The sequence below is a fragment of the Malus domestica genome, chromosome 14 (genome assembly GCF_042453785.1).
Source record: "Malus domestica chromosome 14, GDT2T_hap1".
Lineage (NCBI taxonomy): Eukaryota > Viridiplantae > Streptophyta > Magnoliopsida > Rosales > Rosaceae > Malus > Malus domestica.
The window spans coordinates 29,204,021-29,262,445 of record NC_091674.1 but is presented as its reverse complement, the minus strand read 5'-3'; the positions used below and the strand labels follow the sequence as shown (position 1 = coordinate 29,262,445).

General features: G+C 37.2%; 8 protein-coding genes across 10 annotated transcripts; 3 read left to right on the top strand and 5 right to left on the bottom strand.

Moving 5' to 3' along the window:
• Nucleotides 1-1,772: 1,772 nt before the first annotated feature.
• Nucleotides 1,773-4,856, top strand: LOC103455454 (uncharacterized). The gene is made up of 5 exons (XM_008395041.4): nucleotides 1,773-2,254; nucleotides 2,410-2,483; nucleotides 4,217-4,320; nucleotides 4,434-4,488; nucleotides 4,573-4,856. The coding sequence occupies exons 1-5, from the start codon at nucleotides 2,147-2,149 to the stop codon at nucleotides 4,709-4,711; spliced, it is 480 nt and encodes a 159-aa protein (XP_008393263.2). The 5' UTR covers nucleotides 1,773-2,146; the 3' UTR covers nucleotides 4,712-4,856.
• Nucleotides 4,857-4,924: 68 nt separating this feature from the next.
• On the bottom strand, nucleotides 4,925-5,806 carry LOC103455573 (basic leucine zipper 43-like). The gene has a single exon (XM_008395159.4). It carries the CDS (start codon nucleotides 5,684-5,686, stop codon nucleotides 5,165-5,167), a length of 522 nt encoding a protein of 173 aa, XP_008393381.1. The 5' UTR covers nucleotides 5,687-5,806; the 3' UTR covers nucleotides 4,925-5,164.
• Nucleotides 5,807-8,765: 2,959 nt separating this feature from the next.
• LOC103455455 (uncharacterized) lies at nucleotides 8,766-10,486 on the bottom strand. The gene has a single exon (XM_008395042.4). It carries the CDS (start codon nucleotides 10,368-10,370, stop codon nucleotides 8,949-8,951), a length of 1,422 nt encoding a protein of 473 aa, XP_008393264.2. The 5' UTR covers nucleotides 10,371-10,486; the 3' UTR covers nucleotides 8,766-8,948.
• A 3,030-nt stretch (nucleotides 10,487-13,516) lies between these two features.
• On the bottom strand, nucleotides 13,517-18,394 carry LOC103455456 (protein ENHANCER OF LHP1 1-like). Its single transcript, XM_008395043.4, has 12 exons — nucleotides 17,999-18,394; nucleotides 16,562-17,679; nucleotides 16,282-16,458; nucleotides 16,016-16,129; nucleotides 15,560-15,664; nucleotides 15,299-15,433; nucleotides 15,148-15,203; nucleotides 14,966-15,068; nucleotides 14,773-14,889; nucleotides 14,516-14,642; nucleotides 14,272-14,402; nucleotides 13,517-14,188 (listed from the first exon to the last, which is right to left on the bottom strand). Exons 1-12 carry the CDS (start codon nucleotides 18,279-18,281, stop codon nucleotides 13,763-13,765), a joined length of 2,892 nt encoding a protein of 963 aa, XP_008393265.2. The 5' UTR covers nucleotides 18,282-18,394; the 3' UTR covers nucleotides 13,517-13,762.
• A 3,398-nt stretch (nucleotides 18,395-21,792) lies between these two features.
• On the top strand, nucleotides 21,793-22,877 carry LOC139191105 (uncharacterized). Its single transcript, XM_070811638.1, has 3 exons — nucleotides 21,793-21,941; nucleotides 22,077-22,156; nucleotides 22,367-22,877. Exons 1-3 carry the CDS (start codon nucleotides 21,860-21,862, stop codon nucleotides 22,604-22,606), a joined length of 402 nt encoding a protein of 133 aa, XP_070667739.1. The 5' UTR covers nucleotides 21,793-21,859; the 3' UTR covers nucleotides 22,607-22,877.
• Nucleotides 22,878-23,924: 1,047 nt separating this feature from the next.
• On the bottom strand, nucleotides 23,925-27,257 carry LOC103455452 (phosphatidylinositol 4-kinase gamma 5-like). Its single transcript, XM_008395039.4, has 2 exons — nucleotides 26,778-27,257; nucleotides 23,925-26,297 (listed from the first exon to the last, which is right to left on the bottom strand). The coding sequence occupies exon 2, from the start codon at nucleotides 26,247-26,249 to the stop codon at nucleotides 24,276-24,278; it is 1,974 nt and encodes a 657-aa protein (XP_008393261.2). The 5' UTR covers nucleotides 26,250-26,297; nucleotides 26,778-27,257; the 3' UTR covers nucleotides 23,925-24,275.
• Nucleotides 27,258-40,859: 13,602 nt separating this feature from the next.
• On the top strand, nucleotides 40,860-46,554 carry LOC103455451 (transcription factor BIM1). 3 transcript variants are annotated; one of them, XM_029092742.2, is made up of 13 exons: nucleotides 40,860-41,078; nucleotides 41,179-41,256; nucleotides 41,489-41,772; nucleotides 42,234-42,311; nucleotides 43,461-43,862; nucleotides 43,989-44,058; nucleotides 44,154-44,305; nucleotides 44,408-44,516; nucleotides 44,827-44,896; nucleotides 44,981-45,076; nucleotides 45,166-45,635; nucleotides 45,806-45,935; nucleotides 46,026-46,554. In XM_029092742.2, the coding sequence occupies exons 3-13, from the start codon at nucleotides 41,736-41,738 to the stop codon at nucleotides 46,128-46,130; spliced, it is 1,719 nt and encodes a 572-aa protein (XP_028948575.1). In that variant the 5' UTR covers nucleotides 40,860-41,078; nucleotides 41,179-41,256; nucleotides 41,489-41,735; the 3' UTR covers nucleotides 46,131-46,554. The 3 variants fall into 3 exon arrangements, with proteins under 3 accessions (XP_028948575.1, XP_028948574.1, XP_028948576.1); XM_029092741.2 differs by having other exon boundaries at nucleotides 41,481-41,772; XM_029092743.2 differs by having other exon boundaries at nucleotides 40,915-41,078; nucleotides 41,481-41,772; nucleotides 42,223-42,311.
• Nucleotides 46,555-49,999: 3,445 nt separating this feature from the next.
• On the bottom strand, nucleotides 50,000-54,131 carry LOC103455450 (rhamnogalacturonan I rhamnosyltransferase 1-like). Its single transcript, XM_008395036.4, has 8 exons — nucleotides 53,154-54,131; nucleotides 52,580-52,647; nucleotides 52,371-52,459; nucleotides 52,086-52,251; nucleotides 51,670-51,959; nucleotides 51,388-51,592; nucleotides 51,133-51,290; nucleotides 50,000-50,727 (listed from the first exon to the last, which is right to left on the bottom strand). The coding sequence occupies exons 1-8, from the start codon at nucleotides 53,479-53,481 to the stop codon at nucleotides 50,481-50,483; spliced, it is 1,551 nt and encodes a 516-aa protein (XP_008393258.2). The 5' UTR covers nucleotides 53,482-54,131; the 3' UTR covers nucleotides 50,000-50,480.
• Between the last annotated feature and the right edge of the window lie 4,294 nt (nucleotides 54,132-58,425).

Sequence of the window (58,425 nt, the reverse complement as noted above, 5' to 3'; positions counted from 1 at the left end):
ACTAGCATTAAGAGAACCATGCCACACCCGAGAAAGGGGATCGAAACCCTAGTTATAAGGATGTAACTGCCCTTCCTATCATGGTTGCAGTTACTTTCAGTTTTCCGACTCCTCGTAACCGTTCTCTACATCATTTTGTACAAAACTTATAGTTTTCTCACCTTATATTATACATTGATCAACATGTATAAGTTTCATTACGTTATATCTCCTTATAGTAATGTTATTTCATGCCGTTATTAGGTGTTTTGATTCACTTCTCACATATAAGTTCTGACAATATGTATGGCCAATTTCTTATCCTCTCCACACGAACAGGCATCTCAACTACGGCTTCTGTGGCTAAGCTGATATCGAAAGTTGTTGAAGGGGAGATAATTGTGAGAGAGAATAAACGCTTCCATCATTTCAAAGATGGCCTTTGTTCTTGTGGAGATTATTGGTAAAGCAAGGGGGAAACCGGTTTTCGAATTCAGAGGAGAAAAGAGGTGTGCGGAAATCATTTTCGATTAAAGAAGTATATATTGATATCGTAGTAGTAGAAATAACTGTTTTATTAACATATTTATTTTCATATTTGTACATCATGTAAGTGGTAACCAAAATGATTTACTTTCTGTCTGAATTTGTAATTACAGAAAATGAATCCGAACTTGAGGGTCAAAATTTCTAGACCTAGTTACATAACAGAATAGCGTTTTTTTCCCCCTCTTTTAGGGCTTGTTTGGAACTATATACAAAATGATTAAAAGCACTTTTTGTGAAGGAAATCAGAAACATTTTATCAAAAAACGCCTTTAGTCATTTTAAAACACTTTTAAACAAGCCCTTAATTAGCATCATGCCTGCTTGCAGAATAATTTTTTCGTCAACCGTCACATTGTGTTACCAATTTGTTTATTTTATAACATGTATATTGGTACCGTATCTTCGATCCATAACATTTACACAAGGAGAGGTTTTCGAATTTGAATAAAAGGCGGCAAGCACACTGTTCTGATCAACTCACCTAATCCATATATACAAAGATTAAAAGTTTTCAATAATTTGTAGCTAAGGTTTTGTACTCAATCAGTTTTACTTTATCAAATTTGACTTTTTCAAAGTGCATTTCCAAGAGGACAAAATCTAATGAACGATCTCGCTTTTGATATTTTATCGGCAACAACAATTTTCAAGCTCAGTAATTAAGGACGTTTACTTTTACGTTCAGATTTCGTATTTGAATTTTCGCACCTTATATGACTTGTATTTCTTATCCTAAACCCTAAATTTGTTAGCAAAAAAGAAAAAGAAATTCTGAATTTTCAAAAGTAAAGGATTTATTGATCCTACATGACCTCTATCTTGGGATGCCAATGGAATCATTAGTAGAAATTTCGATTTCATTGAAAAATTAGTTTGTCGGCAAAGAGTTTTGTCTGACTAAAAATTAGTTGGCCATCTCGTCACACAAAGCATATCTCGTAAGAGTTTTTTATATGAATAACGAAGAAAAAAGAAAGTACCTATATTAAGCAAGTATACAAGACGATTTCAAAGCAAGAGATGCTATTATTTTAGGAAAAATAATGAAAATGATTTAAAAATTTTTAAATTTTAACGATAAGGACAAAATAAAAGGTAAAATGAATAGTATCAGGATTGACTTTTTAATTTTAAAATGTAATTTTTTATTAAAGTAAACAATACCAAAAACTTATTATTAAAATTTCCTATTATTTTATACAACTCATTTAATTTAAAAAGTGCAAATCTCCACGATTATTCATATCCAAGCGGAGTTTTGACAACCCTACCTCTCGGGCCTGCAATAACTATCCCTCACTGAAATAAAATTAAAAATAAAAAATAATAATAAATAATGGAAATGGATCTTCTCCGAATTCCTTCTGGCAAATCTTTCCCATCAACTAACCGGACCCTTGAAACTTGATCCAACGTCTAAAAACAGAGAATAATTTTAGTCGTTTGATCAAATTTTAAAAATTCGGATTGATTGATGAGGAGAATTTAGTGGAAGAGATCCGGAGAGAATCGTTTGCCATAAATAATATATAAGAACACTGCAAAGCCTCGATTTTTTTCACTTGGCTGTGGACTTTGTTATAGTTTCTTAGCTGTTAGCAGCAGCAAAATTGTGAGCATGGCGAGCTTGCCGTCTCCGGCGTCTCCGGCGTCGCCATCCTCCTCTGCTTCCAGCTCCGACAACTCCGCCACTCGACCCATCTCTCACTCTCCTCCAAATCCACAGGTTTTTTCTCTCTCTCTCTCTCTCTCTCTCTCTCTCTCCTCATCTCTTCCCGTACATATATCTGTATATAATATATATACACATATATATACATATGGTTTTGTGTAATGATTTCTTATGGGTTTTCTCCGTTTCGTATTTTAAATACGTTGAAGGCTGAAGCTGGAGCCAACAATGGAGTTCTGGATGCCGAGGAGACGAAGCCTGGTATTGTTTCTGCATATTATGAGTGAGTATCTCTTTCTTTTCTTCCGATTTTCGCTTCTATATATTTGTTTGAATATTTCAAATTTTCAACTTACATGTTTATATTCCGTGTTGAGGAATGTATTTTGCAATTACCATGCCATTATTTTCTATTTTTAGTAATTATTTTTCAATTTTTTTGGTATTTATTTGCCCCAGTAGATTCAATTTTAGTGAAAAAGATGTAATTTTTCGTACCCCTGTGTGTAATTTGCTCTACTGGTTATTTGGCTTCACTTGTAAGTTAGGTTTTCGGTAGCAATTCTTCAGAGACTTATGCTTGTTTATGTGTTTGTCATTTGTATTTTGCTTAGTGTGTGTGAATTGGTTTCCAGGTAAAAGAAAATTAATTAAAGCGGTTGACTTTATTAATTATGGAAATGAGCTACGAGTAAACTTCCCGAAAATTGAATAGATTGTATAGGAAGAGCTTAATTATCTGCAGGGAGAATATGTTACAGATAATTGCGACCTAAAGATTGTTCGAAGAATGGATCTTGTGTGGATCATTTTGACATGATGTTGTGTAATGCATGATCGATTTTAGTTATTTGTACAGTGGACTCAGTAGTTTGAGTTTGAGTGGTTTATATTACTTTGAAAATTCAGTTGCGAAACTCTTCTCAGACTCTCTCATCTTCCGCCCCTTAGTATGCTTACGTGTTTTAATGGTTTCGTGATTGAAAACAAAGTAGTGCTACTTTCTATTTGTTTGATTTTCACGATTACTTCTTCCCATTTTCAGAATTTGAATTTCCGGGCCTTGCACTAGCTTACACTTCTAAGTTCTAAGCCTGGCGCTCTCCCTTGCATTTGCACACGCACAAACAGAAATGGTCGCCTTTATCAACCACAAGTTTCCCTAATTACAACTGTAGTAATCTAGCAGTCCATAGTGGTCAAAATTTAGCGATCTGAAGTCTCTATCGACATTATTAACCACTTCATTGTAAGAAGGTACTTCGTTACGTTTTTAAATTAAACTGAGGAGGTTCTTTGGTTTACATAATGATACCCCAACATCCCCTGACCTCAAACGCAGACACATGTAGGGTATCATTGACCTATCTTCCCTTTTGTTAAAAATGTAGAGTATATGGGAATTCCATCTAGAAGCTCACATGCCCGTTACATTGTGCTTTGTCTTTATTTCTTCTCCCTGTAATTGTAAAATTCTTGGAATTGGTTATGGTTGGTGACAGGGGGTTTTCATGTGCGCAAATTAGGTCTTTGTGTGATGCAGGAGCATTAGAAAGGCTTACTGATGCCTGGTTGATCTACCATTTATGAGCTCAGTTTATTCAAAATGCATGTGACATATGAGTTTTAAGTATTTCTAAGGGGCTAGGACTATCACATATCAGGTTATTTTTATAACCAATGGCTCAGATGCTAGGGGTGCTGTAACCCTGATACGTTATTGAGTCTTTGTAATTAGTTTTTAACAGAACACCCCATTGATTTTTTTATCACTCTTTCCCTGTCGTAGACTTATAATTGTCATTGTTATAGTTTGCTCCTACCGATGTTGTCTTCATATTCTGCTCTCCTCTTGGTGCAGCTTAGCGGAAAAGTTTTTCCCGCTGCTGCCAGATATTAGCTACTCAGTTATATTTCATGCTTAAAACGAGCCTTAACTTCTCTTGCGTGTCATATCATGAATTTGAACCTGTGCCTAGCGCCTGGATGATAAACTATGTCCTTTGTTTGTGTTAGTGACCTCCATAGCGCAAACCACATTGAGAAGTTCAAGAAATATGAAGTGGACTACAGTCGTTGGTTGACTGCAAAATACTTCACAAAGACGAACCTATATGGAGGTGTGCAACATTTTCTTAAATCTACGATGCGGGTGCATTTTAATACATGAATAAAAAGTACAATGAGTGCAAGTCACTGAATTATTCAAAATTAATTATCTTCGTTCTTGCAGGCAACATCTTCGATGAGAGTTTGACAATACGTGATCAGGTTATAAAGTCGAGCAGGTAGAGTATATTGAAGCATGTTTTTTGAACTGAATTTCACATTCTGTTTCCGAAGCTAATCATGTTTAGTTCCTCCATGTCTAGATGGCCTTGCACCCTCTCATATGCAGACCCGGTCCAGGGTTTTGAAGAACAGAGCAACTTCTTTTCGACTTTTACCACTACAGCAGAAACCTCGCTTAACATCTCAAATGGGAAGCATCCAGTAAAGAAAAGCGGTTGATGATAGGTTTTGTTTTCGATTTTCAGGGCCTGTTTATATCATATTGTATCATAAACAAATGTTCTGATGCACGCTAACAAACGACTTGAGTACATGGACCCAAAATTTTGAAAATCTCTAATCGAGTTATTAGAAGTTTATTGTATCTACCGTCGATTTATGCCTTTGTACCGAAAAGGGTCAGATATCTGCCATCTTATTGATAAGATCGTATGGATGTAACGTAGTGTTGAGGATGCAAATCGATGACAATTTACAGAATGATAACATCGTATGTATGCAGATCGCTGACAAATTACATTGACCATTTAAACTCGTGTATCTTTAACTGTTTTTACCTGTAGAAAGACAGCAGGGGAAGAAAAGAAATGGGAAAACTTTACGCATCAATACTACTGAACCCCTGTACTGGATGAAGCAAAGCGGAATTCTCCATGGTAGGGAGGCAGGCAATCATGGCGTACTTGAGTCCTCGGCTCTAAGTTGATTGCCACTTGTGTTAACGGTGACATCTCCGGCATTCCTCAGAGGTGTTATGAGATCAGCAAGGAAGATTTGAAGGGAGGAAACTCTCTCTTTCAGCTGAGCATTCTCCTGGAGGATCTGTTGGTTGCCCTCTAACAGTTGGATGAGCTTCTCCGAGAGCTGGCGATTGGTAGAGTGGAGCTGATCCACCTGATACTGCAGCTCTTCAATCTGCTTCTTCTTACGCATCCGCGACCTCCTCGCAGACTCCCTGTTGGATATCATTCTCTTGAGCTTTCTTTCGTAGTTCATGTCCGGCTCCCCAGCTTCATTGAAGGCAGCTTCGTTGCTGAGAGACGAGGCGTTTGGTGAGAAATCATGGGCCGGAACATGAATATGAGAGACGGGGAAGAATCGAGGCGGGTAGATCGGCAGGGAATCTGGATGGGGATGCGTTGGGAGGCAGTGATTAGGTAAGTACCGAGTCCCCTTTGATTCATTTGGCTCCATGAAGAAGAAGAAGAAGAAGAATTCAAAAGGGTTTTAGTAATTTTTTAGTGAGCTTCTAGCATCTATATATATATATACATGCATTTCTTGACCTTCACGTAATCAGAAATTAATTGAGATTAAGCTTCTTCTTGTCATGTAATTTATGTAGTTTAACATCTTTTGTCTTTACACATTCATATCAACATCTGAAGGCAAAGACCTGCACCTGGAGATTATTCCGGTTTTCGGAAAGGCGTGTGAGATTAAGGAAAGAATTAGAGCGGATGATCACCTTAATTTGCTAACATGGATGTCTTAATCTCACATTACTTGCTTCCGACGTCTCGCCAGGAATGTGATTAACAGAGTAATTAGGATTTGCTAAAAATGTAAAGGGAAGGGCTAGTTCTTGAAGACAAGTGATCTCATGAAATGGTTAGGTTTATCTTGCAAAGTGAAAAATATGGCTATATAAGTAGGGGTCCTTGTTTTGGATAGACTTAGTTCTTAAGCTCTTTTGGTTGCTTCTAGGTTTTTCTCGTTTTTTGATAGACGATAGGATATTTACAAAGATATATTCGGAACATATATAGTCGTATAGGTTGCGGTCATAATTTGGTATTGAACTCGCTGCAAATATAACTAGTGATGGTTTCTATTACAAACCTTGTAAAATCCATGCAATACAAACCTTGTGAGTCGAATTTCAAACCCTGTGAGCCGACATGTTTATTCTATTACAAGTGGGTTAACCAAGTTGGGGCAAAAAATACGAGCTACAACATACCATAACTCAGTATCGAACTCTTATACTTTACTTTGCCATTGGATTTGTGTGAGCCGAATTTCAGACCTTTTATAATAAATTGAAATTGAATGTTGCTAGACCAGCTGGTCACGAGCAGGTTACTTCTAAGATTAATTTATGTGATAAATACCAATAGTTTTGATTGAGAAAGCTGATACATAAAGTTTGACCTAGTGGCTCTATCTACAAAAAAGATAACCCTAATTTTGGAAACAAAAAGAATTTTGTGAAGAAAACAAAAGCAGATGTGGATGCAAGCTCCGTTAGGCAGACACAATAAGGCAAGCGGGCAAACAGGCAAGCGAACAGGCGATCAAGCGAAAGCAATTCAAGCGGTGCAAGTTCAAGATTCCAAAGCCAGTGCGAACTTCCGAACCAACTTCATGACAAACTGATACGCAGCGGACAAACGAATGAACAAATTGATACCCATCTAGAACATATTTAATTCCAAAGAATCGAACATGCTCTGATACCAAGTTGAAAATCAGAGTGCGTAACAAACAAGACTAACAAAATAATAAAAATATTATTAAACTAACTGAGAATGTCGAAATAGCTACAAAACCTTAAGAGACTACATTGTGAATGACTTAATTCTCAAACTAAATTACAAGCTCTATTTATAGAGCAATAAACCTAAGAAACCATAATGCATAAAGCCAAAAATACCCTACTACAAAATCAAATCAAATCTCTAATTAATTTCCAAAATAAACCTAATAAATTCCAACAGCTTCTAGGTTTTTCTCTTTTCTGATAGACAATAGGATATTTACAAATATATATTTGGAACATATATAATCGTATAGGTTGCGGTCACAATTTGGTATCGAACTCGCTGCAAATATAAATAGTGATGGTTTCTATTACAACCCTTGTAAAATCCATGCAATACAAACCTTGTGAGTCGAATCTCAAACCCTGTGAGCCGACAACTTTATTTTATTATAAGTGGGTTAACCAAGTTGGGGCAAAAAATACGAGCTACAACATACCATAACTCAGTATCGAACTCTTATACTTTACTTCGTCATTGGATTTGTGTGAGCTGAATTTCATACCTTTTATAATAAATTGAAACTGAATGTTGCTAGACCAGCTAGTCACGAGCATGTTACTTCTAAGATTAATTTATGTGATAAATACCAGTAGTTTCGATTGAGAAAGCTCATACATAAAGTTTGACTTAGTGGCTCTATCTACAAAAAAGATAACCCTAATTTTGGAAACAAAAGGAATTTTGTGAGAAAACAAACAAGGTGCAAATCATGGGCATCACCATCCTCCTAATGCTAAATTTGTTGGACTTTTAAACATAATTTTCATTTGATTTTGTGGTTGAACACTTAAATATTACTGAAAGCTTAATCCAATCTATTGACTAACATTAACATCTACTTAATCTACGTAATCACCAACTCGTGTGCTTAAACGCTTTTACTAAAATTGGCTGGCGAGAAAAAATAGAAGGGACGTAGTGGGATAAGATTTTGGAAAAAATACTTGGCTTCTTCCTTTGAAAGTATCCATTCTTGATTACTGCAAATTACAATTTAACACGCATGCTCACATTTTTCGTTTTATGTTTATAATGAGCTATTTCTGCACGAGGGATGGAAATATAAATATATATATAAAATTGGGTTTATGAGTCATTTGGATTTCACCCAATAATTTGATTTCAATGTCTGTAATGAACCATTGGATGGATGCCTTCACCACCAATTCCTTTTTTTTTTTTTATGAGTTCTTAATTTCTTTTACTTGAAAAGGGGATCAGCTGGCGGTGAAGTCACGACAGTCTATCTTTTCAGGGGTTGAAAAGAATCACAAAGACATTTTAACCTTCCCTTGGCCACCATTGTAAAAATACAAACCTGAAATTCGCTCCAATCACTCGGCGACCCCGTTCTTTAGTTACTAATTGATTTTGTTTGATTGTTTTGCATTTGGTGAACTACTTGTTCACTTTTACCCTAAATATGCTTAACTTTCTATTTATAAATACATTTTTTCTTTTTCCAATCAAAGAAAAGTTAAACAAAAAAAAAACAACAAAAAAAAAAAAAAAAAAGAGAACAAGAGGTATCTAAAAAACTATGAACATTGTCCAAATGTGTAGTTTTATGCCTTCAAATCTAAAGGGGTTAAAGAAAACTGCTAGAGCCCTGTACTTTTGCCCGAGCACCCAAAGTTCAAATCTTCAGTCCCGTAGTTTAGATGAATTTTATCGCATGTATCGTAAAAAGAAAAAAGCACACAAAAAATAAGAATACAAGACAAAAATTGAGTACCCACCAAAATATTATTACATTACATGCTTGACAATCATCCTCCAGCAAGAAACAAGCACAAAAAAATGTATATGCTGACAAAGCATCAGGAACTATAACATCCTCACAGAGAAATGAAAACTCTTTACCAACAGCAGTATCTACAATTTCGAGTACCTAATGCCGAAGGAAGATCTCAAAAGATTGCCCGACCATTGTTCGACCCACGAGCATGCCTTTGGCTCCTTCTACGCTCGTAAGCAGCGTCAGCGGTGGGCAATTCATGTCGACAAACAGGACATGTGTTCCTTATGCGCAGCCACGGCACAATGCAGTCACCATGGTACCGATGCGTGCAAGGTAGCTGCTTTGCTTGTTCCCCCGATTTCATCTCATCCTTGCAAACGGCACAGAGTGCATTGCCCTTTTCCACATCCTCCTGAGTTAAAACTACGGATGGGAGACTTTCAACCACAGCGTTGGCAGCCGGAGGCCTGCCCGCTGTTGCATTCTCATTCTCAGAGAATTGACCAAACAGCAAATCATATTCTGCAGTGTGAATATAATCATCGTCCGGATAAGGCGCCACATCTGGATTTATCTCCCAAGTATTGGCATTCAACAAAATTTCCCATTCCAAACTATCCACATGCTCATATCTCTCCACACTCACTTCCTCTTCCGGCGCCATCATTGCCGAAACTGAAACTGCCACCGGTCCTGATTCCTCGATGTCGTGATCAATAAACGTACTGAAGACCTCTCTCTCATCAACCCCGTCTTCAACTTCCTCCCACTCGAAATCTTCGTTAGTTTCCCTATGGTCCTCCAAAATAAACGAATCCCAACGCAGCGGGATGCTCGTATCATCATCATTCTCACCATGGACACGATCCTCCAGGCCATACTCATCCCCGGAATTCATATCAATCCCGATAACCCCGTTCTCATCATCCTCCGAATCGGTCCCGAACCCAACCAGCCTCACGCAATTCTCGTAAGCATCATCATCAGCCCTACTAAAATTGGAAGTTTCCTCACCAAATTCAGACCCAGACACCCTCCTCCCCACAAAGAAATCATCCTCCTCGGGATCATCAATCCCGTCCCCATCCAAACAATTCCCAAAATCCAATCCCGACCCTAACCCTAAACTCAAATCGAGGTCCAAACCCTCCATACCCACATCGCAATTCGACTCAATAACCCCAAATCTACGATCCTCGTCGTCAATATCGTCAGAAACAAAAAGGGGACTGCGAGCGTTTACCTGAGACGACTGCTCGACCCGCTGCTGGAACAGATCCATCACGAAATTCACCTGGTTCTCGCGGCGGTCCAGCAAATCCGATCGGTTGGTCCGGTTGGATGCGGAATCGGGCTCCCCCGAAACGGCGTCGTTGTGGATGACGTGGACGGGGGACTGGTACTGGGAGCAGAGGTCGCCGTCGTCGTCGTCGACGGTGACGATGCGGGAAGGGCGGAGGGCGCGATCGGATTGAAGGAAATCGGGATCAGAGAAGTAGAGGTCGAGGTCCTGGTGTGCCCAGTAGGGGAGGTGGGGAGGGTCGTCGTCGACGTCGTGGAGTTGGAAGAAGGTGACCTCCGCCATCGACATGTCGTTTGGTTTTCTTAAGAAGTTAAAGTTTCCTTCTTTCTCTGGTTTTTGTGTGCTTCCATTTTCTGAGGGAGGAAAATTGGGGGTTTTTAAGGTTTGTGATTTGCCGACTGCGAAATTACGAGATCACCCTTCGTTTTTCCACATTTTTTGGTTGAGGGAGAGAGATGTTTGGCTTTTCTTTTTTCTTTTTTTTTCTTTTTTTTTTAATTTTATTATGAGTACATCGATATTTTTACACTAAAAAGAGAGGGGGTTTGGCTAAGTCACATAATGGGTAGCCTAATTTAGTATCGAATTCGTCATCCACGATATTCGAATCTAAAACCTCTCACATCTAATGGGCAGACCTAATTTGTCACTCACTTTTTCTTTTTTTTCTTTCTTTTTTTTTTTTTTTTGAGTGTCACTCACTGATTTCCAACATAAAACATTTTCCAAGTTGATGAGAGACACTGACGATAATAATTGTTAATTCAGTGAACTTCGAAGATGTGGGTGAAGGTTGAACTCCATATCCTCCGAATTTTCATGTTTAGAGTTCAAGAATCGGGTGCTCCAGGCCAATGAAAAAAGAAAGAGATCTGCACCCTTGATTTTATATAGGGTGAGTCAATGAAATGATTTAGTGAGGATTGAATATTAAAATGAATGGTCCAAATCACTTATTCCATCGACTCGGAAAAGAAAGTTCCAAAAAAAAAATCTCGATTCGTGAAGGTTGAAGTGGAAACAAATTCAAATCTCCCTTTACTATAGATCATATAGTTTAGAAATTTGTCCGTGTGAGCTCAAAGTCTACCAATTGAATTGCTTATCTTTAATTGAGCCTACTTTTGGCAAATTAGATCGTAAACTTACTAATTTGTAATATATTTTAAAGGAACTTTAACAAAAAGCTCCCGATACTGTTCATTTTAACGAAAAATTATATTTTTACCCTAAAAAGTCAATCATAATACTATTCACCTTACCCTTTATTTTGTTCTTATCGTTAAAACTTAAAGTTTTTACGCCATTTTCATTAGTTTTCCTTACATTTTAATGCAAACAAAATAAAATTAATGTCTTACATGCAATGAGCCGACCAACACTCTTTTATGAGAAAATTAGAGCAATAGTTCTTGAATTTTGGCCAAATTAGAGTTTTGGTCTGTTAACTACAATTCATGAGTATTGATCCTCAAACTTGTTACAAATTGGAGTGAGTCTTTTTCGCTAATTCTGTTAAAACTTTCATTAAAAAATAAAAGATTTAAAGGAGCAAAAAATGAATGAACGTTCTACCAAAGTTAACCAAGAAAACCATTGCTTTACATTATTACAAGTTCAGAAACCAATATTCACAAAATTTTAATTAAGGAACCGAAACTCTAATTGAGCTAAACTCAAGAGACAATTGCTCCAATTATATATGGGAAATTTTATTTAAACCCATGCAACCTCTTTTTACACCCAGCTTAAAATTTTGAATGTTAATTGTCTATTTTACCCTATTGCATAATTACTATTAAGTACAAAATGAAATTAATAATAAAACTCAAATTTATCAATAAACCCTCTCTCTCTCCTCTCTTTCTCTCTCTCTCTCTCTCTCTCTCTCTCTCTAGGATCACGATTCACAATCTCACTCTGTTCTTCAGCAGTCTTATTAAACCCTGCAATTCTTTTCCTGTTCTGGTTTCCATTTAGCTGAAATCTCAATAGGGTTTTCTTAGACCAGGATTTGGATCAACTTTTGACTCTTGTAAAATTCGGGTTTCTTTTCCTCCTCCTTACAGATAAATCTGAGAGCTGAGAGAGAAGTTTTAATTTTACAGGCTAGGGTTCGTAAATGATTGTGTTTACTTTTGACTGTAACTGACCGTCCATATTATTTCTTCTGATTCGGCTCAGGTTGATTTTCGCATTCTGAGGGCTATTGCTATTGAACATCCCTTCGATGCTGATGCAGTTGTCCTCGATGTTCTTAGTGAGTTCCCTAACTTGGCTACAGTCATTTTTGGCTGTCAGTCCTGGGACTCCACCATTACAAGCAGGTATTCGTTTTTTTTTTTTACCAATAATATGTATTATCTTGGGATAATAAATCTTGTTTTGATATTTGAAAGCGTATTCTTAATGTTTTGTTTGTGTTATTTTGCTGACCCACCATTGTCATGGAGTTAGTTTTTGGTGGCACCATTTTTTCTCTCCTCCCCAATGATAGAGTTCCTAATCGTTTAACAATGTTGCAGAAAACCCTATTTTCAGCCATGGAATTGGTCATCAACATGATGAGAGAAGTGGAGGTCCAGGAGAAAGCAATGGATATTGTTCAAGAGGAAGCTTCTAGGGGAGGTTTGGATATCATGGTCAAGGTGGAGGAGCTTAAACGGATGTTGGCACATGCAAAAGACGCAAATGACATGGTTGTATTTTGTGAAATGTGATTAAAGTTTGAAGTTAATGGATTCTGAGTTTTGCTAATTTTAATTAAGGGTGCATCATAACTGAGGTTATATTCTTTCTGTGCAGCATGCTTGAGAAGTCTTTGGGGAGAAAGCAATTTTAGCAACTGAAGCGAGGGAGCTTCAGTCTCAATTGCTCAACTTATCAGATGAGAGAGATAAATCACTTGCGATTCTTAATGAGGTTGACTCCACTTCATTGAGTTGCTTATTGCACTGCATTACTGTTGGTGCATGCTCTATTTCACTAATTTATCCATCTATCTTTAGATTGCCTCATTTTTATGCTGTCTTTTTCATATCATATTCTTCAAAAACAACAATTGTATGATCTGTTTCATTATATTTATTTATCAAACAATATCATCACAAAAGATGTTAAGTATTTGCACAGTAAAAAAAACTTACTGTGCAATTAATTGTCTGTTAAGTATTTGCACAGTAAGTATTTTTATGATGTCTTCTCCTCCTCTGCTGCTTAATTATGAGCTTCTACAAGAAAATAAAGTGGCCGAGGAGGAGTTCCCAGGTCTATTTAGCTTCTAAAAATCAAATGGTATAAAAATAAATCCACATATTAAATTGGATTTATGAGGGTATATTAGGTATTAAATTTGGGTTTAAAGAGATTAATAGTTTAGTTAAAAATCAAATGGATGAAAAGAGTAAGTTAGGTGTAGAAATAGGTTAGATGGATTTAAATAAAATTTTCCATTATATATTCTTTTATTCGGAACCTCTTTTTCCTATGGAGAAAAGACAAGTCGGAAACAAGCAATTTTGTTTGGGCCATGGGCCGGATACTTTAATTTGCTTCCTAGGCCCATAACAAGGTTCAGGCCCAATATTGAGACAAATAGATACCTGGGTCGTATTTACTTTACTACTAATGCTGATCAAACACTAAGCTCCTTGTAATTAGGGAACCAAGAGGAACTTAATCTACTTAATTAATTTCTTCATGAATGGATTAGATGCTCGTCGAGGTGCTTCTGCCTTCTTCACTTTTTCTTGATCATTTGGTACCTCAGACACTTCCCCTACCTTCTTGGTCTCTCCTGCGTTGCTGTTCACCTGTGTAGCATTTTTCGCCTCCGTTGTTTTTACCTTCCCAACATCATCCTCCGCCAGTTTTTCGTCTGTTTTCTCTGTTCCAACTTTAGGTTCTTGTGTTTTGGCTTTCTTCGTAAACAAAGGAGCCGACAATTTTGGCGTTGATAGTGGAATGTCGTTTCCTGACAACTTACTTGGCTCGGTAGAGGTTGTTTTCTTTGCGGCTGCAATGTCATCCGTGATGAAAGATGCGTTGTGGTTTGAGGTAGGGAAGGTGGTTTCCGCAGCTCTTTTACTCTCGTTGAGCAGCCTTTCCTGTTGGAAGGCATGAAAGATCATAAGAAACCGCGGGATGGAATTTGAAACGAATCAGTTTCATCGGTTATTGAAATATTTACCTCCAAAATGCTGTTGAACCTTTCAGCCAAGTTAGGGAGCTTCAGAACAGTGACAAGCTTGATTGCACCCCTTACTGATTTTTCGAGGGACAGAAGCTTCACGAGTTCAGTTGCTCTCACAAGCTTATCTCCTGCAATTGCCAACACAAACAAGCATTTCAGCACTTTATAATATTTTCCATTTTGTTGGAATCAAGAACCAAGATTAGAGGCCAGATGTTGCAATGAACTGTAAAAGACTCACCGTTGCAGCAGGATGCAATGAGCTTTAAGATGCATCTGTCTTGAGCTGCTTCTGTATTGAAAGCTTCATCGTCAAGTGAAGTGGTGTCCAAACCGGCAGCATCCAGTTCTTCTATTTTCTTTTGAATCTGTCAGTTAACGTATGTGTGAGCATCTCAGCCATAGGCCAGCAGCAGGTAGAACAGGCATAGAGCAGGCAGTTCTTTCCTCAACCATAGAACATAAGTGCAATGAGGTGAGAAGGGTAAAAGGACAAACCTGTGCGAGGTGCGTGTTGTTTAGTATAAACTCATTTTCAAGGGCTTCTGCCCCTAGATCAGAGGATGCTAGAGGGAACGAAAAATTTAGTGGAGTAAGGACTGGTTTCGGCATCACCTGAAAAAGTAGGATGGTCAAGATATGATTTGCAGAGGAAACATCTGAGAGGAAGGAGGTGGCGAACAGTCCTTACCTGCGGGTATAAGTCAGGACTTTTGCAACCTATGCAAAACAATTTGCTTGCATTCAACCCAACCACCCAATAGTTTTCGCCTGACTTCTTCTCTTTGCTAGCACTGCATGATAGATTATTTGTTAGAGGTTTTTGTTTAGAGAAGCATTCCATGTATATTCTTTCGCAGAAGAATCTTGAACCTGAAGAGTGGGAGCCAATTGCCACCATATTGCCTTGTAAAAACTCTTAGCACGCCCTATGAAAAAGAATATGGAAAACGGCTCATATCCAATCCCAAAAGCGGTTTCTAAGTCATAGTAATAGAATAACTTGAAAATAGAGTTAAAATACCTTGGAATCGTAGGAGCTTAATTGCCCTTCTTCACTAAACCCGAACCATGTTAAATGTGAACCAGGAGTCAAAGGCAGCCGTCCTCTAAGAGGCTGGCTTGCATTAGTTATGTTGAGTACTCTAAATTCAAGCATCTGCATTTTTTCAGAAGAAATGAACAATTTCATTTCAGCATATAAAATAGAATGAGATAATGAGTGCTCTAAAACCTTACATATCAACGCACTAATATAGTATCGATAATCACTTGAAAATCAGACCTGTTCATTTGAAGGAAGACAACCGGAAGCATGAGTGACAATCGCAAGTTCATCCTTGAAGCCTGATGCGGTCACGACAGGTCCATCAAGGGAGAGAACATGTTTCTGTAATGAAATGAATTCAGAAAAACAGATAACTCCAGAAACTAAGCTCACTATAGTCAACAAGTTAGAGTAACTCAAAATCAAAAGCTTGATGCACTAACTAATTGTTACATTGTTAAACTCAATCACTCAAACAAGTTCCTGGCCCTTTTACATTAAATATATGAAAGATTATTGCTAAAGCAGTTCCTAGTGTACAATGTATTAAATTTGTCGAGAGATCAATGCTAAAGAAGTCAACATTAGACAAGCATAAGAAAGAGACAGCCATAAAGAACTTAACAATCCCATTCCCCCAAAGTAACTTAATTAACCTACAAAAGAAATATGATTTGAAGTATATCAGCATACCTGCAAACCACTTTCAGTGAAGATGCGAAGGAAGTTAAGACTCGTAATTGCTGCCACCCAAGATGTGCCAAGTGCCACAACCTTCACTTCTTCCCCCTCCAATCGCATAGACCACTGGGTTTGCATCACACATCAAAGTCAGCATTATACAAAAGTTCTCATATTCATCATGCATAGGCAGTTAAAATATTCAAAGTGCACATGTATTATACACGCCACCCCAGAACATAGCATTAATGCATAATATTAAAAGGCAATGATCCAACCTCACTATTATTCGCCCAAGTACTGAATGGGCGATACATGAGAGTACTCATGTGCTTTTCTCCCTTGCAGGGATTTGCAAAAACGCTTCCATTCTCATTAAGTGAAGCCATTGTGAAACCAAAATAATCATTCATTGATGGAACTCTTGGACCGCGACTTGTATCATGAAAATCTATCTGCATCACACACACTTAAATGTAAGTACGATATAAAGGCACTCCGGGCTAACAAAAGCAATCACATAATAGTGAGAGTTTGATTACTTATGCCATAGGTTACCTCAATATGGGAGAATCCGTCATGTTCAACTGTAGTTATGGCTCCAAGCATGTTATAGCACAGAAAGCGCCTTTTTCCAGGCTGCAAAGGAGTAGCACCAGGCTGGAATGCCACCTGCATTTTCGATCTAATCGATGTCACTTTGCTGCTTACTCCCTCATTCTCATTATCAACACTTTCACTGTGTTTACGCCGCGCTTTTTTACGGGACTCCAACTCAACATTTGGTATCAACCTAAAGCCATCCAAACCATCCTCTTCCAAATCATCCTCATATGCAGAGTGCTTGTGTGGCCTCTTCCTGCTAGGTGGTTTGGATTCCCCAAGACTATCTTCACCAACATCACTTAAACTACCAGAAGTGCTAAGCTCCTGACCCTCCTCTTCGTCAAACAAAAGCAGCCCATTGCTGTTCTTAGATTGTAGATTGGGAACATCTTCAGTGGGCGACTTCATTGATGAAGGAGTCACTGAATCCCACACGCCATACTTTCCCATACAATCAATAACAGCCAGTGCATTGCCAATGGGCTTCCACGCCAAGCAACATATCCTTTCATTAAAGTTCTGCCTGTCAATGTCCTGCTTCCGATCAACATCCCAGATGAGAACCTGCTTATCCAAACCAGAAGTAGCCATGTATTTTCCGTTAGGTGACCAAGCCAAGGAACAAATAGGCTGTGTGTGATCACCTCTCAACGAAAACAGCTTTTCAGCTGTGTCTCTATCATAAACCACCACATCATTTCTCAACCCTGGCACGGCTAACTTGTCTCCATCAGGACTCCAGCTAAGTACATTCATGATGGAATGATCGAAACCCGAGTTAGGAGCTACCCCTTTAAGGGTATGCAAGGTGGTTCCAGATGAAAGTTCCCAGTATATAACAGCCCCAGTTGAATCAATAGAGGCCAAATATTCACTGTGGGGATCGAAACCTAAACCTGTCACTGGTCCTTTGTGTCCTTTAAGAACTCTTGAAATTGAACCATCAATTGTGTTAATAAGCTTAATGCCTTCATCATCACCAGCAGCTGCCAACAGTGTCCCGGATTTGTTAAACGCCAGGGTGCGTATTGGCAGCGTGAATCGGGTTATATTAGTCTGAAATTCTCCACCTAACAAGTTTAGTTATAAAATTAATCACAAATTAACATCCGAGAGCAATTACACAGAGAAATTTGTAACAATAAACGCTTCAAAATTATAACATCTGAAGTAAAAAATCCAAGCTTTCAGTTTTTTCAGGGATCCAAGAACTAGTGAGCCTTTGAATTCAAAAACCCCTTTTAATTCCTGCATTTCACATTGAATCTACCAAATCTTATTTTTGCTTATTGATATTAATTTCAAACAAAAACTCAAACAAATCGAAAAACCCAGTTTCTAAAAACCCCTAAAACCAAAAAACACGAGAAATGGTTGGGAGATATGGACCTGGAAACTTGTAGAGCTTGACGGAGTGGTCGACGGAGCCGGAGGCGAGGCAGGTGGAGTTGGGGCTGAGAGCGAGAGCCGTGACGCCGTCGCGGTGGTGGCGGAGGAGCTTGGGAGGGCTGGACAGGATAAGAGAGTCGTGGATGGCGATTGTGGGGTCGGAGGAGGAGGCCGTCACGACGTGGTAGGCCTGCTGGTCCCACAGCACCGAGCAGTACGACGGCCCCCCGCCGCTGCTCGTGGGCTTGTGGGCCTCTCGGAGCTTCAAAGTTCGGATCTTCATGGCTCTGCGTGCGGATCGACGGAAACTTGGATTTGGGTTTTGTTGGATTTTCCAGATTTCTTTGTTGTTTGATTTAATTGAGAGAGAAAGAGAGGCAACGTGGGTTTTGGCGGGAAAATGGGGGTTTAGGTTTGGCGGGTAAGGTTCAAGATTTTTGCTGGTTTTGGGCTTTACTCATGGGCTCTAGAAAGTTTGTAGAAATTCGATAATCATGTAGTTGGATCTTACTAAGAGTGACGGGCCCACCAGTAAATATTGGTATATGTTTTTGTTGTGACCCGTTTAAAATAGAGAGTTTTAACGAAAAGTCCACGATACTGTTCATTTTAACGAAAAATCATATTTTTATACTAAAAAGTCAAACTTTGTACTATTCATTTTACCCTTTATTTTGTCCTTATCGTTAAAACTCAAAGCTTTCAAGACATTTTCATTAGTTTTCCTTTTAAAATATCCACGAAATTGTCGATATTTCAGTTGAAATATTTGAAAAATCAATGATCGATATGGAAATGGGAGGTGAAATGCAAACTTCAATTTATATTGGCAAGATATAGGAAAATCAATGAATATCAGCGATATTTACTGATTCACTACAGATATTTTACTAAAACTCATTGCAGATATCGAACTTTTAATTTTTTTTGAGAAATTTTTCTTAATTTAATTAAATCTGAATGAGGTGAACTAATTTCTTCACATTCACATGCGTTCACTTTGTTTTTAGAATAATATTATTCTTATTTCTTACCATCAAAACATACCACAATTTCATACCTTACGTGGAAGATGAAGTGGATAGCCACATCAATTAAAGAATGTATAGTGAGTAGTGACAGTTGAGGTAGATAATCACGGAACCGGATCTCCTTTGGACTCAAAAATCTAAGTCTAAGGATCAAATGACATGGGCCATTGAAATTTGATCAAACGGGCCATTGAAATTTGATCAAACGACTATAAACAGAAGGCCCATCTAAAAGTTATAATAATTATAGCAATTAGATCAAATTTCAATGATCCGGATTATTTGATCCTTGGACTTAGTTCCTTTGAGTCTTGAGGAGATCCGGTTCTGATAATCACCCCAAATAAATTTATAAAATAAATATGTATCTCTTCGTTAGTAAAATTTTAAGAAACTAATCAAACCCGACTCTTTAAGTTTTCTAGCCTCCCACATCGCCTCCTCCTCCCTCCCATCTCTCCATCCCCATCTTGCTTCACCGGTGACTGATAGTGCTCTAATCCCACCTTCACCTGTAACTGGATAATCATCTAATGGTGCTCCTCTCCCTCTTCCGCTAATCTTTGGATTTCATAGCATCTTAATCTCGCCAACATCAATGATCGATAAATGTGAAATAGATTGGACAATCTTTGGCTCTTCTCTTCGACTTTTGGGCTTTTCTAAAATGGTGCGTTTTTGCTCACTGTACTCAAGTGCTGGTAATGTTCATCAACCTACTTATTATAATTAGATGAGTTTAAAGGCTCATTTGAAAATGCATTTAAAATGATTGAAAACACTTTTGATGAAAATGTTTTTGAAATTAATCATTGGTAAAAGTCCAAGTAGATCATAGAAAAATACTTGAAGTACTTCCTGCAAAAAACACATATATGGAGCTTTTGGAAACCAAAATCAATTTCACCAAAAACATTTTGAGTTATTTTAAAAATTCTTCCAAACAAGCACTAAATTTTGAAATTTGTGTTTATCCAGTATATAGACACATGAGGTGGTATATTTAAATGATAAGAGGGGTTGCAAGATCCAGATGCTAACACATTTTCACTACTCAAAATTTGTACCAATACATGATTCGATGAGTACATGATATACGAATGAAACATGAACGTTGCTCATCGCATAATATTATCTTAATAAAACGATAATTTTCTCCTTTCTCGTTTTTGCAATGAATAGTATTAACTGTTGTTTTATATTGACATACGTATTAATCAACAAGTGGATCTACACGAACACGACACACGATATAAATAAGTATCACAAACATAAGTGGATGGCGCCCACCATTTAAACTGAAGCTCTCTCCGTAGGTAGGAACAATCTGCATAAAATGGCTGGTTATGTTTCCTATTGGGGCATTTTATGAGTTACTGAGCTGCATATTAGAATCTCAATGATGCATGATACACAATTGTTTCTTTGAAATGTGACACACGCACACACACACACATATATGCATGGCAAGGTAGGTTGCACGTGACCATGTCTTATAAAGGCAACCCAACTTTCCTTTATATTTGAATCCCCATGTTTGAACGCCAAACCCGCAAACCAAAAGCTGTCTGCATTTTGAAATTTGTAGTCTAAACTTTATCATATCCACATACATTTAGAATCCCTTTATTAAGCTAGCTCTTTTACCGTACATCCGGGTACAATTCTTCAACCAAAACCAAGAAGAATGCTCACTAGAAATTAGTATTTCAATAAGTTATTAAAGACAAGATCGACATGATTTCTTTATCCAAATAACTCATGCGTCACAGGTTTGTATTTCGTCGTTCTCTTTGTTCATGTAGTCGTTTAAGAACGAAGATAATATAAATACATCCTCTTAGTACGTAAGTTTGATGAATGTTAAGTCCATTAACTGATTCACCGTCTGTTACATATCTCAAATTTCTAAATCGATGGGAATGTACAAAATTTTCACTCTCATGCATACAATGGTGTTTGAAGTTTGAACCCCTTTTTTCACCGTTGATGACTCCACTTTTGGGGTGGGGAGCCTTATAAAATCAGTAAAATCTCACATGTGGACATTCTCAAGCAGCCTTCTGAAAAAATCTAATAACCCAATTTACTATACATATAATTACATAAATCTTCCTCTCTTCACACTTCGAAAATTACCAAAACACCAACTTGGTCAAATGAGGAGCATGTGCTTCCTTCTCAAACTCCACCTTAATTTTTACCCTGCATGTTTAGTTTAATTTGCCCCAGGAGAGACTGACATGTTTATATGGGGAGGAGAGTCGACAACTAAATAAAATTACTATAAAGCCCGAAACCCTAGGGTTAAGTTGTATGCGGCCAACCTTGGCCACGAAAAGAAGCCTCCTCGTTGCATGCACGGCGGCAGACAGGCGCTGAACACCGTATCTTCCATTCCACGCGCTCACAGCGCTTTTCCTAACAAATACTGTTAACTCTTCTCATATAAAATTGCAGAAATATATATTGCCAAGTTGCCAACCCTCGCAAAAACCATTGTGTCAACTTTTACATTAACCAAAACTTTGAACAGTGCTTTGTTTTCTGTTACTTTTGTTTTCTCTTCATCGATCCTTTTTCCCAGGTAACTGTACCTCTGCCAAAAACTCCGTAATCATATTTTAATACTACGACAGATGGAGAAAAGAAAGGCAAAGTGTTGACTAGTACTAGCCGTAGCTTTGCTACTTTGACGGTTTGATCTTTATATATATATGAAGATCTTCTTCCCTTTCACTAGCTAGGGTTCCTGTCTTTTGATAGCTTTCGAAGTTAGAAAAACATACACATTACATATATACATACCAAAGAAGAAAGGAACTCAGAAATGGCGTCTTTCAAGCTGATTACCTTTGTTCCTGTCTTCATTTTGCTACATCTAATACAATCTACAGCTCATACACACGGAGGTAATATTTCTTGACTTGATAATTAAGTAGGTTTTCTCAAAGTAGTTAGAGATAATCTCTGTGTATGCGTAATCGATTTTATTTTCTTATATGCTTATCTCCTTATTAATCGATTTTTCTGTATACTTCATGTAGCTATGAACAAAGTAGTGCTGGCTGCTGATGAAACTGGTCATTTAGTAGTGCTGAGAAGAAGCCTCGTCGATGTTGAAAGGGTACACTAGCTATTATACAGATGGGAAATGATTTTCACCAATCCGTTTATTCTTATGCATACTCCTGTTTATTTTCTGTCATTTGATTATCAATTCAAAAACCATAAATAAGCATGATTTGCAGGTGAAAAATGTAAAAAAATCACTTCCCTTAAGCATCACTTTAAACACAGATCTTTACAATTCCAAGAAAAACTACTACGTTTTCAGGAAATTCATGACGGCGTTCCCGCTGCTGTGGAAGAAGCTGAAGATACAAGAATTGGGGGGAGGAAAATGATGCCAGAAAGGAATCTGGGAATGGTGAAAGTGAAAGTGTTGAAAAGCAATGGGGAACGTAGATTGAGAAGTGCAAGTAGTAGTGGTCGTGTGAAGGTTAAAATACCAGGGTTTATACCTTTCGATGCTGACTACCATGTCCCAAAACCTCATCCACCTAAGAATAACTAAGGATCGAAGATCTGCAGAGCACTGGTGAAGTGGCCGCCGGCGGCTTGAATTTAGAGTTAGTTTTAGGGCACAAAGTTTTGTCTTACTCTTCACTGTTTCTTGTTTTAGCTAGGTTTTCCACACAGAGTGTGTTTTGTCTTCGTGGATTTTGTTGGTTTGTTTATTTATTTTACTTTTAAGGCTACAATTTCCGGTTATGTAAGCATTTTTGACAGAGAAGCAAGTTTGGAAATATAGAATTAATGTTCAAAGCTATATATTTTGTTTTATATATTTGTTCAAATTTCTCAAGCCACCCAAATCATGTTCTTTATTCTCATTTACAAGGGCTTGTAAATTTGAAATTCAGTTAGTTAAGAACATTCTTGCTTTGAAGGTTAATTCTCCCTCCTTCTAAATATATATTTTTTTAAGGGTTTTTCTTTTCATTTGTTATTTTATTAACTAATAAACTATTATTTATTATAGTCTAGTAGTATTCCTCTTCACCTGTAATAGTGAGAGGTGTTAAGTTCGATTTTCTCCAAATGTAAATTTGAACTACATTATTGTTAGCTAATTGTGATGCTTAGCTCAGCCCCTCCCCCTTAGTATAGATAATATCGTTATCTACACTAAAGGAACGGTGTGAACTTAGCCTCACAATGCTGCAACCTATTATTTACTATGTTTGGCTTCTATATGATAGAATCGAGTAATAAATATGAAAGATTATATTCACACACATAAATTACTTCTCCCACATCTTTTTAATTTTTTAATATTTTTCTATCAAGTGTTAGTGGTGTGTAGAAAATATTAAAAAATAAAAAATATGTGAGAGAATTAATTTGAGGTGTGTGAATATAATCTCTCTAAATATAAGCAAGCTAAAACAAGAACTTAAATACCAACAGAAAGGACAAAAGTACTGTATTTGGGGGGTAGGGGGCAAATGATGGATTTTTGACAAATAGCCAAATGGGAAGTTATCGAAATCAACTTGTGATTAATCAAACATATTTGACTGTCATGGTTAATTAATCATGTCTTTTGCATATGACAAAGGACGTCACACGTCAAGTGCATATGTGTGACATCTTTTGCCACAGACTTGCCTGTCGTGGTTAATTAATTGGGACATCTGCTTTTATACACTCTCGGAGCATCCAAAGAATGGCTTTTGATGAAACAAATGTGTTACTTGAAACAGAAGTTAACTAATTTACCCGAAATCTTTTGTTTTCCAAGAGTCTTGGCATTCAAGGAAATCTAGCATATCGAGATTCATCCCGTATTTAACTCAAGGGTAAGGAGTTGGACACACTACTCTGATCAATTTAAAGAAACTACTAGCAATATATATATATAAAAACCATACTGTATTTGCTTTTTCCCATTTCTATCTGTACTTTCTCTAGTTTTCTACAACTGAAAGGAAACTACAAGCATGAAACAGAAAACGAAGAAGACCGATTTGTGATCTTTATTCCTGCACTCGAGCTGATCCCGGATCCCTCTTGATTCTAAAACTATCTACATAACTGTACTGAAGACTGCTTATACCGCTGATGACGATGTTCTTGGTTGCTGCAGAAATTAGAGAATCCCCAAATCCCCCAACAAAAACTGATGGCTGCTTGTACTCTGCGGTTCCGCGCTTCTATGTCAAACTAGTAGTCGAATTAGGTTAAAATCTGCAAGATGTTCCAAGTCTCTGTCTCTGTCTGAGGGTTGCAGACCTTTGGTTGCCAAAGGCGGGGTAAAGAAGCTCCCTGAACTTTTCAAGGAACAGAATCCATTCCTCCTCACTCATGTCAGCAACCTTCACGAAGCATGGTGAGGTTGGTAACTGATCATTTGCACTTCTTCTGATTCCGGATATGGTTGCAGCTCGCTGGAGCCGGCTTCTCCCATCCACATCTATTCTTTTCGGAGGAAGGGGCAATTTTGAAGCAGTTTGATACAAATTTGGCTGGATAGTGATTCCGTCTGCCCCAACTTCATCCTCTTCCAAACACTCATCTAGCTTGGACAGCAAGTTTCGACCATCAGCGCCTCTAGACCCAAAAGGATATGAAACCTGATCAAAGAAGTGACGTGACATAACGTCTGAAGGATCAAGAATCCCAGCATTCTCACAATCTATATCAAACAGAAACTCTTCATTTCCTTCTTCCGCCTCAAAGGTTGACAAGTTCAAATCTGCTATGATCTTCCTGGCCTCGAGGCATACAGCTTCAAGTTTGCTTGGTTTCTCCTCTTGTCCTCCAAACTCCCTACTCATCATCTCACCAATCTCAGCAAGGCAGAGTCCAAAAGCAGCAGCTTCCTTGAGAAATATTGTGCACAGGACCAGAACTCTAAGGCATGCCTCTCGGATCATGGGCAGCTCCATTTTCAGCATCTCGGAGTCACAAATTGGATTAAGATTACGTATATACTCAAGCTCATCCTCAGAGAAAGGAATTGATGCCTGAGGCCAATGAATCCACTCAAAATATGGATCTTCCAAGTGCTCCGGCAAGCAAAGTCCGTGGTCAATTGGAATGAGCTCCACTTTACCAAACTCCCCATCAAGCTTTTTAACCAGAAGGTTCCCAGCATGCCTGTCAGTGTTAAAGATCCTAATGTCTAAAATGCCTATTCTATGAACGGCTGATACGGGAAAGCTTGAAGTTCCGTAGTCACTGGCATCAAAGTCATGAGGGATGAAGACCTGCAGAGACGCAATCTTGCTAACCCTTTTCTTCTTCTGAATCTTATCTCCATTGACGCCATAATTAACATTGAAGATTTGATGTGCAGCCTTCACAAGAACAGTTGGAGGCACATTAGCAAAGTGATCATAATCCAGAAGGTAGGCAGCAACTTCTCGAAACCCCGTTTCCCCAACTCGCACTGAACGCTTCAGGCCAGGCTGCCCGAGTGCCTTGCCTACAAAGCCTTTAGGGTTGTTCGGTGCAAATGGCTCCTCATCTGTTGGCTTCACGATGGCAACACTCTCGCCCATGATGTTCCTGAAGTAGTAGGCACCACCAAGCCCACTATGCACGGGGATCGGATCAACACCCTTCTTGATAGCAACCACAATCTCCTTAACCAGTTCATCAATTCTCGCAAAATTATTTGGACACCCCAAAACCTCAATAGACTCACTCTGATCCCTCTGCAGATTTTGCCCAGTAGGTGACAGACAAGGAGTTGACGAGCTTCTGTTCATGACATTCCTAGCAAGTAGTAGCGTTGAACGATTGCCAATGGCACTAAGATCATTGTTCAATATACGATCCCCAAAGGTCAAAGAGCTCTGGTCCGTAGGTACATTGAGGGCAAGCTGCAACCTCCTTTTAACCGTGTGGGCATTGTCACCCCTTTCCAACTCCATTCCCAAAACACACCCAGTCTCAGTCTGCACAAAGACACGCCTCCTCCGAGCAAGACTGCCTCTCGCCCTCTCAAGGCAGTCGCCATTCAGCAGTGTCACAGCCATCTGGGCCTTAACAGGACTCTCCAACTTTGTAGCCATCAAATAAGGATGAAAATCCTTACTGAATCGCGCGGTTGATACGATATCAGGGTGCAAATCCTCAACTCTCTCAGCAGGTGTCAAAATCGATGACACCAATTGAACGAGAGAGACAAATGGCCGCGAATCACTCATAAACTATGCTAACATTACTCTATAAAATCGATTCAGCAAACCGAAAACCTGCCAAGAAACGGTGTAAATACGTCTTGTTTCATCCATCATATTAACAAGAAGTAAGACAAAATCCTCAAACTACTTGTAATCAAGCTTTCTAACTTTTTAATTTCTCCAGAAAATGCCTAAATCTTGATTACTCTCACAAAATTGACTATTTTTAGTGTACACAAAGATCATTGAATTTTCTTTTACTGGTCTTACTGTCTGTTTGGTTGCTGAGAAAGCTGCTGGAAAAATGCGCAGGAAAAAAATAAAAATTACGCCAAATCGTACAGATATTCAGAAAAATTCGAGTATTTAATCTCAATCTACTAAAAATTTGAAACAAAAAATAAAAAAGTTCATTGCTGTTTGGCTCACTTTCCCGCAGTTTCTCGCCAACCAAACGGAGGATTACGCAGAGAAAATATAAATCACAAACAGCAAGAAAATCAAATTGAAAAATGAGAAACCAAAAGAAGATATCAAACATTGAAACCTCACCGGCGGTCTCCGAAATCAAAAATCTCCGACGGCGAGATCAGCGAGATGCACGGAGAGAGAAGAAGGAGAAGAAGAGCTGACGATCATCAGAGGACATGGAGAAGATCCGACGGCTATGATTCAGCCATCAGGATCACGGCTTCTTCTTCCAGCACAGCGTCGGTCTTCTCCAAAAAGCTCCAAATCCTCTCTCTCTATCTTCCACGTCGGTTCCATGTTTCGTGAATTTACGACAAACACCTGATCATACCGACCGTAGGATCGAGAGAAGGACGTGATCATGGCTGTTGATTAAGATCATGATGAATCTGTACGGAGAATCGCGCGTCGGATGCGTGGAAATATTTTTGGCGGGACGGGAGGAGGGGATCTTATCGTGTACGTATGTAATTACATTTGCCGCTTGTTTACCGGCCTACAGGATGAGCGGGAGGCAGGCTGGCCGACAGGGAATATTTAGTTTACAATGTTATCCAAATCAGATTTTTATTTCAAGTCGTTTGTCCTTAAAACCAACCTGAATTATTCGACCGTGCGACGGTGAACGGGTTTTATGTAAATATTTTTTTCTCTTTTTTTTATGCGCCGTTTTTTAAGTTTATTCAATGATTTAATTTTAGTATATTTTCTGGAACTCGATTATGATCTTATTTTACCCTTTGAAATTAAAAGTTGTTAAATTACATCCTGAAACTTGATATTCGCTTCACTTTGGCAGGATTTCGTCTATTTTGCAAAAAAAATGGCGTCAAATATGTTGACATGTTAGGGTAATATTGTCATTTTGATGGAATAGACTGAATTTAGCCGGGGCGGAGCAAATATTGAGACTCAAAAGTGTAAAGTTGTTACCTTTGACTTTTAGGAGAAAAAAGTATGAACAAAATCAAGCTCCAAGGGCATTGGTAAAAAATAAACTTTAGTCAATCCAATGGTAAGAAATAAACATGATGTGCATGCGGAGAAAATGAGTGTGAAAGCTATTTTCCTTGACCAATACTCCCCATTCATACAAATCATGATTCATTTAGTTGTAACAGTGTGTGTTATGTTAGTTGAATAAAGTAGTGCGTTCACTTTCTTACACCCAAGTTCCAACGCCTCGCGCTATATTCAAAGGACTTAGAATTCATATTGTAAAATTGTATATTTATTTGTACTTAAAGAACTAAATAAATAAAAAACGAAATCACGTAATATCATATAACTTCAGATCGGTGTAAACATTTGTCACACATCATACTCAAACTTCAAATATATAAGCACATGACAATTCAACCCAACGACACACATTTTGTTATACCAGGTATTCAATCCAATCTCATAGGTATTCATAAAATTAAAGCTACGAATTAGAAGGTGTTACAACAATTTTAGGGAAACAAGATAAGTAAATAAAATGATTTCTATGTACTGGGCTTTATAGTGGGCTCCCAATCCGTTACACCACGTACATAAAGGTCCATATTTTTTGAAGTGCAGCTTACGTGGGCCAAATTCTCATCCTCGTTTTGAGGTGGGCTTCATGATCCAACATCATTTTGTTTTTGTCAAACTATGGATTTTGTTAGATTAGCTATCGACAGGGTTCGATCCCACGCTGTTATGTAAGGGCTCAACTCCTTTCCAGCACTGTAGTAAAGGGCATCCAACATAATTTTGGATAGTCTCTTCTTGTTGTGGTGACCCAAAACCTAAACTTGCTCAACCCAAGTTGAACTAGTTGAGCTCTATATCGAGAGAGAGAGAGAGAGTATTCAGTAGGGTTGTCGCAATTCTGTTTTAAACATAAAGCATACAGGTCGGGAGAAATTCTTGGCTCTGAGTTGGACCCTGTCAGCCATACGACCACATACCTATAAAAACCCCCATTTCCCACCCCACTCGCACTTCAGTTAACTTTGTCGTAGTCTAATGTAAGTATAAAGATTTGATGCATAAGGACAAGTCACGTGGTCCAAATGCTCGCATTCGAGAATGCTAGCATGGCCAATATCCACATGTAGTGTGCCCATATCATGAGTTTGTAGCAACACCATCCAAATTCCAACATCATAACTAGGCAATCATAATTCATATCACACCATGTGACATCCAAACAGAGCTTTGTGGTCCTAACACAACACAACAAGTCGCAATGTGCTCAAAACTCTGGCAAGTGCCGCCTAATAGCGAAACCCTCCGAAACCCTAATCATCTGATATTCCATGCCAAATTCCAAACAAAAATTTATTTGCCAGTTGCCACGGTTGACGGCGTCACTTGTCCCACCCCTCAAGGGGCCACGTCGAACTTGTAAGGACCAGGCAAAAGCGCACGCAATACCACCACGTGACCTCGCCGCGTCACCCACCACGCCCCTTTCGCAACCCCTAAACGACATGTCACTTGGGAGAGCCGGGCACATGCCCCCACTCGAATTTTTTTGCCTTTCCCCTCATTTTTCCGGGATGGGAAATACGCTGGCCCCACCTTCCATCCGCACGTGACACCGTCACGAGAAAGAGAGTGACCGCGCCACCGCCTAACACGTGCTCGGTTAGAGAGAGAGAGAGAGAGAGAGAGAGAGGCCTATGGCCTAAGCTAGGATAGCCACCTAACCAATGAAATTCCAATCCACTTATGATGCGGCCATGCCCATGCTCCTTTCATCATTTCAATACCCAAATTATCCTCGTTTCACCAACGGCATCACGCAAGACTCCAAGGGGTTGATCAGGTATTTCGTACAAATAAACGACGTTAACAGACTGTACCGGCGTATGACGGCGTTATAAAGGGAAGGAAAGATGTAGGCGATAGGCGTGGTGAGAGATGGGGTCCCCACCACACGCGAGGAGGCGGCAGAACTGATGAACCATGAGCAGCTCCACTGTGGTATTTAGTCATGGAGATTGGCAACAAATCCAATCCAATTGCCCTCCACCAGCCCTTTCAGGCTATTGGGCTAAGGGGGAGTATGTGGGAGAGGTCAGACAGGAGTTCACAACTTGAGTGGCTGAAGGAAAGTGACGTCAGCCACATTATAAAAAAATTGTGTCAGGCGCGTGGGGCCCGCGTGTCAGCCCCATTCAGTCACTTTGAATCTGGATCGTTTGATTTGAGATCAACTGTCCAGCTTTTTCAGCTTTACAATTTTTTTAGAAAAAGAAAAAAAAAATCAGAAATGTTTAGATGGGCCACATGTCTCATTTTGGACTGTTGGATTTCAAATTTTTTGTAATCCTATTGTCCAAATTAATTAAGTTAATAATTTTTTTAAAACTAATTAAAAACCCAAAAAAAAATTTAAAAACAAATCAAAAAATTATATAATTTTTTTAATAAATACCTTTTCATTTTCTCTCACCTTACACCACATTTCAATATTTTCAACGTTACTAAATAGATAAGGATATGTTGCGCGACGAAATTAGTTAAAAATCTTATTGAATTCTATTAAAAAAAATTGTACTTTCGAATAATGACACGTGGCGTGACGAAATCAGTTAAAAAATAACTACGGTTCATTAAAAATAATTACTATCCACTGAAGGAAATTCAATTATCAATTGACATGGAGTACCCTCACACATTGAAATTGCTCTGAACGGCAGGGGATGGGCGCACGTGAGACGTGAGGGGTCACCTGCTCACGTGCATAGTGCTTAGCCGTCCGTTTCGTTCCCTTGCTCTCTTTGTCTTAGTGGGAGGGGGTCCCATCACGTCGTTGTGAAAACATACGTATGCATATCACATGGGTAAGCCTATTTGCACCGAAAACTGCCCTTCCCAGTTTTCTCGTGCCCAAAAAATCCCCAACGGCAAAAAATGACTTATTAACATTCTTGATGCGTAAAGAATGCGTCACCGTGATATCTCAAATGAATAAAGCAGTTTTTATGTATTTTCATGTTTCTTTGACACGTGACTCTAATTGTGTTTCAAAGAGTAAGAAAATTGTTCTCTCAATAACTCTTCCCCACAACGAGGAGTGCAACAGTGCCAATATCCATGTTTAGCATTCATTTTCAACAAAAAAAAAATTTCGACATTCGTTACAAAACAATGTGCGACGCGTTAAACACTACAGTAATGACTGATTATACGATCTTTCAAAATCTAATAAAATTATTAATCAATTTGGCGACTCAGCGTGTGAATTTGAGACACTTATATATAACGATATATTTATGTACAGTGTAAGACTCCTCAAACCCTACCATATCCTGTTGTGTCTGGCATTTTCAAATAAATTGATTTGGGAACTTCACGAACTGAACTAACGCCGTTAACTTATTTTATTTTATTTCTTTTGACGGAAATAAAATAGAAGGAGAAACGGGATCGCGTAATAGTTGTAGTGGCGCCCACCGCGATCCAAGTGTGAGTTGGCCACGTGATTTGGGAGGCTGACGATGTGGTAGGCAGACATTTTCGATCACGTGATGGAGCGCGGATTCCTTGGGGAAAAGGACACGCGTCCACGGCGTAAAAGTCATGGAGAAATCTAATTACTAATTAGTTGGTTCCTAATATTTTGATTAGGAAATTGATTCTCTCCGGATTTCTTCCATCAAAGTACACAATTCAGATTTTTAAAATTTGATCAAACGGTTATGGTTATTATAAATTTTAAAATAGATCTTTATTTGTAGCCGTTTGATCAAATTTTAAAGTTCGGATTATGTGCCTTGATGGATATAGTGAAAGGGATCCGGATATAGGATTCCTTTCTTTTTGATTAAACTAAGCAAGAAAAACGTAATTAATTAATCAAAGAAGTCAGTGAAGGAGCCTGTGAGGGAATAGGGTATGGAAAATCCAATCCTAAAACGCCAGAGACACGCAAAAACGATTTGTTAACTAATCCCCAAACGGATTCCTTAGGAAGGGAATGTCCATGTTACGCCAAAACACTCTGTTACTAAAAACCAAAGCCCCCCAAATTTCCATCAGTTTTTAAAACTCCCCCTACTAAATTAATAAAAGAGAAATGCTAAGGAGATCTCAAAACTCTATCGATTCTCTGCTACTTCATGTTTTTTTAATAATGTTTTGTAATGTTGGTAAGGATAATTGATGTTAAACTGAGGTGAGGATATAGAGTTTATGGAGAATCTCACTTCGACTGAATCTCATTTTTCTTAGTAAAATGCCAGCATTACATGTTTTGCTTTGGTGGCTAAACACTCTGCTAACAGTTGTAATGCCATGCTTTGTTTTTTATTTGAAATTGAATTATTGGAGTTAAACAAAAAGTTTTACATTTAAAGAACAAACTTACAAGTTCACACTCAAACACACTTACAAGGCATAAAACTTTTACATGCCATTGCCCTTGCCTCCTCCAACAGGTGAAATTCCTCAAAGGTATATTAATATAAATAAATTCATGTATTTTAATTTGAAATGAATAATTGTTCGGATTCTTCTTAATTATATTTCTCTAATTTTCTCTTCTGAAATTAGATGAACTATATATTAACAAGCCAATTATGGTTAAAACTATCAATTTAATATTTATGCAAATGAGATTTTATTTTTCATTTCTGCATGATATTCGAGATCATGCATGCATGAACTACTCTTTTGGATTTGGCTAATCCTTTCTCTTTGTTCTCGTTATAAAATTATTAAAATAAAAAAAAACGCTTTTAAATAAAATATTGGTGCTGTAGATGGTACATGAACCCAGTGTGCTGTCATTATGTATTGGAATCTTTAATCACTTTACTAATAACTTTGTTTTTAAGTTGTTTATTGTATGGATTGCATTGGGTCTAATCCATAGCTTTTTAAAAATAAAAAATAAAAAGAAAGGGGAGGGAATAGCTGGTGACTTCGCCACGACATTCTACATTTTTGGAGATAGGGAAGACTCACAAATACATTTTGACCTCATTCTAACCTCCATGATCCATCGTGTGCTTTGTCAGTGCTAGAAATTGAACTCAATACAAAGCTATGGTCCAATGTTTTAAAACGTATGCCATGTAGATTATGAAATGGGATTTAAAAACAAATGACATTGTTCCAAATTAATAGCAGCATGTTGGGTTCCTTTTAAACCATGTAGATTATGAAACCATCATCACATGTGTGACAATTACCAAACATTGCAATGGATTTATAGTTTAATGGATGTACTAAAAATATGTAGGTTTATCAAATATGGTATATGCAGGTCTAATAAACCTGATAAAATGTGTTTTATATCTGGTTATCTCTTATTTATGTCACACAGCACTTTCATATTCATTGTTTACGTTAAAGATTATACGCACGGATTCATCACACGCATATTCATTTGTTAGTAACTTAGTATAACATCCTGATTCACGAAACAATAATTCTGTCAATCATATATATTATAACATTTAAACAAGTAATGTATGGTTGTTTGTTAATAAATCTCAAACTTCGTAAAAAAAAAAAAATCAATGTGATTGTCACACTGTCAAGTAGCTAGTTTTATGAATACGTTCAATTATAAAATGTGTTTCTATTATCGATGTTGCACTGTTAATTCATAATATAACATCCTCGGCATCCACGATAATATAACACGTAAATCTATCTTACCAAAACCATGAAGTGTGAAGATTGATCTAATGAGAAATTTTGGGATTTGTTTAAGAATAAATGGGGATTACGGGACCCAAATTAAAGAGGATCGATGGTGACAGAGTTAGTTTGGTGGGCTCATCTCCCAACTCTCAACTCCGATCATCTCTTCCAATTTCCAAAGGTGAGAGTGATGCAGTGAATAAGGAGTTTATTCAACGGGGCTTTTGGTATTTGGTGTTCATCCATTCCGTTAATTATTAGTTTGAGATTCATATATCTTAGATTGTGATGTACTGTTTTGTAGTAATTTTGATGCATTATAAGTTGTGTTTTAAATTAAGTGGCTAGGTGGAACAATTGTCATTTAATATATGTTTCGGTGGCTTAGGGAGTTGTATTTGCATTGATGAAGATGTTTTGGCACACTAGTATATTAGGGAGGGAGTTTGATATGCTAAATGAGACAATTTGGAATTATAATTTTATGGTAATGAAGAATGAGCATTGCTCTTCTATCATTTTTCTGTCAAGCCTTGTTTGTTTTTTGACATATCATCTATCTCTTTGTCGTTCTGCATTATAGAGGGCCAAAGCAATATATTATTATTATTATTATTATTTTATCTTTGAAAACGACCACCATGAAAACAACCGCCACGTCACTTTTCAGGTCACATCTTCCTCCCAGCGGTTGAGCCACTCGTTACCTTCTCATCTGCCCATCATCGTCCCAGTCCCTAATCTTATTTTTCTAATTACAACTTCGGTTTCTTGTATTAATTAGTTGTTGCTTTCTCACGTGGTACTCGAATTGTTTTGTTACCATCTCTTAATCGAGCAAAGTTTTTATTATGTTCTGGTGTTTGATATGCAACGAAAGGTGATGAGGTAAATGTGTTTCAGTGGTAAATGATCAAATAGTCGTAGTTGTTAGCGTATAAATATTTATAGTTGTTAACAAGAGAAATTTCGGTAAAACTGTTTGTTTACAACAGCCCACGAGGCGAAACTACCAAAGAATTGAAAAAAATGGAGACTCGTGCTTCGGATAACATGGTTAGATACTCATACCCACACTTTCTCCACTATTAGTCATGACACAAAAACGCAAGTCATATGATATGACCTCTACAATACGTATGTATATTGATAAAAATTATTGTGTGAAACTGAAATGCCAACCATGCATATAAACTTTCACCCATGTACTTGTTATGTACTAATACTATATCTCAAAGTATCACGACTCTCCTTTCTCTTATATATATATATATATATATATATATATATATATATATATATATTTTTTTTTTTTTTTTAATTGGAGGGTGAAATGTCCGAAACTATTATAATAAATTAAAAGAAGATAGGTTTCGAACTCGAAACGTATAAGTAGAAACTTAACACCCTATTCAGATATTGAACCATATGCGTTCCCTTATATTACTATCACGCTATACTTAATGTGCTAACCAATTGGGTTGCTTGATAATTAATATAAAGTTATAAACACAACTATCAACTAAGCATTGTCCTGCAGGTGATGTAAGATAAGACAGCAATTTATGGAATATTTACTTTCTAATATACAAATCTATAGTTTTCTCTCAATAACGCGTCTTTTTAGGTCCATTTTTGCGTCCGGTTTCTCTCCTAGTTCATCCTCTTCTAAAATAATTATTAAATTATGATAAAATTATTCTAATAATTAGGACACGATGACACGGTGTTAGCTACATCTTCTTACGAAACATGAGTGCTACCATACTAATTAATTAGTTAAGATATAATGTGACTTATTTAAGTAATTAATTTGAAGAAAAGCAAGTGTTTGCAATTGCAAGCATCTTATAATTTGGGTCCTCTTTTGGATGGGCATCACATGACAATTCATATAATATAATTAATATTACAACACATAAACATATAAATATACCTTGACACGGCATTTGGCTTATTACTCATGTTCCCTAAAAATGTATCAAATCCAATATATTTTGGCAAACCACAAGTTAAAATAAATATTCAAGTAGTTAAGACAGGTTTGAGGTATCCAAAAAAGTTCTTAAGGAATAAAATTATTAGGTAGTCGGTGTATTTTTGCTCGCCACTCTCAAATAGTGGTAAGAATTACCCAACTACTTATCATCGTTAGGTGAATTTAAATTTTAAGATTTATATTTATCCTTTACACAGATCTCAAAGTTTAAATTCATCTAACGCTAGTAAATAGGGTGGTCATCATTATTACTTGAGGGTGTAATAACACGATTAGGTACTGTTATTATATTACTCAAATTATTTTTATAAATATGCTCTAGAAGTAAGACGTATAAAGTATAAACCTATCATCGATGTTTCTATCAAAATAAAAAAACTTATCATCGACTTATTAAAACATGTGAAATGACCACTTAAACATGAATCGTACGACTTATTAATTTTTATTTTTTTGTTTTTGTACGACTTGTGAATTGAGAGCCATGTTCTGCAAATTTTAATATATTATTTCTAAGATTTAAATGATGGAAAATAGATAAAAAAAGATGTTGTCACGCCAAGCTGTTGGATCGCAATGTGAATGCTAAAAATTGGCATGCATGATTGTCGGAGATTAATTTAGAGATAAAGAACCATAATTCTTGATTAATTAACATTAAGATTCTCCATGAACATGTGGAAGTACGAGAACATATTATCCATTTTTCTTTACTTTTAAAGAACACAATCTTATTTGTGATTACTGTATTAGCATTTACAGATGGATAATTTCAAATGAAATTCCAACCATTGAACAAATATAAGAAATAAACGTACAGTGAGAATTTCCTGAAAGAAAAATGTATTTGCAGAAAACTTGGAAATTAGTTTGAGAGATACGGAGAGAGAGAGACTTACATGCACGAATCGCAATAACAGTGTACGATATTAATAATACAATAAGAATTGATATGTGTAAGTTAAAACACATTGCATGATATCATTAGCTATGGGCTTTATGATAGTGTCCTAAAAAATGTAAATATTCCATAACTTATAAATGTTAATGGAACTCTTTTAAAGTAAGACTCTTCATAGACGCACTGCACCTTACAATTAATGTCAATTCTTGTGCTAACGTAATAAAACATTATGCAAAAAATATGAAGTGACAGAGAGTTCATAAAGAATTCTGCTTTTGAGAGATGTTTTTTAGCATTTCTCTTACATATATAACAAAAGCATAAACAACTACCGTGATGTTACGTTTCAATGATTCAATATTAGATATAAATTTTCCTACACATTGAATTGTATAATTGACATGAAACTGTTGGAGAATAGGTCGGCCATATTACTTTGTAATATACAATTAATATATGGAGTTTTCACACTTAATATCACCGAGATTTTTTTGTATAAAACTCAAATATCTAGTAATATGTGGTTAAGTTGAAACAACATTACTAATGTTGTGTTGATGGTAAACCTGGACCTACCAAGTCTATCAAAAACGTTATAAGGGAGGTATACAATTTGGGGTGTGCTATTCTCACACTCTTTTTTATTTCTCTCACACCTCTTGTTAATTTTTGCTTTTTAATCTTCTTTAATTCATCGATCTGATAATCGAAAATTAGAAAAGTATGTAAGAAGTAAAAAAGAGTGTGTGTATAGCACATCCCTACAATATACTTATATAAGTTAATAAAAGGGTAATGCTGGAAAGATTAAATTTCAAGACTAAAGTTTGAAGTATTGGTTTATTGTTTAAGCTTTAATAAACATACTTATTTTTATTGATAACACATAATTTAATTTCCAAATTAAATTTCCCTCGCATTACTCGTTAACAAAAACATCATGGGTTAACATCGGGAAGTGGAATGCGACGGCTCACAGATAAGTCCCTGCGTATCCCGGCACAGATGAAATTAAAGCCACATCAGCGACTGAACTCGTGAGGAGGGAGTGGAGCGGCACGTGACATTTCCTCCGTTACTACCACCAACATCCTCTCTCTCTCTCTTTCTCTCTCTCTCTTTCTTGATCATCACCCGTGGTACATCATATATTTTTATATAAATAGGTCATGTGTGTTAAAATGTTAATAACTTAAAAATTAAATTTTTTTATCATTTGTATAAAAACATGTGATGTATCATCCGTATTTCCGTTACAACTAAAAATTTATTCCCTCTCACCCTCTCCCTCTCGAAATGAGCTCTGACTGAGTAGCAGTAATAATAATATATGATTCGATAAATAATGGGGATTAGTGCCACTAATCATCACTCAAGTGTGTATTAAATCCCAAGATAACGGAGGTCAACATTCTACTGTTCCCACGTCAACGCTTAATTAGTTTACCCCACCACGGGACTCTCCTTTATTTTCTTTGGCCATTTTTTCGCTTCTGTCCGTCTCCTGGAAAGATTTTTCAGTGTGATCATCACACGAAATGATGCATCATGTGTCATTATATAAATGATGTTATATATATATTAAAAAGTGAATAACTTAAAAAATAAAATTTTCTATCACTTATATAAAAATACAGGATGTACAACCTATATTCCCCTCGCAACTAAAAATTTATCCTGATGGTGCAACTTGCATTGCCTTCCCTTTCTGCTCGTCATGGCAGGACTCCTGCTGCTTTGCTTCCACAAGTTATGTCTGCTTCGAAGCTCCAAACTCCCAAAAACCGCAGGGAGACAGAGAGTGTCCTTTCTTTGTGGCCTTTGCCCCCTCAATGCACGTGCATTCATTTAACCCTAACCCTACTTCCACAGTCACCCACTGTTTCATACAGTCAAAATCTTATTTCAAAATAAATTTCAACAGTCGATTCTCCGTGAACGCTATATTACTTCATGTTTTTAGCATTATGTTTTATAATGTCAGCACGAAAATTTACGATAAATTATGAGGTGACAGAAAGTCTCATTTTGAGAGAGTCTTCATAGCATGTTTCTTTAGAAAATAGGTGGGTTAAGTTTAAATTGTTAATAATAAAATATTTCTAATTTGTTAAAATAAGGAGGGTTGTTGGATAACTAAGTAGCTAAAATAGTTTTTTGACGGGTTTACTTGCTAATTCAACAAAAATTTAGAGTTTATTTGCGGATCTACTTATCTAATGAATTTAGATGAATATTTAAGGATAATTATATTTTCTGAAAAAGTACGATATTTACTGATTAAGAAGGAATTCGCACTATATTCAATGATGGGTTTGCATATGGGGAATATCATCTCCACGATGTTGCATGACTACTAGCGTAAGAGGAGAATTACATTTCCAACAACGCCAACTACAGTTCTTGACATATTTTGACCACCATTCTTGCATCGGGCACGTTGTCATATTTCTTTCCACTTTTATGATTTATATAGCAATTGATAATAGCTTTTGTGGTCACTTAGGTATCGTTTGGTATGTGGGACAGGACGGAAAAGAGTGGGACGGGGTGTTCCGTTCTACGTTTGGTGCGCCTAAAACGGATGGAACGAGCTGTTTCACGGGACGAATTTTGGGTGATTTTTCGTTCCGCCTCACCCCTTGGAACGACTTGTTCCACATCCGTGGAACACAAAATTAGAACCTCTCCGTCTCCTTCTTCTTCCTCCTTGTTTCTATCCGAGGGCATCTTTGCTCCCTCTCCGTTCCGTTCCGTCCCATCTGCATACCAAATGATACCTTAGTACTAAGTTTAGTTGTACTACGATTCACTTACAAGTGGAAAGTCTTCACCTCCCTTTAGTTTATCTAATATCGTTGAAACAAACAATAATACTTAAGTGTAACCTGCAAGTACAATTACAAATGAAACTTGTATGTCAATTGTTTTTGCCGCGTCCCTGTTCTATCTCCCACATTATTCTGTTTTCCATGCACTCACCATTTAATCCTAATTCATAATTTCATCCCAGTCGAAGACGAAGAGAATTTCCCAAATCAGAAAAATAGATCAAGTAGTTAGAGTAATGCAAACTTTAATTAAGGTAATGTATTTACTAGTTAACATATATTAAGATGGAATCGGTAAGTTTAAGTATTTCTTGATCTCACAGTAACTTTATAATTAGTATGAATTTTAAAATTGGGAGTTTTAACGAAAAGTCCGCGGTACTGTTCATTTTAACGAAAAACCACATTTTTACATTAAAAAATCAAACCTTGTACTATTCACTTTACCATTTATTTTGTTCTTATCGTTAAAACTCAAAGTTTTCAAACCATTTTCATTAGTTTTCCTTTTAAAATTTACTTCAAATTTAAGTTATTACTTTCTAGCATTAAAATTTCACTGATAACGCCTGAAATCTCAAAAACGAGTGTTTTCTAATCATAAAAAATAAAAAAATCCATAACTAAAAAAAAAGAAAGAAAAAAACCATTGTTCTTTTTTTTTTTTCTGAAAACAAAATTAGAGTCATTAACTGTATGTGAAGAGATTTTTCAAAGTGAACGGAACATGAGGTGGTACATCACATGTTACTATGCAAATGGTAGAATATATGTGTTAAAAAGTAAAAATACTCACCATCTATATAAAAACACGTAATATATTATCCGTGCTCTGGTTATAATAAAAAATTTCTCCTCTACGTGGACAAACGGACAGAACACATAAAAACACTATTACTCGGGATTGCCAGATCATAAAAAGAATAAATAAAAATAGGGATTGCCGAAAATATAAAAAACTCCAACCCAAAAAGTAAATAATTGAGTTCCGTGAACCCAAAATAAAAAAATGAAAAAAATATAGATATTTAACGAAAAGTTTTGTAATATTCATTCTAACAAAAAAATCATATTTTTACATTAAAAAATCAATCTTGATACTATTCATTTTACCAGTTATTTTATCTTTATAGTTAAAAATAAAAAAATTTAAATTATTTTCATTAGTTCTTTTTAAAAAAAAAAATCCTTACCCCCGTTAGACTAAACGGCCTACGAGTACACTCCAAACAGTACCCTTTAGGGGGCGTTTGTTGCGCCGGACTATCTCGGACTGGACTAGCTTCAAGGACTAAGCTGGACTGGTTTAGACTAGACTAAGCTGGACTAACTTAGTGAAGCGTTTGGTGCAGTGTTGGACTAAGAAGCTGGATAATAACAAATTCTAATATTATATTATTTAATATATAAATTATTAATATTTTATTATGATTTAGGTGACCGGAGATGACGGGGAGTCTATCGGGAGTGGTTGTTGAGAATGACAAGGACGAGAGAAGATAGTCTTAGCTAGTCCCATGGTTATTGGGGGGTCTCGCTAAGACCTCTTAGTGAAGGGTTTTGTCCATGCTAGTCCCCTTTAGTCTCATTAAAGTTAGTCCCAGCATGGAACAAACACAGTATTAGACTAACAGCTAGTCCAGTCTAGTCCAGGCCCACTTAATGAGGGCAAACAAACGCCCCCTTAAAGCTTTAACCCTCCGTTTCACTCACTTAACGCCGTCAACCCTGCCGCAACGTCGTTATCCCCACCGCGGCTTTCACCAAACGGAAAAAACCCAAAACAAACATTAAAAATTACAGAACGCAAGGGAACGCAGACTGTATAAAAGATCTCCAGCCAAAGAGCTCACAAGCTCGCCAAGAGAGAGAAACAGAGTTTTAGAGAGAGAAAGCGAGGCGAGAGAGAGAGAGAGAGAGAGAGAGAGAGAGAGAGAGAGAGAGTCCGACTATCGGCGCACAGTTCGTCATCGGAAATTTGGAAAAAGAAGACGAAGGTGATGAGAATTTCCGAAAAGGTGAGATTTTTATGCTCGAAAAATATCGGAGCCGATTTTTCTCCCTCTTTTTGTTGTCATGCATTTCTGTTCCATCTGAATTGAAAGCACTTTTCTGCAGTGAAATTCCGACTGTGGAGCTGAATCTTCACGTGAACTGCTGCAATAATTCATAGTTTTCAAATCGCCGAGACTGCAGGTTCGAATTTTCTCCGGTTGATCGATTTGAATTTCTCGATATTCTATTCGGATCTTATCGGTTTGTGATTTTCAAGCTCTTGATTTTTTAATAAATTCTTTTGCTTTACTGAAAGACGATAATCTAAAAGAATCTGATCAACGAACGCAAAATTCGAGTTTGGAATTTGCTTGATATGTATGGGGAAAATTTAAAAATTGACGATTTCGTGCCGAAAATTTAAGAGTTGCAGGCGAAGCAAAGCAGTTGGTATCGAAAAGCATTCGGAGAATTCGAATCAAAGCTTGGGATTTTTTTGTTTCCTCTCGTCTTCTGAAAGCGAAATCGAATGTGCCTCCGAACTTCGAAGGCTCCCCGCGAATCTGTGAAGCTGAAGCAGTCGAAAGAATTTGAAAACGGAAGCAGAAATCACTGAAGTTCGTTTAAAATTACGAATTTTTCCTGGAAAATAATATCTAAAGCCGGCGGCCTGTGCGGATATGGAGCTTCCTCAGCCCCGGCCGTTTGGAACGGAAGGTATTTCATTGTTCGAAAAGAATTATTAGGATGTTTTTACATTTTAGCCAAAATAGTCGCTGAATTTTTTTATAACTCCTCCCTTTGCTCCTGATAACTAAAGTGATTCATGAGATAGTCCACCGTCGATCATTTTAATCTTTTTGTAAATTGAGAGTATTTTGATCCAATCAACTCATCTGCTTGAAATGGTGGTTTATTCAATCTAATGAAGATTTTCAGAGAAGAAGGAAAATGATCGAAGATGGATAATTACATGACCAATCGTATTGATTTTAAATCTTAGAATTAAAGTGGAGCTATGACATTCTCAAATATTATTTTGACAAGAGCTTTTGTGTTTCGTTTTTGTTTTTTGGAATTGGATTTTTTTTTTTTTTTTGGAAAGTAATATGAGCTTTTGTATTTCGTTTTCGTTTTGTGTTTGATTTCTTAACTTTAATTTCAAAGTTTTTCTACAGGAAGAAAATCGACGCATGATTTTCTGTCACTCTACAGTCATTCAGCTGCCCAGCAAGATCCAAGATCACCCGCTCAAGGTATCCTTCCTTTTTTTCTTCTAATTATTTTTAAAAATATTTAAACAATTATAATTCTTCGTTTACACCGCGAGAGAAATTTTGGTACACGATTCCATTGTAACGCATCTTAAGCTAGTTATTTACGTTACAGTTCGTGGTAGATTCGAAATGCGTCACATTGACATGTGTGCAACATAAGTTCTTTATTCTCTTCAAGATGATTTTTCTATCTTGTATTTTTGTTACGATGTGCAAATTCAGCAGTGGATAGCTAATTATTTATTATCTCGTACTTTAATCTTCTCACGTATTTACAAATGATTTTGAGATACCATCACCTTAACGTTTTTATAAAATAAAATTATTTCTTCTCCTCTTAAAGATAGTTTTTTTTTTTTTAGTGTTTTTTTTTTCCGATTGTTTGCATGTGTGAATTAATATGCAAGAGAAATATGTATTTTGTTTGTTTTGTTAGACAAATATAAATTTTATCTGTGTAAATTGATCTTATATTACCAGTCTCAAGTCCGAATAATTAAAGAAAGAAAGTGTGTCAAGAATCGACAGCCGATACTTTGTTCTTCACGTCGAATTCGTAAGATATAAATTAGATAAATATAAAAGGGTGAGGATTATGCATGCACGTGAGCGCAATTGAATCGTGGATCTGGTTGTTATCAATGTGGGCCATCTATGTTGTAGGCCAGCCTTGAAACAGTTAAAATTGGCTGCCAATGCGAAAAAGCAAAGGGCAACCCTTTACCACGCCTGATGGGGCCCACCCATGGAAGTTAGGCATGATTGGACACTTAACATGTCGCATATCACGCCTGATGCAGGTGCACGGTATGAAGCGTGGGCTGTGAAGTTGATGATCCATGTTTTTTAGGGTTATTTTTGTTTAATTTTATAAAACTTTGTCATATTAATTAAATTTTGTGGCTAAAGTTTGTAAACATGTTTTCTTCAAAATCTTGGATCTGAAATATGAATCCGAAAAACTGGATCGTGAGGACTGAATCCGGAATGTTTCAGTTTTTTAATTATGTTTCGAGCTACTAATTTACGGAAATCTGGGTTCGAATTTGGGTGGAGAGCGTTACAAACTACCCGAGGCAATTTTCCTGCCTCCGCTCAACACCTTAACTTTGGTTTATGTGATTTCAGGAGGCTACCTTGAAACACACGATTTCCTACAACCACTTGAACGAATGGGAAAGCCATGCATTGCTAAGGAAGAGACCTCAGCTGAGATATCAACCACTGAAAAACCACCGTCTCAGGCGGCGGCGCAGCCGACTACTTCTGTGGAGCACATTCTCCCCGGTGGGATTGGGACTTACAGTATAAGCCACATTTCGCATTTCAATCAAGGGGTTCCGAAACCAGAGGGATCGCCGGAGTTTAAAGTTGCACAAGCAAGTAGTACCGAGAGAAACGTTGACGAAAACTCGAACTGTAGTTCTTACACCGGAAGTGGATTTACTTTGTGGGAAGAATCTGCAAAGAATAAGGGAAAGACAGGGAAGGAGAATGCTGTGGGAGAAAGACCCGCGGGTACCGTGAGAGGTAATTAAACTTAATTTGTTTTTTTGCATGCATGTGGTGCATAATTTGTGTACGTTAAATTTCAATGCAATAAGAAGAAACAAAAGTTGGAAATGAAACTCATGGCAGCTACTGGGGTTTTGACAGGGCAATGGACCTCTTCGGAGCTGCCTGCGCAGTCATCTTCCAACAATCATCGCAGCTGCTTCAGTTCTCAGTCAGTCCCTAACCATCTCAAACTCTACTATTGTCGGTGTTATTGGTTTCGATATCATATATGCAGTTTTTGATACATATATGGAATGTCAACAGGTCATCTGGGCAGAAGAACTTGAGCTTCATGGAGATGATGAAGTCCTCCGCCAAGGGTAGTACCCGGGAAGACGAACTTGACGATCAAGAAGAGTTTGTTCTAAAAAAAGAGACCTCTACCACTACCACCAATGCGACCACGCCCTATAAGGGTATGTCTCGTAGTTAGATAGATAAAATTCATTTGAAATTCTTTACCCTATTGTTCTCCTCCATTTTTTTATCTTCACCGAGGAGTTTGTGTGTTTCTGAAGGCGATTTGAGGGTAAAAGTTGATGTTAAGAGCTCTGATCAGAAGGCTAACACGCCACGATCCAAACATTCTGCCACAGAGCAGCGAAGGAGGAGCAAAATAAATGACAGGCAAGTTTATCTTTGATTTCACATGATAAAAATCTAGAGAACTTTAACGAAAAGCTCCTGGTACTGTTCATTTTAACGAAAAACCACATTTTTACACTAAAAAGTCAATCATGGTACTATTCACTTTACCTTTTATTTTGTCCTTACTGTTAAAGCTCAAAATTTTAAAGCCATTTTCATTAGTTTTCCTAAAAATCTAATGATAGCTCCTTGGCGGTTTTGCCAACATAGTCGTAGATTGACCCTTGAAAGCTCCTTGGCGGTTTTGCCAACATAGTCGTAGATTGACCCTTGAAAGTTATATGTGCAGATTCCAAATGTTGAGAGAGCTCATTCCTCACAGTGATCAAAAGAGAGACAAGGCGTCGTTTTTACTAGAGGTACGTACAATTATTAACTGTTATAAGTTATTCCTTTCCCTTCGAATTTTTGAATGACCGGGTTTTAATCTTTTCGCTTCTCAGGTTGTCGAATACATTCAGTTTTTACAGGAACGGGTAAACAAGTACGAGGGTTCATGTCAAGGATGGAATCCTGATCCAGCAAAATTGATGCCTTGGGTAAGAAGTCAGGCCTTTATCCTTTGTAGCATGTATGCTGTTCATACCGCGACCTATTAGTAGACTCATTAATCTTTTTCTCGAAACAGAGAAACAATCACAAGCTTAGGGAAAGTTACTGCGATCAATCTCGAGGCATGAATGGTGGGTCTGCTCCTGCATTAGCGTTTGCTGCAACGTTTGATGAGAAACCTACTTCTGTCTCACCGGCAATCCCCGGAAGCTGCGCTCAGAACCCTGTAGAATCCGACACAAGTACTGAAACTACCGTCAAAGCAGTGGATCACCACCCTGGAATAACAAGCAAGCCGATGCCCTTTCCTTTGTCAATGCAGCCAAACTTCTTCACTCCTGTCAGGACTAGTGGTGCTGCCGCCGCAGTACCTCAAATTCCACCGAGATTGCCATCTGATGCAGAGAACACATCTCGACATCAACCAATGTTATGTCAGACGATATCACGTACCACTGATGGTGCTGCTACTCGGGATAAGCTGAAAGAACAGGAGCTGACAATTGAAGGCGGTCGAATTAACATCTCAAGTGCCTACTCCCAAGGGTGAGTTTTCTTGTGCTCTAAGTTACATATTCAATCGGTCTTTCCGTGTTTGTTTCGAGTTTATTGAGCTTATTTCGAAAATGTGCAAATCATAAACCTTGAAATCTCAACGTTTAAGATGCGTATAGATATACGAGTGAATGACATAAGCGGATTTCGGCATTGGACAGGTTATTGAATACGCTGACACAAGCCCTGCAGAGTTCCGGCGTGGATTTGTCACTGGCCAGCATCTCCGTGCAAATCGAGCTAGGGAAGCGAGCAAATAGGCGATCACCTATACCAAAATCTGCTATTAAGGTATGTCATGTTCGTGTAGCTGTCACAAAACGCATGGAAGTTGAGCTTGTATAACAAACACAGCTAAACTTGTCTGTCGTTCTGCTGCAGGAAAATGAGATTCCCATAAGCACTTTAGGGAAAAAGCACTCTGGAATTGCAAGCAGTGAAGAATCTGAACACGCCCAAAAGAAACTCAAGACATGCAGAAACTAATTAATTATTATTTTTTAAATATAATTAATTCATTTTTTAAGAACCCCTTTGATGAAGAATGGGGTTTATAATTATTCATGTCTTCTGCTGGTGGCGGAAGAATTGGCACTAAACCGAGCGCAGTGACATCTTAGGATTTATATAATCGATCATACTTAGTGAGATAAGGTTTTATCGTTGTTGTTTATGTCTTATGCTGGTGTATTTTAACCTACCCAATCAAGATAGAGATTTATTGTGTACAATGTACATGTAGTTTCTCATTTCTTACAGTGTATTTAGTTAGTTGGGATCCAAATTCCATAGATTTCCCAACCGAAATATTATTTATTGTTTTTGGTGTCCAGAGACGAGATTTGAGTGTAAACAAAATCTCTTTTATTGTTAAGGCTTCCATTCTAATGCTGAGAAGCTGCTTTTGCTATTTCCAGTTGAGGCTGCTTTTTCTTCTTGTAATTTTTATTTCTTGTGAATGAAGTACTAATGATTTTTTTTTATCTTGCTTATTTCTTATCATAATTTATTCCATGCAGCCCTTTTTGGGCTGGTCTAACAACAACCTGTTCTTGCACATGATGCAGTGGTTGTTTGCGAGAATGTATATTTTTCTCATCATGAAGCTGATCACTTATCGTACCTTTCTCAAGAATCCGGATCCACGCCGGATCTTCTTTGTGAGGATCCCAAGGATCCATGAATCATATATATTTATCGTACATTATACGGTCAGAAATCATTTTAAATATTTTTATTTAAAATTAAATACAAATAGTACATGACAAAAACTGACTGCACGATGTACGATGAATAGACACGATTTATGGATCCTTAGGATCCTCACCAAAAGGATCCGAAGAGGATCCTATTGGCTTTCTCAAATTCATAGTCGTATTCTAACTTATATTTAGTTCGACACTTAATTATGCACCTGATGTGCGCTATTAGGGTTCATATAAGAGATTGTTACGATCGGTCGCCACTTAGACCTGCACTTGATGTCCGCCGTTAGGGATTTGCACAAGAGACTACATCACATGCATAAGGGTAGTGACTCCACGCCTCTTTCTTTCTTTTCTAGCTTTGAATTGAAAACTCAAAACAGAATCAAGAAACGCAAATAAGGATGTGCAAGAAACAGAAAGAAAAAGAGTGCGAAAATCATTTTCCGTTGACTCTTTTCCTTCAAATGATTTGGGCCAACCCAATAAGAGGTATGCCAGCCTAGCCTACTACCTTAAGATGGACCCAATCTTATAAATTGTTCATTGATACGAAACTATATAATTTATTAATTAAACTGTTCATGATTAATTAGATTATGATAATAGCATAATTTGAAGATTACACCAAACTCAGCAACCAATAAGAGTGATTAAGTTATTAATTAATTAGTAAATAAATGGTTGGATCAAGTTTTTAAAACATTGGATCGGGTGAATATTATCATAGGGATCGTCTTCTGAAGACTTTTTCTTACTTCAATTACCTAAGAGCATCGTAAACCCAGAAAACTTCCAACTTATAATTTTATATACATTATATAATATACTCAACAATTTCATTTAAAACTATGACTAAAAAATATGCATATAATATCAACCGAACAGATGATATCTGAGTTTTATGACCATCACACTCGTGCAGTAAAAGATAATGATTCTTTATTTATTGACTTCAAATACAAGTTATGGTGTTTCTGCATTTCCCTTCATACTCAAGGCGACGTACAGCGAACGCAACTTAAACTCTGCTTAATGAAAGGATTCACAAAGGTATTTTAGTCTCATTTGACCATCATCGTGCGATTTACTAACGAAAATAATCGAACCCAGGATATGCTGAGTGGAATACGATTTGGAATTCGTTCCCAACTAATGGACCACCCTTGGTGGTTATTGGGGTCATTGAGCATCGACCAATAAGTTACTAGACATATTGCTCTTTGGTCACTGTGGATTTCTTGGATCATACAAATCTCAAAACTATTCTCAAAATATTATATAAATTTTTTATAAGAGAAAAAAAAAAGCACATAAAACTCTAGGCATCTCTTCTCTATCATGATTGACTTATATATTGTATGTAACTATATATATATATATATATATATATATATATATATTATCGAAACAAGACAAAGTAATAGTATTTAAAACAATGATGAAAATATTAAAAGACACTTTTGTATTTATCAAGGTATCTTTTGTATTATTTTTCCGATTAATTGAGATGATGAGATCATTTTTGGTTCTTGTGGTGGTGGTTATTGTTTGTCCTAGGGGAAAAGAACCACTAGTTTTCTTAACCAAACTAATAATAATAATAATTTAGCTCAATACTTTAGGGCTTGGAACGTTTTTTATGGTGATATATGTGAGTTTGATTTTTGTATATAAAGAATCAAGTTGTCTGGCTTTGATTTTTATTTGATTTAGATTTAATAGTTGACCTCTCTTATTGAATCCAAAATTTTCCCTTCAATGTGTGAGTTGTGACACCAAGTAGCTTATTCAGAGATCACAAAAAAGAAAAAGAATTAATATACGCACAAGAAGTTGTAATTTATTTGCAAAGAAAAATGATCATGGCATGGTAAAACATCACCAAATGAGATGTCAAATGTAAAACATCAAAACGATATTTGACGGCTTATGTGGTAATTTCACGTTTTATACATTTTTTTGCTCCACCCGATATGTTAAATAAAAATATCATTCTATAATTCTTTTTAGCTCTTTTTGGAATCCAATTATTGAGACAATCAGTCAAATACTTAAACACACAATATTTATTTATTTATTCTAAAAATCATTAAATCAATTTGACAACAGCTGTCAAATTTGACGCCAGAAGGCTTACTTTCAATTGGCTCATCTCCAAGTAAGAAATTGAAGGTTTAGTTAGCAAGAATTTTCTGTCATTTTTTACTATTGTATATCAATGTGACAGTTTTAACACATCATTTCGAGATGCTCTCAACAACCAACTCCTTAAACGAAAAAAACACTCAAACTCACCTGCATTCCATTCCCCAAAATATGGGTGCACAAAGCTATCCCGATCACATGCTTGCCATATACAACAAGGTTCCCATGCCAATGCCAGCTAAGGAAAATCAAGGGACCAAATCATTCCTTTCACTTTCCCTTCACACGGAAAACCAAATCTCCACCGACAAAAATATTCCCACAACTATATTTCTTTCCTTTTTTTCTTCTCAAATTTCCAAATCCATTTTAAAAAATAGCCCTTCCACCAACCTATTGTAAAATTGTGAGAATGAATGCCCACGGTGAGGAAGATTTGAAAATAGTGATGTATTGGTTGTTGTGTAATGTTTTCAAAATAGGCAATCATTTCATTTGTTTGGTTTGTCACGGATGTTGCTCTATATAAAGAGCACTCCGTGTGTGATCACAATACACACTGCAAAAGAAAAGAACTGAAAGCAATAATATCAGTATCCCTCATTTCCTCTTTTTACCTGCAATCATTTTGTGTTATAGTTACGAAACTAAACAGTGATATTTTACACCCGCTTCGCTCATGTCCTAACAAAGGTTATCTCTCTAACTTTTGCCAATTTATAACACCACCAATTTTTTGGGAACAAAATTGTCAACAAAAATGGAAGCCGACGTATGGTTAGGGCAACATGTTTGACCTGTCATTGTCGTATGAGATCTACATGGAATTGGAACCTTGATCTCCAAGTAAACCAAACACTTATGGAACAAAATAAATTAATGGAGTATTTGTGTAAAAATGCACAATCATCGGATCCCGGCCGGCCTGGCCGTTCTCTCCGAGTTGGACCGAGACCGGTGACCGGTGTTGCAAAACGGGGGAAAGTGAGAACGATCTGTGCATGCAAGCAGAAAACTTTGAGGATGTAGTATATAATATGCTAAGGGAATCACAATACCATAGGGTTTGATCTGAAAGAAACAAAAAAATTACAAAAAAAAATAAAAAATGTAAGGAATAGGGATTCACCTCTTGATGATTTTTCGCAGTTCCAGTAAAAAACCAAAGCTATATATGATCTTCCCTCCCCACACAGAGTGCAGTTTAATTTCGTTCCCACCCCTGAATGGCAGGGTAGCTTCTATACATGATTTGGATGGATTATTTCGGCTTATACAAAAGATAAAAGATGTACTACAGCTCGTACCATACGTGCATCCCCTCGGGCTCTTCTTGAAGATTACTTCCACTTGGACAATCTCCATCGCCTCCTCAGGACAAAACGCTCGTTATGTAGACAATTTTTTTCTAATAGATCTGTGTGGGAAAGTAGCCAGCGCTGTAGAACACGGATGAGTGTCAGAAGTCGTCTAACATTATGTATCACGTACTACTTAGTTCATCATCTGATGGTTGCAAACACTCTTCCGGGTTGGCATAGAAATAGTCCTCTTCTTTAGGTCGGTCTTGAATCATCAACCTATTAGTTGGGTTCCCCATGCGATTTGCATGAGCTTCCTTTACTGCAGATGAAAATTCATCCCAACCCAATGACCCACTAGTGTACTGGTCTATCAGATCAACAAGAAGCTTTCTGTCCAGTAGAATCGTCTTCTTGAACCCAAGAAACCTGAAGAATCATGAACATACAATGTTTAATTTTACACGACAACTTTCACCATTAATAAGAAATAAGGGCAGCCGATCATGTAACAGTTAAACTGAGGAAAATAGCATGAAGTTAATCATGTAGAAAATACATCCTTCATCACAAATATCAAGGATTCCAATATATGAACCTGTTGATGAACTAAAGCTCCAAAACTGGCAGTTGTTTCAAAAGTTGACTGGTGCATAGGAGCGTCCACAAATAATCGTCTCCTCAAAGAGACAATTTGGGACGGCAAATAACTGGCTGGGGTTTGAATTATAAAATCAACCAACCGACGCCAAACAAATCCACAAGATGCATTGAAAATTTTCCATATAACTTTTTCTATGAACAAAAGAAAACTACCCTGTAAGCAGAAAGTACCTGCGATGGCCCTCAACAACTTTAGCCATGTTTCCATCATATGTGGGAACGAAAATATCACTCTCCAATGAGACAAGATAATCCAATGCCGCCATTTGGGATGAGTGGTTTTGAAAGAACCTAAGGTCTGATGGTTCCAACAGTGTCTCCTTTCTGACCTGTTTGAACAAAATCAAAGACAACTTGTAAGAACTGAAAACTAAAAAATAACCAAATATAAAATACAGAAGAAGGCTTCAGCTTTCTTGTACTTACCAATTTTGGAAAAGCCTTTCCAAGACTTGCCATTCTCCTCTCTGCACCATAGATTTCACCAGCTGCAATATAAATCTGAATATCGCGGTCAATGTCAAGGGCACTCAATGTAAGAGCAGTTTCTTCAGGTGTCAAAGGACACAAACCATCTTTCCTTTTCAGGTCGGAATTTATTATTTTCTCTTTCCACCAGGGATAAGCATATCTGCCAAAATGAAACCATCAGACAGACAAATTAATATATTATTGCACTTTATCCATTGAGTATCAAGTATAAGTTACCTCATTCTTGTCAACTCTTCCACCTCCTCGATGTTACAACCTTGAGTACAACCAGAAAATGCCAACATGTCCATTTCATATCTAAGATGAAGTACAAGGAATGGACCATTTTTCCTTAGAAGCCTGATAACCCTTCTACCCAACTCCTCTATCTGAGAAGTGAATCTCAGAGCACTAAAATTTACTCGGCAGCGAAGTTTCTGAATCTCCAAAGGTTGTCCATTATTGGCAAGTCGAGCGTCAGTTCTATTTAGATGTACAACTTTGTATTTTTGTATCAGAGGAAGAATCTGTACGAAACAGAAAGAAGAATAAGGATTTTATTTCAATCAATTATGATGTGGTTTATAAATGTTTAAGACTGGCACCATATAGAATTTCCAGCTAAGTTATAGAGAACAATGCAAACAACTAACCTGATTACGATAATAAGACATGTCAGACCAACTAATTGGTGGCATGGTATAAAACATTCCTAGCTCCACCCTCCTCTTTACCCGGGGAGGCAGCTCTTTCAATATGCGAACCTCATCTCTCAAGGATGTGATGAAATGATCCACATCAAATATGTCTTTGAATTCACTGCCATATCAAGAGAAGGTAAGAACTCTCAATACTGGGTGGAAGAAACCTAGTCACCCTTTTACAGTTTAAACAACAATCAATAACTTGAAAATGTTAGGAAAAATATATTGGCATACCTGGGATCAGCCCAAAAGGAGGTTTTGTCAAGTTCAGGGACTATAAGAGTGACGTTCAAATATCTTGCGATAGCAACCATGTCACATATCTGTAGACATCACCACCAAGAAAGAAAAATTGAAACTTGTAATCATGCACTTAAACGTCAAGTAAGTTATCAACAGCGATGAATTCCGGTTAAATACAAAGTAAACAGCCAACCACTTACCGCTGCTCTCATTTGATTGAGTCCCCCATTGCATGAGACCATAAGGTAACCATTGTTTTTATAAACTCCTGATGGCAAACAAAACAAATTTAGATTAAAGGCCGATTCAACAATCATCCCAAACCAAAGAAAAATATAAGGACCAATACAAACAAAGTCAGGACAGAGATGAAAAGGGTAAAGACTACTGTAATTTACATTAGTAGTTCAAACACTATCACCATATCACCATACTCCACCGGTTTGTAACTGCTTTTTGGACTAGCTAGCTGCTTTTTGGATTACAAGTTTCTACCTTCTAGTATTTCATTGCTTGGAGCCAAAGCAGCTGCTGAGCTATTAATTTTGGTGGGACACTAGACTTCTCCAGGTACTAGTTTGCATTACACACAAAAAGTGAGGATTTGGGTTGGTTTCAAAAAATCAGAAAACGCAGAACAATCATATAATTATCATCCAAAAACAACCCAATTGCCATTTGGAGTGATTAGCAATTACTTACAAGAACCCACATCCAAAAAACTTCATAACGCCCCTAATTTCCTGAAAATGTAGAAAATAATAACAGACTCACTCTTGGGCGGAAGAGCTCTGACCGGAAGAGAAGGCAATGGGTCTTGCAAGACGGAGGAGGCGGCGGCGGACTCCTGAGAGAAACAAGCAGGCCAGCCTTTCAAAACCCTAGGCCCCCACATATCCCCCAACGCCATTAATTGCACGATGCACGTCCACAACAAAATCGACGTCGTCGCACGTATCATCCACAGCTTCATTTTCGACCTCGACGGCGACGACGCCGCCGTGACCAGCATCGAGTTCTTTAACTTTTCCCCTCCTCCGCCGCCTCCCAGTACCTTAATTCCCATCACTCCCTTCCTCTCCTTCTTCTCCACCTTGCACATCAATCTCTGTATATTCTCTCTCTTCCTCCCCCTACAAACATCAACGCAGTGGCCCAAAACGGTGCGTCTTGGCCGATACCGGATCCAAAAAAATGGCTTTCCTTTTTTGAGCTCCCGCTATTTATAGAAAACAGCAAAGATCCGAGAACCCGATTTCCCAAAACGGAGCCAAAATGCTCACCACATTCCTCAAAGATTTGCTCCAAAACTCTCGCGCTCGAAGATTCCCTCCAAAAATTGCATCAAGATCCCTAATTTCTCACAGCAAAAACAAAAATCCCAAATTAAAAAATTGCAAAGCTCCGATCTTTGCCGCCACACTCGAATTCCAGACCCGGGCAATCCAAACCCAAATGCGAGCTGCAATTCCCTCCCAGATCCGCCGTGTTCTCCGGCGATATCAGTCGCTGCAGCTTTCGCCGCGGGGGGGGCAGCGATTTAAGAAGCGAGAGAGATTGGGATGTAGGCGAAGGAGAGAGGGAAGAAGACGAGCAGTGGTGGTGGTGGTGTCATGACATCATGTGTTGCTAGCAATTCTAGAGAGAGAGAGAGAGAGAGAGAGAGGAGAGAGAGAGAGGAACGAAAAACGCGTGAAAGGCGTGCGTGACGTGCACCGACGGGGTCGAGTGGGCGTTGGTGTGCTAACACATTTGCATAAAAAGTGCCCGAAGCCTCCAATAAATGCCAGCCAGCTATACGGCGGTCCTGCCGGGCCCACCGCCAATTATTGTCTTGAACACGTGTCGAAAATCCCCGCATTCCATTCTCGACACGTCGAGGGCGAAATCGTGGCTCCGGATCAGATGGCGGTTCGTTGTCGCCGGTTCGATCGCACGCCGACAATTTATCGCGATAAGTTGGCTTTTATCGTTCCGCAGGTCCCGCACCTGGAGTTAATAATTAAGGATTAAGCATTTAATTCTGTGACTAGCAGATATCATAGCACACATTTTGTGTATGTGTGAACAATTTCTCTTAATAAGTGCATATTTTTTCTATACTATTATCAAGAGAAGCCTCATTGTCAACTTTTTTTCCTAATTTGCCTCCTTTTTGTCAATAGTTTGTATCAAAAGTAAAGACAAAATAGGAAAAAAAGTGGGAAAAACAGTCCACCTTCTCTACGTTCTCCTCAAGCGCAACCGCTTCAGTTCATTTAAACTATAAAAAAACATTATGATTTCACTTACGTGTATGAAAAAATAATTGTGGGATAATTTCTCTTAATAAGTGCATATTTTTTATATAAATATTTAGATATAAAATTACTATTTTACCCTCCTTATATAAATATTATATATTAAAAGTGAGGTCAAAATAAGAAGAAAAGAAAAATGAAAAAAGTTTTTAAAATACAAAATTACTATTTCACCATCTTCATGTCAGCATTGTGTATTCAAAAGTGAGGATAAAATTAGAAAAAAATGGGGTAAAAAGTTAACAATCCCTCTTCTCTTAATAACATCTCTTAATAATATAGATAGATGTAGATTAGGGGGTTCTAATCACGATGTTGGTTGGTAGTTAATTGCCAACAATGGTTTAACATTGTCTTAACGTGGGACGGTATTTTGGCGATAAGTACAGTGGCAGCAACTTTGCACCCTCCGACCGTTGGCTGTGCCGTGTACGGCGCAAGGCGCGACGTCGTTTTTGGAGGAGCCGTCCGGTTCTACGTAGATCTGGGGGTCTTGGGACACGTGTTGAAATCAGACGCATCGAGTGGGGACTGTGGGTCCCGATGGTAATCGTATTGAACTGGGTTGTTTGTAAGTACATTGTCAAAGTGTGCAGCGGAGGGGATGTAGATGTTCCACGCGCGCTTCCGCTTTGTGGGTGGGGATGTGGCAAACGTGGCTGGGTTTTGTTGGTGCGTGCTGGTCACGCGCTCGCGTGGTTGAGTTGGACTGTTATATAAGAGGATATCCACAGCCCGCATCGGATCTTTCTCCATACTTGGAGCCGTACATCCATTTTTTCAAAGAAAACTAATGAAAAATGTTTGAAAATTTTGAGTTTTAATGATAAGGACAAAGTAAAGGGTAAAATGAATAGTATCATGATTGACTTTTTAGTGTAAAAATGTGATTTTTCGTTAAAGTAAATAGTACCGGAAGCTTTTCGTTAAAGTTCCCTTCTTTCAAGTGTAACCTATACCATCATTCGTAGAGCTAGCGGCAGATTCTTTAGCACTCGTGCTTTCATTATGGATTAACTAGCACGAGTAGCGGCTTCAGTAGCTTATCCGGGGTACCTCCTGTAGGACAGTTGAATTAAGATTAATAAGGTGTTCTATGAGTCCTCAGAAAACAGAACTCCTAGTAGGCCACGAACTCCCTTTCAAGCTTTAACCGACCCGAATCAAATCCAGATGCCTCACCAGATGGGTATTTACTTTCCTAAAAAAATAGTTAGTTAACATTTCTTTAATTAATTCCTAATTAAAATTTGACATTTCAACCAAAATGATCGTTGAGACTTGCTTAACTGCTCAATTTAGTCTATGAGATTCGAAATTAATAGAATTGATGTTTGAGTCTGTTCAGTATCAATCATTTTAATTTTTCCGTGAAAATCTTTATTAAATAATGATAAAACAACAATAATACCTTCAATTTTTTTTTTCATATCATTTTGGATCATTATTTATTAAATTAAGAGCGTTTTGTCATTTTTGGTGCTTATTTAACAGAATTTTATACAGAATGATCAAAATGATTAATGATGGATAAACTCAAATACCACTTTTATTGATTTCAAATTTCAAAAACTCAAATACCACTTTTATTGATTTCAAATCTCAAAAACCAAAGTAAGAAATGTCTATCTCCATAACCATATTGGCTTAAAAAACCTTTAATTTTAGTTAGCTCTAGCTCAAACACCAGTATATAAATGTTAAGATCTTTATTTTTTTATTTATTCCACATAAAAATTTGAGAAAGTTTTTAATATGCCGAAACATGGCCTGTCACATTAAGTTATAATACAAGTGAATGAAATTATTTTTATTTTTTCAAGTATCCAACCACTTTTTAGCTTGTGTTATGATACTTATTGTACCGGCTCGTGTTCATAGCATAATTTAAAATCTCTCCATAAAATGACTCCCAAGAAATTACATATCGTAGTCTTGGGATAAATGATGGTGAAAGTTGTATGGAAGAAGTCGGATGGGAAATGAATGGGGTGCTTAGTGTGGTGGTTAAATTTCCTTGTCGATATGGTACTAGAAAGCTACCTTATTTGGGGTTCTATGATTTTTCATATATTTCGCACTTAGGTTTCGAAGGTCGTTGACATGCTCTAGTTCTTCCACTAATTTGGAAAGAAATAAATGACTTGAAAATTTGAGTGGTCGACTCACCATTTTTAAATGATGTATGAATTTGGGTAGTGGCAATGGCATGGTGCGCACATTGCTCCATTTTTCAATTGTGGCAAAGCCTTGTGCATCCCAGCACGCCAATCTTGCAAATTGCAATGGGCAAGTCAACTTCCAAAATTATCAAGCCAATCTTAAGTTTTGGGTGTACAATACTCGTCTTCATTAAGCTAAACCTCAATCTATATGACTTTGATATTTTCTTTCACTAATAAGATCATACATTTCAATGATGTAGTTTTCCATATTCACACATGACATGTATCCTATAATTTAGTTATAAGTTTATGTTGAAAATATTAGGATATCATATTGGAATACAGTCATATGGTATCACAAATTCATGTGTTATGATGCGAGTGTATGATGAGTTCATATTATATTGTTATAACTTATAATATGGATAAATTTATTATATCACGCGACAATGTTCCATTACTACACATTTTTTAGTGCTGTTAGACCCACCAAATGTCTTATTCCACCTCCCCCTCCACCAATAATCTCACCCACTACAAAAAGTTAAAAAATTAATATACTATCTTTCCACCCGCTATTATTTTTAAAATAACCTCTAATATATATCTAAATCTTTTTTATAGTTTTTAGAAGAATAAATATTAGAGTGCTGATAAGCCCAACCCAGCCTCCACTCACCGCCAAGGCCTCTCTTCCTAATTTTTATTCCGGTTAGAATTACAGAACGTGCTCATTTCCCAGATCTCCAAGTGATTGCAACCCTCCTTCCTTCCCTCTCTCCATATCCCCAACGCAACCCCTTCCCCTTTCCAAATCTCACAACCAATTGACCAAGCCTTGCCTCATTCCAAAAATCTCATCCTTATGTCCCGTTTCTAAATTCGCGACAACCTAATCTCACACCTTCAAAGCCCAATTCTTCTTTTGATCTCTCATTTCATTTTTCAAAATTTCAAATAATTATTTAATTAATAAAATGTTTTGAACAACTATTATATATAATTCAGCTAGAGGAATAGAAAGTAAAGAAAATATTTATTTGAAAGAATTAATTGAGATAGTTGTAGAGAGATGGTGAATAGAGAAGAGAATCTTCTTTTTCTTTTTTGCGTTGGTTCTTAGATATCATTTACAAGAGGTAAATTGGTATAAGTTTTTTTTTATATTTATTTATTAAAAACTGAGTGGGAAAATAAGACAGTAAGATGAGTTTAATTATCAGCACTCACATTTTTTTTAGAAACAATATGACTGTATTATTGTAATACATGAATTTATTTAGCTGAAATTTTTTTGTTATAACTCGTTTCTAGTACCATACTTCTCAAAATATAAGCCCTCTATTGGAAATAAAACCTTAAATCCTAGTAATTATAATTATATACACTTTGGTTACCAATTTTTTCTTACTTTTATTCTCAAAGAGAGTATTCATTTGCCATTCATGAATATCGAATATTCCCGACTAATGAAACATGCATTCAATCAAATTATCTGCTTAAGTACAAAGTATATTTACCAATTAATCCACCTAATAAAATATTTTTCAATGTGTCCAAATACGGGGCGGAACAACACAT

Coding starts and splice junctions, on each gene's coding strand:
- LOC103455454 (XM_008395041.4), top strand. CDS start 2,147: ATGGCGAGCTTGCCGTCTCCGGCGTCTCCGGCGTCGCCATCCTCCTCT. Junction 2,255..2,409: donor ACTCTCCTCCAAATCCACAG/GTTTTTTCTCTC, acceptor AATACGTTGAAG/GCTGAAGCTGGAGCCAACAA. Junction 2,484..4,216: donor ATTGTTTCTGCATATTATGA/GTGAGTATCTCT, acceptor TGTTTGTGTTAG/TGACCTCCATAGCGCAAACC.
- LOC103455573 (XM_008395159.4), bottom strand. CDS start 5,686: ATGGAGCCAAATGAATCAAAGGGGACTCGGTACTTACCTAATCACTGC.
- LOC103455455 (XM_008395042.4), bottom strand. CDS start 10,370: ATGTCGATGGCGGAGGTCACCTTCTTCCAACTCCACGACGTCGACGAC.
- LOC103455456 (XM_008395043.4), bottom strand. CDS start 18,281: ATGAAGATCCGAACTTTGAAGCTCCGAGAGGCCCACAAGCCCACGAGC. Junction 17,680..17,998: donor CAAGCTCTACAAGTTTCCAG/GTCCATATCTCC, acceptor TAAACTTGTTAG/GTGGAGAATTTCAGACTAAT. Junction 15,069..15,147: donor AATTGGCTCCCACTCTTCAG/GTTCAAGATTCT, acceptor TCTATCATGCAG/TGCTAGCAAAGAGAAGAAGT.
- LOC139191105 (XM_070811638.1), top strand. CDS start 21,860: ATGGCGTCTTTCAAGCTGATTACCTTTGTTCCTGTCTTCATTTTGCTA. Junction 21,942..22,076: donor TACAGCTCATACACACGGAG/GTAATATTTCTT, acceptor TACTTCATGTAG/CTATGAACAAAGTAGTGCTG. Junction 22,157..22,366: donor GCCTCGTCGATGTTGAAAGG/GTACACTAGCTA, acceptor CTACGTTTTCAG/GAAATTCATGACGGCGTTCC.
- LOC103455452 (XM_008395039.4), bottom strand. CDS start 26,249: ATGAGTGATTCGCGGCCATTTGTCTCTCTCGTTCAATTGGTGTCATCG.
- LOC103455451 (XM_029092742.2), top strand. CDS start 41,736: ATGGAGCTTCCTCAGCCCCGGCCGTTTGGAACGGAAG. Junction 42,312..43,460: donor TCCAAGATCACCCGCTCAAG/GTATCCTTCCTT, acceptor ATGTGATTTCAG/GAGGCTACCTTGAAACACAC. Junction 44,306..44,407: donor TGCGACCACGCCCTATAAGG/GTATGTCTCGTA, acceptor GTGTTTCTGAAG/GCGATTTGAGGGTAAAAGTT.
- LOC103455450 (XM_008395036.4), bottom strand. CDS start 53,481: ATGTGCAAGGTGGAGAAGAAGGAGAGGAAGGGAGTGATGGGAATTAAG. Junction 51,593..51,669: donor GAAGAGTTGACAAGAATGAG/GTAACTTATACT, acceptor TCATTTTGGCAG/ATATGCTTATCCCTGGTGGA. Junction 50,728..51,132: donor GTTGTTGAGGGCCATCGCAG/GTACTTTCTGCT, acceptor ATGATTCTTCAG/GTTTCTTGGGTTCAAGAAGA.